The 72089-nt window shown below is 41.5% G+C and overlaps 5 protein-coding genes and 1 pseudogene across 6 annotated transcripts in view; 5 read left to right on the forward strand and 1 right to left on the reverse strand.

Moving 5' to 3' along the window:
* The window catches only part of LOC117480788, a 119215-nt pseudogene extending 107772 nt beyond the window's left edge, over positions 1–11443 (forward strand).
* Positions 11444–30229: 18786 nt separating this feature from the next.
* On the forward strand, positions 30230–31568 carry LOC117480833 (gastrula zinc finger protein xLCGF3.1-like). The gene is made up of 2 exons (XM_034128318.1): positions 30230–30466; positions 30699–31568. The coding sequence occupies exons 1-2, from the start codon at positions 30230–30232 to the stop codon at positions 31566–31568; spliced, it is 1107 nt and encodes a 368-aa protein (XP_033984209.1).
* An 8164-nt stretch (positions 31569–39732) lies between these two features.
* LOC117480834 (putative nuclease HARBI1) lies at positions 39733–40716 on the forward strand. Its single transcript, XM_034128319.1, has one exon. It carries the CDS (start codon positions 39733–39735, stop codon positions 40714–40716), a length of 984 nt encoding a protein of 327 aa, XP_033984210.1.
* Positions 40717–41921: 1205 nt separating this feature from the next.
* Positions 41922–43280, reverse strand: LOC117480817. Its single transcript, XM_034128302.1, has 2 exons — positions 42750–43280; positions 41922–42530 (listed from the first exon to the last, which is right to left on the reverse strand). The coding sequence occupies exons 1-2, from the start codon at positions 43263–43265 to the stop codon at positions 42246–42248; spliced, it is 801 nt and encodes a 266-aa protein (XP_033984193.1). The 5' UTR covers positions 43266–43280; the 3' UTR covers positions 41922–42245.
* A 975-nt stretch (positions 43281–44255) lies between these two features.
* On the forward strand, positions 44256–55302 carry LOC117480795 (zinc finger protein 436-like). The gene is made up of 7 exons (XM_034128258.1): positions 44256–44507; positions 45455–45520; positions 46984–47080; positions 47176–47282; positions 48797–49032; positions 50365–50465; positions 53939–55302. The coding sequence occupies exons 1-7, from the start codon at positions 44276–44278 to the stop codon at positions 55248–55250; spliced, it is 2151 nt and encodes a 716-aa protein (XP_033984149.1). The 5' UTR covers positions 44256–44275; the 3' UTR covers positions 55251–55302.
* A 5693-nt stretch (positions 55303–60995) lies between these two features.
* Positions 60996–72089, forward strand: part of LOC117480791 (zinc finger protein 37-like) — a 19246-nt gene continuing 8152 nt past the window's right edge. The window contains exons 1-8 of one of the 2 annotated variants that reach the window (XM_034128252.1): positions 60996–61304; positions 61909–61986; positions 63030–63138; positions 63833–63930; positions 64546–64757; positions 64946–65052; positions 67280–67413; positions 68607–68845. In XM_034128252.1, the coding sequence (XP_033984143.1) occupies positions 61025–61304; positions 61909–61986; positions 63030–63138; positions 63833–63930; positions 64546–64757; positions 64946–65052; positions 67280–67413; positions 68607–68845 (1257 nt within the window). In that variant the 5' untranslated portion in view covers positions 60996–61024. The remainder of the gene's footprint in view (positions 61305–61908; positions 61987–63029; positions 63139–63832; positions 63931–64545; positions 64758–64945; positions 65053–67279; positions 67414–68606; positions 68846–72089) is intronic. The other variant, XM_034128253.1, reaches the window with a different exon arrangement.

Below are 72089 nucleotides of genomic sequence, written 5' to 3' on the forward strand. Positions count from 1 at the left end.
TTTCCTTATAAACTAAGTAGGACGATTTAAAACTCACTTAATTGGGTTAATTTAGAAATGGCTTCAGTTTATCATCATAACAGATCAAAAAGTTCAGATTCATTTTTACAATAAATCAAGGAATGATGCACTTCTACAAACAAAAACATCATAATTAAAACATTTAAACAAACTACTAAAAGTAGATGAACTACATTATTCAACAGTTTACAGTAACTTCTGATAACACAGGGGAAATAAACGAGGCATCTCTTTTCGTCTCTCTCTCTCTCTCTCTCTCTCTCTCTCTCTCTCTCTCTCTCTCTCTCTCTCTCTCTCTCTCTCTCTCTCTCTCTCTCTCCTCTCTCTCTCTCTCTCTCTCTCTCTCTCTCTCTCTCCTGACAGCCCGTCAGTATCAGGGTTAGTCAAAATGAATCCCTTGGAGGTATAGTGTTCATTTACCGTTTTGTCTTCTCTTTGCAATGCTTAATCGATTTGAAACCAAGTCTAACGTAGCTTAAACTTAACGTTAGCTTTCTAGCTAACACAACACATTCACGCACCTTTCTCTGTGGGTTTTTTGTAGTGACGAATAAAGTTGGATGTTGTGGTGGTCGTGTCACTGATCTTTATGCTGCAGACCCTGCATACCGCTGTTCTCTTCTTATTAGCGTCATCGACAACATAATCCTTGAATCCAAACTTCACTATTTTTGGAGTAACGCTAGCCGCTGCAATGTTAACTGACACTCCTGCCGTCTAGTGGGTTGCCAGGTTTGCGCGCACGGCGCTATAATCACCCAATCACATTTTTCGAAAAACTAAACGTAATATCTCACTACAAAAACAAACGCAAATATTTAATTTTAAACAGACAAGTCCTTTCAAGTCATCCGTCTCAAGCTTAAGTCAAGTCTCAAGTCATGAATACCAAGTCAAAGTCAAGTCTTTTATCAATGTTAGTCAAGCAAGTCTCAAGTCCAAAAATATGCCACTCGAGTCTGACTCGAGTCAAGTCATGTGACTCGAGTCCCCACCTCTGGAGATTACACAGATTCGATAGGTATCTGTATCATCACTCCATGATCAGAACTCGCGATATGAGAAACAAAAACAGACATCACACCCCGTAGCCAACACGGCAATATGTCTTACCATTGTTGTTGTCTGATCAAATGTTGTCTTCAATGGCATGAAAACGATAAAACCGCTGCTGAAGGTTAATCCATAGGTTAATCCAATGTGTCTGTGTCACTTTGAAATGATTTCTGATAATCCATCAGCAATAAACCTAGTTTTCAGATTTCAGAGCGTAAGATAGGTTTCGCTTTGGGCAGACGACATGCGCGTAGCTCTCAATTATCAATGGTAACGTGTGTATGTGGAAATTCCCCTTCAATTCTATTGGCTGTAACGGTTCAAAAGAGATGTCAATCATCAAAATCGACCAATGGGTTCCAGAGAAACGGAAAATACACCCATTTCCACCCAAATGACCCCAGAGTTGTTGTTTTTTGTTGCTAAACCTCTCTAAAAAGGTAAAATGTCACTTGTTTTGCATCAATCTTGATACAGTGTACTTATTATATGTTATAGTTTGGATTCCTAAAGCTTTTAGTCTACTAACCCATCATTCAAGGGTGGTTTCACTATAAGTAAAGGTTTATTTTCGGACGGACACTATAATTTACATTTTTTACTATGTTCAATCTGAATTGATTCTGACTTTTCTCCATCCAACTAGTGTTAATTTCGTTGACTAAAACTATGATGAAATATGTTCGTCAGCGACGGGCCCGGCGCCACGAGGGGGCAAAAGGGGGCATTGCCCCCTCAGTTTTATTATTTGCCCCCTCACCTTGAGCATCATTCATCCATCAAAAAGTACAATAAATGTCACAATTATTAAATAATAACTTTAAATAATTATCTTCCCCAATACACGTTACTATGTTTAGATCAGATATGTGGGCAGGCAGTCAAGCAACGTGTAAAAAAGCCTCAACCCCAAGTGAGCTTGTAGTCTTAATTAATGTTAGCATGTGTGCTTAGCTGTAAACACAGTCGGATGGGTGAACAAAACGTCCCCGTTTTCCGGGCAAAGTCCCCGTTTCCGGTGGCCGGTACCCGGTTGAAACTCCCGAAAATGTTCCCCTTTTTTTAATGTGCGTTAAAAAACATAGAGCAAGGTGAAATAAAATGTTACATGTCAGTAAAAACAGAGAAACACTGTTGTGCCTTTTTGTAGCGTTAGCGTATTTCTTCTTCTACTACCTACTTCTTCTTCTACCTCTAATTCAATGTACCTGCCCGCGAGATATTGGACAAAAGAAACTCGGCTAGTAGTGTCAACTAAATCCATAGTATTACAACAAAAGTGCTTTAAATGAGGCAAGTTAAGAATTTATGTTCTCAATCGTCATGTGTGGGATTGAATATTAAATTAGTTTAGATGTATTGTCCCCAGGGGGAAATTCATTTTCACAGCTCTGTGAAAACAATATGAAATCAACAAAAAAAAGACGGACAACTACAGATAGCACCACACATGATGGTTACTTGTTATTATTTATGGCTGCCTGGATGGATCAGGTTGCAGTGTGAGAAAAAGTTTTTAGAGAGTACTTGTCCATGGACAAGTGAGTTTGGCAATTTACTTGTCGGAATATATTTTTCACTTGTCCAGAATGGACAAAAATTGGGGCCACTGGAATCTTCTTCTTCGCCAACGTATTTTAGTTTTCCCCACGATTTTTACGTCACCGCTAACGTAAGTGAGCGGTAAGATTTTACTGCATCACACATACCTAGGGTTGGGTATAGTTTGGATTTTAACGATTCCGGTTCTGCTTTTCGATTCCGGTTATTTTCGGTTCTCGATTCCGGTTCTTTGAGAGGGTAAAAATAAGTCCCATGACAAACTGGGAGAAAAACATATTTATGAAAACATTAAGTAAAATCTGTATTCCTATTTAGAAATCACTTCATACTGTTTAATTTCTTACGGTTATTGAATACAATTATATAAAAATAATCTCTTCATTGTTTAGTTAGTTCTATGTGGTGCAGTTTGAGAATGTACAATTGGCCCAGTCTCCTCTGATGTTACTCTGCAACCTGCCTGTGAGACAGAGTCCAACCACACATGTCCAACACATAGGCCTAATAATAATAATACATTATATTTATAGCCTATAGGCCTAGCGCTTTTCTACAACTCAAAGACGCTTGCATGCTTACACATGTCCTGCAATACACATGCTGCAGCTGCTCACTGTTTGCAAAAGTAAATAAATACTATTTTCATTTCAATAATGTATTTTCTATACCCTGCTTCATAAACAATACTGACATCCCTGTGCTCCTCCGAGTCTGGGGGTCGGGGGATGTGAGGACAGCGCGAGGACACAGACAGGGAGGCTGATTTACTTCATAAAGGAAATGGCGGTCAATATTAACAACATAGGAGCTAAAACGCTTAATAACCTTCATTACGTGTTAAAGAAAGAACATAAGAAAGTTTGACAAAGATTAGGCTGTTAAACGGGCAGCGGGTCCGCTGTGTATAGAAAGAGAGAGGGAGAGAGAGAGACGCTGAACTGCACCGTGCAGCGATCAGATGATCCGGAGCAGAGAGAGAGAGCTGTGGTCCGCGGGGCTCGGCCTCCTGTCCTCACAACTCTTATTAATCCCGGTACCGGACAATTGTTATTTGTTCCTACTCGGAACCGAGTTTTGCTTCCCAACCCTGCCACTGTGCTACACGTCCCGCACCGCCCCGCCCCCGTCTAACAGTACAGAAAGCGGCGAGATGCATTTCCTTAGGAATCGACAAGCAGAACCGAAACTAACATTTCTAAACGAACAATGGCGGACACGGACAATTTGCGAATGAGTTCTGCATTTTGTAAACTGAGTTTATCAATAATTTGTCAATAAATGAGGGCTAACAACGTCACTTGTCCGCTGGACAAGTCAATTGAAAGATCTACTTGTCCGACATTGTAAATAACACGTCCCGGGCGGTGGGACGGGTACTTTTTCGCACACTGGGTTGTTGCCAAGGCGAGCCCTTTTACTATAATAATAATAATATGTTTTGTATTATATCAACCGTATTGGTACAATGAGCGACATCTAGTGGCGGATTTTGGAACATTGATTTGATTTTTCTCATGGCAGTTAGACTCTAGAGACAAACCAGGGGACTTTATGTTTAATCTGTGTCTGTCCATGGTGTAGTATTTTATCCAATATTACATTTGGTTTATATATTAGTCACTTTCTTATGAAATTCTAGGTTTTAAGCCTTGGTTTGAACATTCAATCCTGGAAATAATTGTTCTTTAATCCTGACCTGACTAGAGTATAGTAAGTAAGTTAGTAAATCTGATAGGAAGACGAGTTAAGGGATAGAGGAGAAAAGGTTATGGTATAATTACAGAGCCTGTCAATTTATACATTGAGGAAATCAATGTTAGTCTGTTAACCAAAGTGCAGCCATCTAATAATGTTCTATCTATTATTAAAGATCAGAGGAAAGGAACAGAATGAGAGGGGTCAATCCGGAATACAAATAAATAAGCAAAGAGATTGTAGAGCAGTGGGAAGGAAAAACGCTTGGCAGTGTCAATTAATGACACATGGTCCTTAGCTAGAAAGTCTAACACTAGTGATGATTGGCTTCTTTTTCGTGTCCTCAGAAATAAATGTTCTGCCCTTATTAAAAAAGCTAAAGCTGATTACTATCGGAGCTTAACCACTGATTGTTTTAATGACCATTCTAAATTCTGGAAAACAATTAAATCACTTCAGAACAAGAAGGTTTCTAGTTTCCCACAAAAACTGAAGGTCAGTGATTCTTTTATTTCTGATTCAGATGGTATGTCTAATGCCTTTAATGCTCACTTCAAAAAGGCTGGTCACATTTTTGATGAGCAAAGTCATGACTCTCTAAATGGTCGTACTCACAGCCATTGTCAAGAGTTGAACTCTCCTGTTTTTGATTTCGCTTATTTCTCGGTCTCTGAAGTCTTACAGGGTTTGCACTCGATTGATCCTAAAAAGTCTGCCGGGCCTGACGGCCTCGACCCCGTTCTTTTTAAAAATTGCAGCTCAGATTATAGCACAACCTGTAACTGATATTTTTAATCTCTCCCTGTCCACTCACACACTGCCAGCTGTGTGGAAGCAAGCTCTGGTATCGCCCCTCTTGAAAGCTGGTGATCCCACGGAGTTGAATAACTATCGTCCTATCTCAAATCTTTCTGTGTTATCAAAGATTCTTGAGTCCCTTGTTTCTACTCAGCTAAAACTTTTTTTAAATTCACACAACATCCTTAACCTTATGCAATCTGGATTCAGATCAAAGCACAGTACTGTGACTGAAAGTCTTAGACGATATTAAGGCTGCTTTGGATAAGAAATCAGTTTGTGTTGCATTGTTTATTGACCTAGCCAAAGCATTTGACACTGTAGATCACCACATTATGTCTAATGTTATGTTGGTGTCTCGTTTCGGTCACAATGCCATTTGCTGGTTTCAGAGTTATCTAACCGACCGTACTCAATGCGTCAGGTTGGGTAGTACTGTCTCTGACCCTGTCACCTTGGAGAAGGGAGTTCCACAGGGCTCTATTTTGGGGCCCTTGCTCTTTTTATTATATGTAAACAATATTTGTAATCAGATGCAATTTTCTACCTATCATATGTATGCTGATGACACTATTGTATACTCGTGTGCTCCTTCTCTGGATATGGCCGTTTCCAATTTAAAATCAGATTGTATCACGCTGCAGCATGCACTTCTTGATTCTAAACTGCTATTGAACAGTAAGAAAACCAAAGCAATGCTTTTTGCTCCCAAGTCAGCGTCCTCCTCTTGCCTCTCCATTGACACCCTTGATGGCGTTTCTGTTGAGTTTGTTGATACCTACAAATATCTGGGCTTTTTGGTTGGACAGTAATCTGAACTTTAAACACCATATTGAAGTTTTAACAAAGAAATTGAAATTCACTCTTGGCTTCCTTTACAGACTTAAATGTTGTTTTTCAATTTCATCCCGTAAAAGGTTGGTCTCTGGCTTATTCCTGTCCCAGCTGGACTACGGTGATACCATTTATAGATTTGCCTGTCCCACTGTTTTGGCCAAACTTGACCCACTTTACCATGCTGCACTGCGTTATATATCAAATGCACCCTATAGGACTCATCATTGCACACTGTATAGCCTAACTGGTTTTTATTAATGTATAAAGCCATTTTAGGTAAGCTTCCACTGTACATATGTGTCAGATTTGCCCCAGTTTGTGACTCTTACAACCTCAGATCCAGTGCCTGGATACGGTTCCAGGTTCCTGCTGTGCGGACTGAGGCTGGAAAAAGGAGTCTTTCTTATTATGGTCCTTGGTCTTGGAATGACCTTCAATCAAGCCTCAAACTGAGGGCACTTGTCTCTTTATCATGTTTTGAATTGAAGTTGGCTGAGGTCCTCACCACCAGCTGCTCTTGTAGTAACAAGTAGTGTACTTTTCTTACTGTCCTAATGTGCACAATGTAGTGACTGCTTTTTCGTCTTTTGTTTTCTTGGTTATGTTCTCTGTATTTTATATGTTTGTGTTATGTGTTATGTGTAACGTTGCTGCCTTCTTGGCCAGGTCAGCATTGAAAATGAGATTTTGTCTCAATGTTTTTTATCTGGTTAAATAAAAAAAAATAAAAATAAACTGCCAATATCTTTCGTTGTTGTGAAAAGAAAATCGCCCCCTCGGATTTTTGAACAGCCCCCTCAGTCATTCCAGCCTAGTCAGCAACCTTTTTTTCCATGACTAAAATGAGATGATGACGAGACGGCACCGACGGCAGTAAACAATAACTAACGAAATCAACATGCAATATCCTTGACGAAAAGTGACGAGACGAAAAATAAATAAAAACTATGCCAAAATCTCTCTTTACTTTCGTTGACGAAAAATGAGGAGACCAAATATTATCAAAGATAACGTTCAGTGTTTCCCCTACCATTGTCTTGGCGTTGCGCTGCGCCCTATTTAAACGGAGCCCCGCGCCCCGCCTGAAATTCAAGGTGTTTTTTTTTTTGTTTTTTTTTATTAAAAATAATAATGTATATGTTATTTATCCAATGTAGGCTATGTGCATGTTTCAGTGTCCACTGCTTTGCGTATTCACATTCTCCCTCCGCTCTGTTTCTGAAGGGCGGGGCTCCGCTCCCCCCACACACACACACAAATGCACACACTCACAATCAGAGACAAGAGCGGAGGAAAGGAGGAGAACAACAAAGTGTAAAAAAGTCAAACAAATCTGCATTATTGCCCCGAACTCTGCTGTCTGCCCGTTTGTGTCCCCCCCCCCCCCCCCCCCCCAGTTTCAAATTTGTGTATTATGTTTTAACCTCAAGCCGTTATCGTCACGGAGGAGAAGGACACACACAGCCTGCCCAGGTGGACGCACGTGAACGCGACAACGAACGTAGCGTGCGCATTCTAAAAATAGCTCACAGAGCAGGTACCGCGGTTTTGAACTACAGTATTGAATTTGAAAGAAAACAACAATGAAACTCCAGCAGAAGAATAGTCTAATGTGTTGGGTGAAAAAAAAGACAGGAGATGCGAGTTGGTTCATTCAGTAAATTAGCTCAGGATAATTGGATGTTCTGTCTACACCTGTTGATGTGAGGCTAATGCAGGATTTGCTAGCTTGATGCTACCGGCATTTAGCGACAATGACTCAACAAATTGCCTCTTAAAATGTATCGTCAGCAATGTATGACAAGCAGACTGCTTGTTTAATGTTAGACTCACACCTAACCTAGGGGAAACACTGACGTTACATCTGTGATAGTCAGTTTTTCTCCCAGCAGTTCCACACAGGTGCTGCGGCTGGGCAGCACCTGTGTGTCTGTGCTGCGCGCGGCGGTACATTTGAATTACACCGGGCCAGCGGCACACTGTGAACTGTCAGGAAGACTCGGGTCTAACCTTATTTAACAGAAAATAAAATGGGAACAACAGGGCTTGGCAGTGGTCGCGTTAACCGAATACCGTCCCCGTCAGCGCGAATGAATTGTGTACAGATTCGACGGGTAATAATGGATTATGTCTAACGCCACCACTGCTTGGGAGAAAGAAACAATGTGATATTTGGGCCCATTTTCGCTACAATGAGGCTGAGAAAAAAAGTGAATGCATTGTTTTATCCGAAGGGAAGCAATGTGGCCATAACACAGCTGGTAAAAACACCACAAACCTGACCAGATACTCTGCAAAGCTGCATTCTTAATCGTTCAACCTGTGTTTTTCATCAAATAAGGACAAGATATAATCTTATTGTGAAATAAGTTTGACTAAAATGTCAAATTATTGGTTTTGGCTAGACTAGTTGGACTGAAATGTTCTATATAATCTGATGACTAAAAAAGACTCAACAGTTTACATTGACAAAAAGTAGACTAGACTAAAATAATTAGTTTTCTTTGACTAAAATAAGACTAAAATGCTCAGACTTTTAGTCGACTAAAACTTGACTAAATAAAAACAGGATGAAGGTGACTAAATATGACTAAAACTAAAAAGGAAATTTAACACAGGACCAAGACTCAACTAAATAAAAAAAAATAGCTGACGAAATTAACACTACATCCAACTCGCATTGCTTTGAGAAAAAAGATTATTAATTTTCCCCTTTTAGAAGGGAAGTTATTGTCATTTGTTCTGGGAATGTCATTTTCGAGCCTGAGACCTGAAAAACAGGCTCAGGGCTTAACAGGTTAACTGGTTAACCTGTTACGCACGGCCCGCCCGGTACCGGGCGGAAAAACACGTTATTTTCAGGAAACAACGTCTAAGGAATGTTAATATTTAATAAACTATGAATGTTTTATATCCATGTAACGGGAAGAAACTCAGCTAACTGATCTTTTTAATTTTTTTTCCCAAAAAAAACCCACACTTAAACTCACTCATAACTCCCTTATTACTTATCCTAGATGCAAAGCCAACCACTCATTTTTGGTGTCCTGGAGACACTGAATCTAACGGTGCCCTCCTCAACACTCAGTGATAAACATTCGCGACGCTATAAACGAAAGCGTACATCATAACATGTGGAGCTAAGTAGCTAGAAACGCTAACATGGCTTACCTTGGTCAAAACTGGTCTTCAATGGCATTCAAACGATAAAAAAACGATACTGCAGTTAATCCATAGGTTCATCCTATGTGTCTGTGTCCTCTTTGAAATGATTTCTGATAATCCATAAGCAATAAAACTGCTTTTTAATTTCCAAACTCCAGAAGGACAAAATCTGCAAAACTAATTTCATTTCTAGACGTGTAGCCCCCATCTTTTCTCTTTACAATGAGTGTGTGTGTGGGCCTCCGCTTCGATTCTATTGGCTCTAACGGTCAGAAAGGTGTGTCAACGATCCCAATCGAGCAAGGGGGGCCAGAGATAGGTCAAATCCACCCAAATGACCCCAGAAGTGGGGGTTTTTGGCTAAATCTCTCTAAAAAGGTCAAATGTCACTTGTTTTGCATCAATCTTGATACAGGGTACTTATTATATGTTGTACTTTGGATTCCTAAAGCTTTTACTCTACTAACCCATCATCCAAGGGTAGTTTTCAGTATCTGTAAAAAATAATTTTTGGACGGACACTATAATTTACAGTTTTTTTACTATGTAAAATCTGAATTTTCTTTAAAATAAAAAACATTTATATTGATTCTGACACTTCTACATCCAACTCACAGATGTAACCTTGCTTTGATAAAAGAAATTATTCATATAACCCTTTTAGAAGTTAAGTTGTAGTCATTTGTTTTGGGCATGTCATTTTCGAGCCTGAAACATGAAAAACAGGCTCGGTGCTTAACAGGTTAAGGACTTTAAACCTGTACTTTTATTTAATGAGGAAACAAGCTTGAAAATTGTGGGGTTTATTTTTACAGACTCTTATTTTTGTTTTAAGATATATCTGCACCAAGGCCTCTCACTGACTCTTTATCTGTTTGTCTTTTTTAGAAACAGAGAAGAACAAAGGAACCCAAACTTTTCAGCTGTGACCAATGTGGGAAAGATTTCACTAAATCAAGTTATCTTCAGAAGCATCAGCGCATTCATACTGGAGAGAAACCATTCTGGTGTGAGCAATGTGGGAAAACCTTTTCTCAGAAATGTGATCTTAAGATACACGAACGCATTCATACTGGAGAGAAACCATACAGCTGTACCCAGTGTGGGAACACCTTTTCTCAGAAAGGTCATCTTAAGACACACGAACGCATTCATACTGGAGAGAAACCATACAGCTGTACCCAGTGTGGGAAAACCTTTTCTCATAAAGGTCTTCTTTCATCCCACCAGCGTAGCCACACCGGAGAGAAACCACACAGCTGTGAAGAGTGTCGGAAAACTTTCACTACATCAAGTCAACTCACAGTGCATCGTCGTAGTCACACGGGAGAGAAACCATTCTGGTGTGAGCAATGTGGGAAAACCTTTTCTCATAAAGTTAGTCTTAAGATGCACGAACACATTCATACTGGAGAGAAACCATACAGCTGTACCCAGTGTGGGGACACCTTTTCTGATAAAGGTAATCTTAAAATGCACGAACGCATTCATACTGGAGAGAAACCATACAGCTGTACCCAGTGTGGGAAAACCTTTTCTCAGAAAGGTAGTCTTAAGATACACGAACGCATTCATACTGGAGAAAAACCATACAGCTGTGAAGAGTGTCGGAAAACTTTCACTACATCAAGTAAACTCACAATCCATCGTCGTAGTCACACGGGAGAGAAACCATTCTGGTGTGAGCAATGTGGGAAAACCATCACAAGATCTGATACACTAAAAGTCCATCAGCGCACTCACTCTGCCTCCATCTGATCCTTTTCTGAGTCAAGCTAGCATTCCTCCTGCTTTTCTCTAAATGGAAAGCTGACCAACAGTGACTTTACGTTCTAATAAACATGTTGTTTATGGACTACATTCAGACCTCCCAAAATCCTGCCGTCCTCACACACTTAGCTCTATATGAGAGTGCTCTGGTTAATAAAAACGTTTTTTTTATTTGGTTAAACCAGCCTTTTCACATTTTTCTGTGTGTAACGTTCATTGAATCGTTTTTTTCCCATGTTTTGGTTCAATTGAAAGGTTTGAGTTGCTTTTTGGTACTTTTTTTTTTTTATTTACTTCAAGTGATGTTCAAAACATTATGACACGTTAGTTATGAGAAGTGATAAAGTACTTTTGTGACGTTCTTGTTTTGTTTGAACAAACCATGTTCTAGTGAAAGTTTGATATAATACTTTCTCATGTTATTTGACTTCATTGTGACGGCCGATAGTTTCTGTGTTCTCAGTAAATGTGATTCTTGCTGCTGTAATAATCTGAGCTGTAAACTTAAAACTTGTTTTCTAGTTTCTCATTAAACTTGTCGACACAAAGGGACTCTTTGACTCATCATTAGAAACTGTTTAATACCTTATAATGACTTCAAATCACTTTGCATTATATTTTTAAGCTTGGTCTTGGTTTACTAGCAACAAATAATAGAACGAGAATTAAAATATATATACATATAGTATTCTGATTAGTTTGATTTATTTAGTCATTTATATTTTCGTTTATCGTTTTCCCCTTTTATTATTTTGTATAGGTATTATTATTATAGATTTGAATAATTATTGATATTTGCTTTAAGTCCAATATATTCATCAAATTATCACTTTACTTATTTATCAATGTGTGTATTTATTTATCCCTTTTTCCCATTAATGTATATATTTAATTAGATTTGCATTTAGTCTTTCTCCCTTTTTATTTCTTTTCTTTACTGTAGAAGTGTCCTTGGGTTTATGAAAGGCACTATCTACATTTCAGGTATTATTAAATCATTTAAATTGTAATAAAAGGACCAAAGAAATAAAACAATTATAAGAAAACTATTCCAACATTAAAATATAGCAGTATCTAAATTTAATATAGATATACTCAAAAATAATATTAATACGCATAGTATAATAAATGTGCAGTATTGGTATGCCGAGGAAAGCCTTGCAGATATTCAAGAAGGGAACTTTGTGTACAATGTGCAAAAAAAGTCCAAGCTAACTTAAATTAAATATAGAGAAAAATAAAAACACGTTAGTTATAGAATAAAAAGACAACAGAGTACACATCCATTATTAAAATTAGTAACAATTAGGGGCAATTTAAAAAAAGAAAATAAACATATTACAGTGTTGAGACAGTTATAAAACAAATTGTGAAATGTATAAAACAATGTTTGTTATATAAAAGTGATAACTGCAGATTTAAGAAGGGCAGGAACTGGATATGAGATGTTTAGGGAACATCTGTGGATTGTAAAGTTTGCATGTCATATACATATATTCTATATGTACTTTTAATGCCATTAATGTTTACAAATAATGGGAAAAAATGTTTTACATGTTGTAACCGAGGAATATTTTAAAGTGTTTTATCATGTAACCAGTTTATTTATTTTATTCTCCGTGTACGTAAAGAAGGCTGTGAGATTTGAAAAAACTCCAAAAAGAGAGTAAGTGAGTCTGAAGTTCAGAAATAGTTATTACAAATATATCCTCATTATATTTTCCTACTGTGTGTAATTTTCACTGAATCATCTCTATTTTACATTTATGTGTTTCCCCTTATAGAGCATATTTGCTGTACTTTGTTTTAATACCAGCTACCATGTTTAAAACACTGTCAGATCTGTGACGAGATCAAACATGAATAATAACAAGTGTAAACATTTGTGAGTCTGTATCTCATCTCAGTTCAACAACAAACTTCTAATATTTGTTATTTAATCTTCATATTCTCTGTTTTAATTTCTCTTTTCTGAATGTGTTTTTTTTATACTGTTGGGGTTTTTCATTCCTGCATGTAGCACTTAAGTGTTAAATTGAAGTACCTGCAGGATTAATCTGGGGGGGGGGGTCGACGAGAGGACATTAAAGGTGGGATAAACCATAGAGGTAGAGGAGGGGAGGAGGGGTTCACACCTCCATCCTAATGTTTCTGAAGGTTTCACGTCAAGGTTCAAGGTTCAAGGTTCAAGGTTCTTTATTGTCAATCTGACATAGCTACAGAGTAATTATGCAGTTGAAAATCTAATGTCACAGGCTTCTCCAACAATGCAACATAATAACATAACATAATAACAATAAGAGCATGAGCAATACAAAAATAATAATAGTTATAAAAATGAAATAAAGTCAAGTGTAAGAGGAGTCATTGCAGAACAATTGCTTCACATTTACATTTCTAAATGCATGCTCCATACATCTGAGACCCTCAGATCACACGTCTGTCTCTCCCAAGAGTGTTATTCCACGTTTTGGGTCAATTCAAAGGTTCGAGTTGCCTTATTGGTACTTGTTTTTGTATTTACTTCAAGTGATCTTGAAACATTAAGACACGTGAGGTATGAGAAGTGATAAAGTACATTTCACTAGCAAGAACCACGCCACAACAGTGTGATGTTTGTACGTTTATTGAAGTAACATGTGAAGGATATGAGGGGGGTGAAGAGGTGATCTGGGAGGACGAGCTATGGTCCGTGCGGTGGGAGACTCAGAGTGGGGGTTCCGTCTCCGGCATGAACTGCGTGGGCTGATTACGGTCCCCCAGACGATACCTGGAGTTTAATGTTAGTATACGCAGTATATAGATATGCACCGTTTAGATATAAATGGTGATGGGCAGAGGATGTTTATGGGTAGAAGGGTGAGGGAGGGTGGGTTGAAAGATGAGACAAGCCGTTGCCGGAAGCTTTTGCCGGATATAAATAGGGGTGGCCGTGGTTTGAGGCGGAGTTTTAGGCGTGGCCATGCTCCTGAACCTATGTTAACATTTTAACCTCATTTCACTAGCAAGAACCACGCCACAACAGTGTGATGTTTGTACGTTTATTGAAGTAACATGTGAAGGACATGAGGGGGGTGAAGAGGTGATCTGGGAGGACGAGCTATGGTCCGTGCGGTGGGAGACTCAGAGTGGGGGTTCCGTCTCCGGCATGAACTGCGTGGGCTGATTACGGTCCCCCAAAAGAGTCGGATTAAAAGCAGCTGACTTAAGCGTGTGCATGTCAGACGTCGTTTAGATTGTTGCGGATGTAAGCGTGGTACGCTTGGGATGACGAGCGGCCGAGGGCCTAGGTGGTTGGATAAGAGATGCCTGGTCTAGCTGCTGTGGACGCTGCGCCGATGCGGGAGAAATGGCTCTAATTCTGAGAGTGCCCCCCAAAATGTGCGGGATGTTCTGAAAGTGTTTCTGGACCAGAAACATGTGGCTTGAAGATAACGTGTCTGGAACGAGTGACTACATCTTCACTTCTAAATCCGGCTAAACATTACCTTTGAGGAGTTAGAATGATGCACGCGCGGTTTGCCCAGAACCGGGCCTCCGTTACGCTCTAAGGGAAGAATACGTTTATGCCATAAATGTTAGGTTGGGTCTGCTCACGGCGAGGGTCAGAGAGAGAGACCGGAGCGTCTGCTCGCTGCGAGGATCGGAGAGAGAGAGACCGGAGCGTCTGCTCGCTGCGAGGGTCAGAGAGAGAGAGACCGGAGCGTCTGCTCACTGCGAGGGTCAGAGATAGAGACCGGAGCGTCTGCTCACTGCGAGGGTCAGAGGGCTTGCTGTGCCTGTTAACTGTTCTGGACTATGAGGAGATCTCTAGTCATCCTGAGAAGTCTACTGGATTCAGGTCTGTTCTGGACTATGTGGAGATCTCTAGTCATCCTGAGGTCTACTGGATTCAGGTCTGTTCTGGACTATGTGGAGATCTCTAGTCATCCTGAGAAGTCTACTGGATTCAGGTCTGTTCTGGACTATGTGGAGATCTCTAGTCATCCTGAGAAGTCTACTGGATTCAGGTCTGTTCTGGACTATGTGGAGATCTCTAGTCATCCTGAGAAGTCTACTGGATTCAGGTCTGTTCTGGACTATGTGGAGATCTCTAGTCATCCTGAGAAGTCTACTGGATTCAGGTCTGTTCTGGACTATGTGGAGATCTCTAGTCATCCTGAGAAGTCTACTAGATTCAGGTCTGTTCTGGACTATGAGGAGATCTCTAGTCGTCCTGAGAACTCGCTGCGAGGGTCAGAGAGAGAGACCGGAGCTTCTGCTCACTGCGAGGGTCAGAGAGAGAGAGAGACCGGAGCGTCTGCTCACAGCGAGGGTCAGAGATAGAGATAGAGACTGGAGCGTCTGCTCACTGCCGCTGTTGCAGCTGTTGCTGCTGTTGCCGCTGTTGCAGCTGTTGCCGCTGTTGCCGCTGTTGCAGCTGTTGCCGCTGTTGCAGGTGTTGCAGCAAAATCAATGCAGGTGTTGCCGCTGTTGCAGCTGTGGCCGCTGTTGCGGCTGTTGCCGCTGTTGCAGCTGTTGCCGCTGTTGCAGCTGTTGCAGCTGTTGCCGCTGTTGCAGGTGTTGCAGCTGTGGCAGCAAAAATCAATGCAGGTGTTGCCGCTGTTGCGGCTGTTGCAGCTGTTGCCGCTGTTGCCGCTGTTGCAGCTGTTGCAGCAAAACACAATGCAGGTGTTGGGGAAGGGATGGGGGGAGGGGGAGGGGGAAAAGATAGACCAGTTGGAAAGGAAGGTACTGGGTAAGAGTCGGCTGATAGGTTAGCATGTGGCATGGCCCCTGCCCCTTGGTTTACTGGGTGGGACGCTGTTGCTACGGGGTTAGCTGCTAACCTTGTTTGAACCGTGACGACGCGCAGCGTCTTTCTTCCTTTCTTAACTGAGCATGCTAACGTCCGTGTACCTGGTTGCTACCAGGAGACACGTTTAACTGAACATGCTAACGTCCGTGTACCTGGTTGTTACCTGGAGACACGTTTAACTGAACATGCTAACGTCCGTGTACCTGGTTGTTACCTGGAGACACGTTTAACTGAACATGCTAACGTCCGTGTACCTGGTTGCTACCAGGAGACACGTTTAACTGAACATGCTAATGTCCGTGTACCTGGTTGTTACCTGGAGACACGTCTAACTGAACATGCTAACATCCGTGTACCTGGTTGTTACCTGGAGACACGTTTAACTGAACATGCTAACGTCCGTGTACCTGGTTGTTACCTGGAGACACGTTTAACTGAACATGCTAACGTCCGTGTACCTGGTTGTTACCTGGAGACACGTTTAACTGAACATGCTAACGTCCGTGTACCTGGTTGTTACCTGGAGACACGTTGAACTGAACATGCTAACGTCCGTGTACCTGGTTGCTACCAGGAGACACGTTTAACTGAACATGCTAATGGCCGTGTACCTGGTTGTTACCAGGAGACACGTTTAACTGAACATGCTAATGTCCGTGTACCTGGTTGTTACCTGGAGACACGTTTAACTGAACATGCTAATGTCCGTGTACCTGGTTGTTACCTGGAGACACGTTTAACTGAACATGCTAACGTCCGTGTACCTGGTTGTTACCTGGAGACACGTTTAACTGAACATGCTAACGGCCGTGTACCTGGTTGTTACCAGGAGACACGTTTAACTGAACATGCTAATGTCCGTGTACCTGGTTGTTACCTGGAGACACGTTTAACTGAACATGCTAACGTCCGTGTACCTGGTTGTTACCTGGAGACACGTTTAACTGAACATGCTAACGTCCGTGTACCTGGTTGCTACCAGGAGACACGTTTAACTGAACATGCTAACGTCCGTGTACCTGGTTGTTACCTGGAGACACGTTTAACTGAACATGCTAACGTCCGTGTACCTGGTTGCTACCTGGAGACACGTTGCTAAAGGAGGAAGGTAAGCAGAAGCTGGGTAGCTGTGGACTGCTGAAGGTAGAGAAGAAGAAGGGACGGAGGGATGTATGTGCAGGGGGATTTTTGTGAAGCCTGTGAGCAGGCACAGAGGGCAATACAACCTGGCCCCCACCAGGGGGTGCTGGTGAGTCGGGCTGTGTCCGTGGAGGAGGACGGAGGCCTGTGACGTCACGACCCGTGGTGCGCGCGCGCGGTGGTTGACTCTGGAGCGGGAAGAGCTGTGCGTGTTGTTGTTCTTGCCGTTGTGCTGCTGTAGGCTTTATAGATGTTGAACAGTCTAGCCTTGTTGTCATTTCGGTGAAAGTGGATGCCGTTTTCCTTCAGGAAACGTTGGAGTTGCATGACTGTCCACCTCCGTAGTTCGGACTCCGTCCGAGAGGCGTGTCGAGTGCGCCGCTGCGAGTGGCCGGGGGCTGCGAGTGAGGCAGGCTGCCGGTGGTGGGGAGATTGGAGCTGGCTGTACCTGTTGCGGCCCTGGCTGTTTGCCCTCGCTGGCGGAGTAGACGAAGCCTGGGACCTGTCTGGAGTTGGAGGTATCTCGTTGGGGGAGCTTGAGTGGGAGCGGTGGCGGCTGGTGTGTGGGACACTGATTGCCGAGCGCACGCGGCTCCGTTCGGATGCTTGGCTTAGATCCGTCTGCTGACCTGAGGATGGCGGGTAGCCGATGTCGAAGAGATCTTCATCTGACTCCGGCGAGTTGATCAGGATTTCGGGATCCATGGTGAGTAGCAATGTTCTTGTGGTAGCGTTTAGCTTGTATTGAACTGTGAAGACGCGCAGCGTGAATCACAATCTGCCTGTCAATCTTTGAAAGATGAGACAAGCGGTTGCCGGAAGCTTTTGCCGGATATAAATAGGGGTGGCCGTGGTTTGAGGCGGAGTTTTAGGCGTGGCCATGCTCCTGAACCTATGTTAACATTTTAACCTCATTTGTGACGTTCTTGTTTTGTTAGTGAAAGTCTGATATGATACTTTCTCATGTTCATTCTTTGACTTCATTGTGACGGCCGTTAGTTCTCTGTGTTCTCAGTAAATGTGATTCTTGCTGCTGTAATAATCTGAGCTGTAAACTTAAAACTTGTTTTCTAGTTTCTCATTAAATTTGTCGACAAAGAGAGACTCTTTGACTCATTATTAGAAACTGTTTAATGTTTTATAATAACTTACAATCACTTTTCAATAGTTATTTGGAGCAATGGTCACAAAACCACAGTTTCTTCTCGGATAAAAACATTTTACTTATTTTTAACAGATTTGCTTTTATTCTTTTTTCAGTTTGTATTTCCCCATGTGTTGCTGTAGTAATCCATGAGTGCTCACAATGCAACTCTGAGAGCCAAGCTAGCTGTTTCCTCCTCCTGATGTCCTGAGAGCTGTATTATTTAAAGTGGACCTATCATGCTATATTTGAATAATATAGTGTAGGACCATACCTATATAAGGCATATTTATACTTTTTATTTTTCAAAATACCAAACAGATCATGCATTTTAGCCATGCCTCATTTAGCTCAATTTGCACTTTTTTACAAAGCAACAGCACCATCTACTGGCCTGGCATATGTACTACAGCGTCTCCAGCGCTTTCGAACGGCAATGCCGTGGTTGTCTCCTCCTGATTGGTGGAGTTGGCCCAATAGCCGTAGCGCCACTTTCCTGACGTCAGGACAGTGTTCAAATCTGGATCAGTTTTTATCAGATCCGTTGCAGCCCCTTTTTTAGAGATTTGGGTATGGAGGAAAATAGAGAGGGTTGTGTTTTCTGACACTTGGTGAGTTCCCTGGAACACCGGGGACACATATTCATGTAGAAAAGACGTACCAAAGTGCATTTTGCATGATAGGTCCCGTTTAAGTCTTTCTAAATGGAAATATGACCAACAGTTATTCATTTTCTAACCAGCATTCACACTATGCCAACACAAGGCCACAGAGATGCTGCTTCTCCTGATTTAATTCATGTTTGTAATCCCAGGCTTTCTGATTGAATAAACACACTTTAAATCACTTTATTTGAACAGTTTGTGTTCTTTATTCATTAAAACAAGGAAATGACGTGTTTGTGATCTCCTGTAGAACATAACCAATATGCAGGAATGTGAGTCTGTTGTTAAGGCCTTCTTTCCTTAAGTACAGTCTGATAATATAAAAAAACAGAATCAAACTGAAAACATTGTAAATATTCTCTAGATGAATGTGTCATTAGTTCTTCTTTAAGACAAGAACAGACTGCTTACTGGGAACAGGAACTATCTTTAAGACCAGAACAGACTGCTAACTGGGAACAGGAACTATCATTTAGACCAGAACAGACTGCTAACTGGGAACAGGAACTATCATTTAGACCAGAACAGACTGCTTACTGGGAACAGGAACTATCAAATCAAATCAAATCAAATCAAATCAGGTTTTATTTATAAAGCACATTTAAAAGCGATTTTTGGTCGAGCCATGTACATGTAATAAAAACACATTACTACAAAACACAATAAACGACAATAAATTACAACAGATATATCTTAAAAAAACAAAATAAAAATAAAACACACGGAAAAGTCAGGAGTCGTGCTCCGCTCTAACTAGAAAGCCAGAGAGAAGAAGTGTGTTTTTAGTTTTGATTTAAAAACCCCTAGGGTCTGGGCCGACCTCACATGGAGGGGCAGAGTGTTCCAGAGCCTAGGGCCAGCTGCTGCGAAGGCTCGGTGCCCTCGGGTTTTGAGCCTGGTCTTGGGCACTACCAGCAGCAGCTGGTCAGCAGACCTTAAAGCTCTGGCTGGGGTGTAGCGCTGGAGCAGTTCAGCTATATAGGCCGGAGCCAGCCCATTTAGGACTTTAAAAACAAATAAAAGGATTTTAAAATCAATTCTGAACCGAACTGGAAGCCAGTGTAGTGAGGCCAGAATAGGGGTGATGTGGTCGCGCTTTTTGTGGCCAGTCAGCAAACGTGCAGCAGCGTTTTGGACTAGCTGTAAGCGTTTGATTGAGGCCTGGTCCATACCCACATACAGAGCGTTACAATAGTCCAGTCTTGAGGTTACAAAGGCGTTAATAACCCTTTCTAAGTCTTTAAAAGATAAATACGACCAATAGTCTTATTTTAAAAAAGCAGGATTTTACTACGGTGCTGACCTGCTTGTCGAATTTAAAAGTGCTGGTGAAGGTCACTCCAAGGTTCATGACCGAGGGGAGGATGTTTTTTTTTATAGAGCCCAGAATATCAACCGGAGAGGCTGGAGGTTGCGGTCCAAAAAAGATGACCTCGGTCTTGCTCTCGTTGAGGTTGAGGAAGTTTTTGCTCAGCCAGGATTTTATCTCTGCTAAGCAGTCCATCAGCTGCTGTAGTGAGTGTGTGACATTTGCTTTGAGAGGCAGATAGATCTGTACATCGTCGGCGTAGCAGTGGAAGGGAATGTTATGTTTTGTGAGTATTGAACCTAGGGGCAGTATGTACAGTAGAAAAAGGATGGGGCCCAGAATCGAGCCTTGGGGAACCCCACAGGTAAGAGGGGCTTTGGCTGAGGAGAAGGCACCTAGCTGTACCGAGAAGCTACGGTCTGTCAGGTAGGACCTGAACCATGCAAGGGCAGAGCCTGTGATGCCAGCGGACTGTTCAAGCCGTGACAACAGGATGCTATGGTCCACAGTGTCAAAGGCAGCTGTCAGGTCTAACAGCACCAAGACAGCTGGGCTACCTGAGTCGGCGGCTAGGAGCAGATCATTAAAAACTCTTAAAAGGGCTGTTTCAGTGCTGTGCATGGGTTTGAAGCCAGACTGGAACTTTTCATGGATTCCATGCGTGGTTAAAAAAGACTGCAGCTGGGCGTAGACTACTCGCTCCAGGGCTTTTGATAAAAAAGGTAGCTGGGAGATGGGCCTAACATTTGCGAGAATGGAAGGGTCGAGATTTTTCTTTTTAAGGAGTGGCTTAACCACGGCATGTTTGAAGGCAGCTGGGACACATCCTGAGGAAAGAGAGGTGTTTAAAAGTAATAAAATACTTGCTCCAACTGAATCAAAAACATCCCTGAGAAGGCGAGAGGGAATGCTGTCTGAGGTGCAGTTTGTCGGCCGCAGGTGCTTGACTACATCCGAGAGAGAAGAGAGGGATACAGGCTCAAAGTGGTCGAGGACAGCAGGGCACAGAAAAGGAGCAGGATCTGGGATAGCACTAGTGTGGGCTAGCCTAAGAGCAGATACCTTTTCAATAAAAAATGTAAGAAACTTATCACAGAGAGTAGTCGATGGGACAATAGAAGAAACATCACAGGGATTAATGATAGAGTTGAGGACATTAAAAAGAACCTGAGGTTTATGGCTGTTTTTGGAGATTAACAGAGAAATGTGCTCTGTTTCGGCTGCTTTGACTGCCGTCTGGTAGTCAGAAAGGCAAGCACGAAGGATTTCTAGGGAGACATGGAGTTTATCCTTTTTCCATTTTCTCTCTGCACGCCTGCAAGCGCGCCTGAGATCACGAGTACAGTCATTGAGCCACGGCTCTGAGAGAACTTTGGTGCGTCTAAGCGTAAAAGGAGCAACAGAATCCAGTATTAGGGTGCATGTCGAGTCAAACATGGAGATAAGCTCATCAGCATTAAAAGCACAGTTCACATCTAATTTACAGATCGGAGAAGCATTAAAAGCATCAGAGAACTGTGAGGCAGTCAAGGGGTTAATCGAACGCAGACGACGTGCAGGGGCACGTGATTCGACTCCTGCGGAAGGGATGGAGGTTGTAAACAGAACCGGTAAATGGTCTGAGATACGCGTTGCTGCACATATTTCATCCACAGATACAGACAGTCCAAACGATAATAATAAGTCCAAAGTGTGTCCTTTTTCGTGTGTTGGGCCAGCCACGGACTGAACGAGACCAAAGGAATCAAGGAGATTTAAAAAGTCCCTAACCAGAGGTTTGGACTCGCAACACACATGGACATTGAAGTCTCCGGAGATCAAAACACGATCATATTTCACCATGATCCCGGACAGAAAGTCAGAAAAGTCATTTATGAAATCCTTATTACACTTTGGCGTACGATACACGACTGCGCAGAGTATAGGCGAGGCCGGGTTCAGTTCAAAGAGCTGCAACTCAAAGCTGGCATAGCTAGATACAGGGTGAAGCAATCGGCATTGGAGGTTAGCTCTAAACACTGATGCTATGCCCCCACCATGGCCAGTGGCACGGGGGGAGCTGAATAATGTACAGTCAGGAGGAAGAAGTTCAGAGAACGGTGTATACTCGCCAGCGTGGGCCCAGGTCTCCGTCAGGAACATAAAATCCAGTTCACGAGAGGTGAAGAAGTCGTTTAGCAGGAACGTTTTGTTTGCTATCGACCTAGCATTTAGCAAAGCCATGCAAAGTTTTCGCTCCGGGCTTGCCGAAGGTGTAGTGCGTCTCAGCTGACGAAGATGTGCGTGTTGAACGCCGCGCGGGCCGGGAGCAGTCAGTCGGGCAGGAGGAACTGCCAGCGGGCCCCTCAGAGTCCGGAGCTCCGGAAAAACGGGGCGAATCCACCGATCCCTCACTTGGCGTGCAGCGGGAGGGCCATGACATCCGAGGCGTGGATAATTCACAGAAGAAGCCGTCAGGTATGCCTTCAGATGGACCAGTGCACCACCACGCTTTCCCCGTCGTCGAAAGCGCTTTCGGCGAGGCAGGATGCAGTGTGACCGGCGTAGGTAAGTGGGGATATCCGACAGTAGAGGGGGGGGGGGACGATTTATGGTTGCCAGATGTAGGTTTGGGCAGCAATATCAACTCCAGTGAGGGTCTGAGGTGGAGGAGAGCTTGGCGATCATAAAAGAGCAGAGCAGAGACATTCTGACAAACATAAAACAAAAACAGGACAGCTAAAGGTAGAGAGCTTAGCGAGCGGCGAGCCGACACAGGCGCCATCTTGAATCACGTCATAAGACCAGAACAGACTGCTTACTGGGAACAGGAACTATCTTTAAGACCAGAACAGACTGCTAACTGGGAACAGGAACTATAATTTAGACCAGAACAGACTGCTTACTGGGAACAGGAACTATCATTAAGACCAGAACAGACTGCTAACTGGGAACAGGAACTATCTTTAAGACCAGAACAGACTGCTTACTGGGAACAGGAACTATCATTTAGACCAGAACAGACTGCTTACTGGGAACAGGAACTATCTTTAAGACCAGAACAGACTGCTTACTGGGAACAGGAACTATCATTTAGACCAGAACAGACTGCTTACTGGGAACAGGAACTATCTTTAAGACCAGAACAGACTGCTAACTGGGAACAGGAACTATAATTTAGACCAGAACAGACTGCTTACTGGGAACAGGAACTATCATTTAGACCAGAACAGACTGCTTACTGGGAACAGGAACTATCATTTAGACCAGAACAGACTGCTTACTGGGAACAGGAACTATCATTAAGACCAGAACAGACTGCTAACTGGGAACAGGAACTATCAGTTAGACCAGAACAGACTGCTTACTGGGAACAGGAACTATCTTTAAGACCAGAACAGACTGCTAACTGGGAACAGGAACTATCATTTAGACCAGAACAGACTGCTTACTGGGAACAGGAACTATCATTAAGACCAGAACAGACTGCTAACTGGGAACAGAAACTATCTTTAAGACCAGAACCAGATAACTGGGAACAGGAACTATCTTTAAGACCAGAACAGACTGCTAACTGGGAACAGGAACTATCTTTAAGACCAGAACAGACTGCTTACTGGGAACAGGAACTATCTTTAAGACCAGAACAGACTGCTAACTGGGAACAGGAACTATCTTTAAGACCAGAACAGACTGCTTACTGGGAACAGGAACTATCTTTAAGACCAGAACAGACTGCTTACTGGGAACAGGAACTATCATTTAGACCAGAACAGACTGCTTACTGGGAACAGGAACTATCTTTAAGACCAGAACAGACTGCTAACTGGGAACAGGAACTATAATTTAGACCAGAACAGACTGCTTACTGGGAACAGGAACTATCATTTAGACCAGAACAGACTGCTTATTGGGAACAGGAACTATCATTTAGACCAGAACAGACTGCTTACTGGGAACAGGAACTATCATTAAGACCAGAACAGACTGCTAACTGGGAACAGAAACTATCTTTAAGACCAGAACCAGATAACTGGGAACAGGAACTATCTTTAAGACCAGAACAGACTGCTAACTGGGAACAGGAACTATCTTTAAGACCAGAACAGACTGCTTACTGGGAACAGGAACTATCTTTAAGACCAGAACAGACTGCTAACTGGGAACAGGAACTATCTTTAAGACCAGAACAGACTGCTAACTGGGAACAGGAACTATAATTTAGACCAGAACAGACTGCTTACTGGGAACAGGAACTATCATTTAGACCAGAACAGACTGCTTACTGGGAACAGGAACTATCATTTAGACCAGAACAGACTGCTTACTGGGAACAGGAACTATCATTAAGACCAGAACAGACTGCTAACTGGGAACAGGAACTATCAGTTAGACCAGAACAGACTGCTTACTGGGAACAGGAACTATCTTTAAGACCAGAACAGACTGCTAACTGGGAACAGGAACTATCATTTAGACCAGAACAGACTGCTTACTGGGAACAGGAACTATCATTAAGACCAGAACAGACTGCTAACTGGGAACAGAAACTATCTTTAAGACCAGAACTCACTGCTTACTGGGAACAGGAACTATCTTTAAGACCAGAACAGACTGCTTACTGGGAACAAGAACTATCTTTAAGACCAGAACAGACTGCTAACTGGGAACAGGAACTATCATTTAGACCAGAACAGACTGCTTACTGGGAACAGGAACTATCTTTAAGACCAGAACAGACTGCTAACTGGGAACAGGAACTATCTTTAAGACCAGAACAGACTGCTAACTGGGAACAGGAACTATCTTTAAGACCAGAACAGACTGCTTACTGGGAACAGGAACTATCTTTAAGACCAGAACAGACTGCTAACTGGGAACAGGAACTATCTTTAAGACCAGAACAGACTGCTTACTGGGAACAGGAACTATCTTTAAGACCAGAACAGACTGCTAACTGGGAACAGGAACTATAATTTAGACCAGAACAGACTGCTTACTGGGAACAGGAACTATCATTAAGACCAGAACAGACTGCTAACTGGGAACAGGAACTATCTTTAAGACCAGAACAGACTGCTTACTGGGAACAGGAACTATCATTTAGACCAGAACAGACTGCTTACTGGGAACAGGAACTATCTTTAAGACCAGAACAGACTGCTTACTGGGAACAGGAACTATCATTTAGACCAGAACAGACTGCTTACTGGGAACAGGAACTATCTTTAAGACCAGAACAGACTGCTAACTGGGAACAGGAACTATAATTTAGACCAGAACAGACTGCTTACTGGGAACAGGAACTATCATTTAGACCAGAACAGACTGCTTACTGGGAACAGGAACTATCATTTAGACCAGAACAGACTGCTTACTGGGAACAGGAACTATCATTAAGACCAGAACAGACTGCTAACTGGGAACAGGAACTATCAGTTAGACCAGAACAGACTGCTTACTGGGAACAGGAACTATCTTTAAGACCAGAACAGACTGCTAACTGGGAACAGGAACTATCATTTAGACCAGAACAGACTGCTTACTGGGAACAGGAACTATCATTAAGACCAGAACAGACTGCTAACTGGGAACAGAAACTATCTTTAAGACCAGAACCAGATAACTGGGAACAGGAACTATCTTTAAGACCAGAACAGACTGCTAACTGGGAACAGGAACTATCTTTAAGACCAGAACAGACTGCTTACTGGGAACAGGAACTATCTTTAAGACCAGAACAGACTGCTAACTGGGAACAGGAACTATCTTTAAGACCAGAACAGACTGCTTACTGGGAACAGGAACTATCTTTAAGACCAGAACAGACTGCTTACTGGGAACAGGAACTATCATTTAGACCAGAACAGACTGCTTACTGGGAACAGGAACTATCTTTAAGACCAGAACAGACTGCTAACTGGGAACAGGAACTATAATTTAGACCAGAACAGACTGCTTACTGGGAACAGGAACTATCATTTAGACCAGAACAGACTGCTTATTGGGAACAGGAACTATCATTTAGACCAGAACAGACTGCTTACTGGGAACAGGAACTATCATTAAGACCAGAACAGACTGCTAACTGGGAACAGAAACTATCTTTAAGACCAGAACCAGATAACTGGGAACAGGAACTATCTTTAAGACCAGAACAGACTGCTAACTGGGAACAGGAACTATCTTTAAGACCAGAACAGACTGCTTACTGGGAACAGGAACTATCTTTAAGACCAGAACAGACTGCTAACTGGGAACAGGAACTATCTTTAAGACCAGAACAGACTGCTAACTGGGAACAGGAACTATCTTTAAGACCAGAACAGACTGCTTACTGGGAACAGGAACTATCTTTAAGACCAGAACAGACTGCTAACTGGGAACAGGAACTATCTTTAAGACCAGAACAGACTGCTTACTGGGAACAGGAACTATCTTTAAGACCAGAACAGACTGCTAACTGGGAACAGGAACTATCTTTAAGACCAGAACAGACTGCTAACTGGGAACAGGAACTATAATTTAGACCAGAACAGACTGCTTACTGGGAACAGGAACTATCATTTAGACCAGAACAGACTGCTTACTGGGAACAGGAACTATCATTTAGACCAGAACAGACTGCTTACTGGGAACAGGAACTATCATTAAGACCAGAACAGACTGCTAACTGGGAACAGGAACTATCAGTTAGACCAGAACAGACTGCTTACTGGGAACAGGAACTATCTTTAAGACCAGAACAGACTGCTAACTGGGAACAGGAACTATCATTTAGACCAGAACAGACTGCTTACTGGGAACAGGAACTATCATTAAGACCAGAACAGACTGCTAACTGGGAACAGAAACTATCTTTAAGACCAGAACTCACTGCTTACTGGGAACAGGAACTATCTTTAAGACCAGAACAGACTGCTTACTGGGAACAAGAACTATCTTTAAGACCAGAACAGACTGCTAACTGGGAACAGGAACTATCATTTAGACCAGAACAGACTGCTTACTGGGAACAGGAACTATCTTTAAGACCAGAACAGACTGCTAACTGGGAACAGGAACTATCTTTAAGACCAGAACAGACTGCTAACTGGGAACAGGAACTATCTTTAAGACCAGAACAGACTGCTTACTGGGAACAGGAACTATCTTTAAGACCAGAACAGACTGCTAACTGGGAACAGGAACTATCTTAAAGACCAGAACAGACTGCTTACTGGGAACAGGAACTATCTTTAAGACCAGAACAGACTGCTTACTGGGAACAGGAACTATCTTTAAGACCAGAACAGACTGCTAACTGGGAACAGGAACTATCATTTAGACCAGAACAGACTGCTTACTGGGAACAGGAACTATCTTTAAGACCAGAACAGACTGCTAACTGGGAACAGGAACTATCTTTAAGACCAGAACAGACTGCTAACTGGGAACAGGAACTATCTTTAAGACCAGAACAGACTGCTTACTGGGAACAGGAACTATCTTTAAGACCAGAACAGACTGCTAACTGGGAACAGGAACTATCTTTAAGACCAGAACAGACTGCTTACTGGGAACAGGAACTATCTTTAAGACCAGAACAGACTGCTTACTGGGAACAGGAACTATCAAAAACACCCAGAAGAAGTTTCCATTCACACCATGTTATCAACCAAACAGATTATTAGAGAAGCTACTCTGCAGATTAATGAACAGTAAAACTAAATCCCTTCTCAGGATGGTGTTTATTAAATCAGAAAGTCTGGGAGAAAATATTCACAATGTTCTCAGTTTCATTCTCTTCCATTTTCCTTATATTAAAAATATTCAAATAAAAGCAATAAATCAGGTTTGGTGTTTATTATTATATATACTTATTATGTTTATGTAAATAGAAGCATCTTTTGATGGTCTACCTACATTTCTTAATATAGTCTTTATGTATAATACTTCCTAATCAATTACCCGTTGTGTGTAGTTGCAATTTTAGTGAGCATCGAGTTCAGAAAGGTTCTTGCTATATTTAGTTGCCCAACATTCACTGAATATTTGTATTACTCATTTATGTTGAATTGAAATGTTTGAGTTTTTGTCCTTTTTGAAGTGATCTTTAAAACACTAAGACACGTTGGGTATGAGAAGAGAGACACTAGAGATACTTGTAATGTAAGACTCAGTCGCAGTTATCCAGGTTAGAACTGAAACTCACTGAGAGTCACTATTTCTGGAGAAAGGTGTTAAATGTTTGAAATATGAAAGTCCATCATCTTCCGTTGAATTGCGGTGAAGGAGGGTCGTTAAATAAATATTTACATCTTGTGCTGCATCGCTACTTTTATTCTTGAATAATCTCCTTTCTGAATGCAGAATTGAAATGGCCCATTTGAAGCTAAAGTACTTGAAGGAGACTAGACTGGCGTCATCTTTAGAGAGGAGGGGGTATCAAGGGTGGGATTTAGGGGGAGGGATGAAGGGTAATGTGTTCACTCCTCCATCCTTTTGTTCCTGGAGGTTTCACATCAAGTCTGAGAGGAGTCGTCTCTGAGCAACTACTGCACATTTACATTTCTAAATGTCTGCTTTCTGCTTTCCTAGTACATGTTGGGTTTGAGAAGAGAGACCCTTTATTTAAACTCTGATATAATCTGATTTCTCTCATGTTCATCATTTGACTTCATTGTGACAGCCGTTTCTTTTCTGTGTTCACAGTCAATTTCTTTTGAAAAAATATATATATATTTGAGAATTCATGTTTTGTGTTAAAGTACAATATTTCTCTGGATACCTAAAGTCCCTGAAGGCAACATGACTACAGAACTATTTGTAAAGTTTGATCCGAGTATCGAAATAATCTGATTGAAGTTAGGCACAAAATGGCGTCCGTCTGTTATAAAAACGATCTCAAATTACAGCTAAATAGTGCACTAAAATACATTTCTACAAACTTTTGAGGGCAGAAATACACATAACAGTAACAGAATCTTGATTAATGTTTGATCAGTATTGCTTATTTTTACAGTTTGACATCATCCTATTCACACGGGAGAGAAACCATACTGGTGTGGGGCTTTAAGGGAACTACAAAGAGACATTTGTTTCCCACATGTTTCTCAACAGTATGGTTTAACTCCAGTGTGATTGGCTGGTGGATTTTAAGGTGACTTCCCTCCTTCTCAGACAGATCAACAGCTACAAGCCCCTCATTGGGTTTTTTTGGCAGGTTTTTCTATAAATTAAATAATTTTTGATCATAAATATCTTGGTTTCTTCTTTTCTAAGTTCACATTGTTCTGTTGTCTTACATACAACCCAATTTTAAAGTAACTCTCCCAACCAGAGTCTTGGATCAGGCTCAGTTAGCAGAGGTGTTGTGGCTGAGGAGGGGGGGGGGGGGGGGGGTCGTCTCAGGAGAAGGACAGGACATCAGAGGTCGGATTAAAGGTTGGGTTCACACCTTCCTCCTGTTGTCTGGGAAGGTTTCAAGTCAAATCCAAGAGGAGTGGTCACTGAACAATTGCTGCAAATTTAAATTTGGGGGAGGAGGGTCTGCAGGAAGTGGGGAGAGGTGTGAAAGTGGGTTATATTTAGGGTTAGTGCAAGTTAGAGTTTACTTCAGAGAAACATCCGGAGAAGAAGCATGGAGAGAAACGCAGCAGCAGGATTGTCCTCTCATGTCGGTTTGCAGCACTTTTACTCATTTAAATACATGTGTTTCATTTATATTCAATTTAATTACAGTAATACATGAAACTAGCAGACACAAAGGCTTACAGTCAACAGTTTCTTTGCCTCATCAACTTCTGCAATCATAACATGTATAACATTTTGTACATTTTTTGTTGTGATTTTTTAAGTTAAAAGTAACATTTGTGAAAAATGTATCATTTGACACTTTTCCCTACTGGTAGTTATGTGTATATTACTCTAGATGTAGTCAGAATGAAAGAAAACATTGATTACCATTGGTTGAATATTATGTGTAATGAATACAAATGGATTAGTTTGTTTGTGTATATCGACCTGAATTCCTTTGTCTTTTTCCTGTCTGGTTTCCCCGCTCGTGTCCTCTGTTCTGTTCTTGATTGTTTGTTCTTTGTCTTCGTTGTTTGTCTTTCCTTGGTCTGGTATCAGCTTTATATAACTCTCTAAAACTTGCTTTTCTGTTTCCACTTGCCTCCTCTTCATTCTGTCCTGATTCTCTCACTCTGTGACAATTATGTATTTTTTTGTTGAAAAATGCCAGACTTTTCAGAAATAACAAAGCTTACCTGTCCCTATACCTGCAGATAACTCACCTGCAGAATATGTGTGAGAGGACGTTATTCTGCCTGGTGGAAAATCTGAGGGGCAAGGAGGTGAAGACGGAGGAACAGTGGAGGGAGGAAGAGGCGAGGAATGAGGAAGAGGCGAGGAAGGAGGAAGAGGCGAGGAATGAGGAAGAGGCGAGGAGTGAGGAAGAGGCGATGAATGAGGAAGAGGCGAGGAAGGAGGATGCAAGCAACCCAAAAAAACCGGTGTCCAATCTCAAGAAGAAGCCAAGGGTAACTGCAGTTAAAGGAATTCAAACAAAAATAAAAAATGTGTGCACCACAGTAACTTGAAAAAGTACATTTTGTCCCAGAAAATAGTAAAAAAAAACTCAAAAATAAAGATTTAGTTTTCTATAATATCAAGAAAAACAGCATTAAAAAATAATGAAGCTCTTAAAATTATTCAAGGTTTTCAAGAAATGTCTTATTTTTGTCTGATCAACTTTCTGTTTGTCTTGAATAGAAACCGAGGAGAAAATGCGGACCCAAAAACCACAGCTGTCAGCACTGTGACAAATCCTTCACAACGGTTTTGTATTTAAATGTGCACCAGAGGATTCACACCGGAAAACGTCTTCACCACTGTGACCAATGCGGGGCGACTTTCCACTACCTGAATCGGCTAAAACTCCACCAACGTGTTCACACTGGAGAAAAACCCTACGGCTGTGACCAATGTGGGAAAAGGTTCTCTTATCCAGGAGCCATGGTGGTCCACAAGCGGCTTCATACAGGAGAGAAACCGCAAATCTGCGACATATGTGACAAAGCCTTCCGCACTCACAGTGAGCTTTCAAGCCATAAAGTAATTCACCAAGAAGAGAGACCGCACATCTGCAACGAGTGTGGGAAAACTTTTAAAAGTACAAATTACCTAAGAGTTCATCGGGTTATTCACACTAAAGAGAAAGTATTCTGGTGTGACCAATGTGGGAAAACTTTCAATCAGAGTTCTCAGCTCAAAATGCATCAGCGAGTTCACACTGGAGAGAAACCGTACAGCTGTGAGGAATGTGGAAGAGTCTTTGCACTGAGCTCCGGCTTGAGAAGTCACGAGAGCATTCACACTGGAAAGAAACCATACAGCTGTGACCAGTGCAGCTCCACATTTAGATCTAGGGTTGAGTTAAAAACACACCAGCGTACCCACACCGGAGAGAAACCATACAGCTGTGACCACTGTGAGAAAAAGTTTTCCCGGCAGGATCACCATGCCGTCCACCTACTGGTTCACACGGGACTGAAACCACACAGCTGTGAACATTGTGGGAAAAACTTTTCTCGGCGTAGTAATCTCAAAGTCCACCAACGCACACACGCTGCACTTCGTTAACCTTTCCTCAGAGCATAGCTTACTCTCTGATGGTGATGGAAAAATATTGATTGCTTTAATGCTTCTCAGGTATTTTTGTTTTGTGAGCATATCTGTATATATGCTACACGTTAATTCTGTGAATAATACTCACATTTGCAGAAGTGCGCACCAGAAAATGTCCAAACACGTCCTGTCGAGGTGCATTTCCTCTTGTAGTGTGATGTCTGTACTTCCCTATAATCACTGTGAGGTAGACTCAAACGTCATCGCTCACTGACTGTATTTTTTACAGAATAATCTTCATTTCCGATTGATAGAGCCTGTTTTTATTTTTATTTTACTGAATATGTTTCATCTACTGTTTTCATTCGTTCATAGTTAAAGGTGGGGTAGGTAAGTTTGAGAAACCGGCTCGAGATACACTTTTTGTTATATTCCATGGAATGCTCTAAACATCCCGATAGCAATGAATATCTGAAGTGCTTTGACAAAAAATCCATTAAAAAATATCATCTGTGGAAGCAGTAATACTGTAAAAAGCACGACCAATCATCTGAGCCGGTCCGGCTAAAATAACTGGATGGCCTACCTGCCTGTCAGCCTTCCATCGGGGCACAAACTTATCTCGTGCCCTCATTGGTCATGTGCGCGTTCGTGTGTGTTGGAGGAGGGGCTCTGTAAGGAAGTGGCAGATTTTCTCCGGTTGTGTATTTTCAAATTCTAGCGATCTCGAGCCGGTTTCTCAAACTTACTAACCCCACCTTTAAAGCACAGTGATTATAACTTGGTAATTAGGCTAAAATGTGATGCCTGTTTTTTTCTCTATTTTGTCAGTAAATCTGATCGAAAACTTGTTTTCTATTTTCTCAATAAATGTTTCGACACAAAGAGACTCTTTTACTCATCATTACAATACTGTTTGATACCTTATCATTACTTCCAATCACTTTGCATTATATTTTTAAGCTTGGCCTTGATTTACTAAGAACAAATAATAGAACGAGAATTAAAAATAAAGAGTATCATTCTGATTATTATTATTATTTATTTAATTAATTTAGTATATGTACTTTTAATGGCATTAATCTTTAAAAAACATGGGAAACATGTTTTAACCGTGAATATTTTAAAGTGTTTTATCATGTGACTAGTTTATTTATTGTATTCTCTGTGTGAGTAAAGAAGGCTGTGAGATTTGAAAAACTCCAAAAAGAGAGTAAGTGAGTCTCAAGTTCAGAAATAGTTATTACAAATATATCCGCATTATATTTTCCTACTGTGTGAACATTGTGGGGTTTATTTTACAGACTCTTATTTTTAGATATATCTGCATCACCGCCTCTCACTGACTCTTTATCTGTCTGTCTTCTTTAGAAACAGAGAAGAAGAAAGGAACCCAAACTTTTCAGCGGTGACCAATGTGGGAAAGATTTCACTAAATCAAGAAGAGTTCAGAGCCATTATCGCATTCACACGAGAGAGAAACTACACAGCTGTAAAGAGTGTGGGGAAACCTTTTCTAGTGATCTTAAAGTCCACCAGCGCACTCACTCTGCCTCCATCTGATCCTTTTCTGAGTCAAGCTAGCATTCCTCCTGCTTTTGTCCAAATCTAAAGCTGACCAACAGTGACTTTACTTCTTAACCCATTATCCGTTATGTGTGCAGTTGCAATTTTAGTGAGCATCGAGTTCAGAAAGGTTCTTGCTATGTTTAGTTGCCCAGCATTCACTGAATATTTGTATTTCACATTTATGTTCAATTGAAATGTTTGAGTTTTTGCCCTTTTTGAAGTGATCTTTAAAACACTAAGACACGTTGGGTATGAGAAGAGAGACACTAGAGATACTTGTAATGTGAGACTCAGTCGCAGTTATCCAGGTTAGAACTCAAACTCACTGAGAGTCACTATTTCTGGAGAAAGGTGTTAAATGTTTGAAATATGAAAGTCCATCATCTTCCGTTGAATTGCGGTGAAGGAGGGTCGTTAAATAAATATTTACATCTTGTGCTGCATCGCTACTTTTATTCTTGAATAATCTCCTTTCTGAATGCAGAATTGAAATGGCCCATTTGAAGCTAAAGTACTTGAAGGAGACTAGACTGGGGTCATCTTTAGAGAGGAGGGGGTATCAAGGGTGGGACTTAGGGGGAGGGATGAAGGGTAATGTGTTCACTCCTCCATCCTTTTGTTCCTGGAGGTTTCACATCAAGTCTGAGAGGAGTCGTCTCTGAGCAACTACTGCACATTTACATTTCTAAATGTTTGCTTTCTGCTTTCCTAGTACATGTTGGGTTTGAGAAGAGAGACCCTTTATTTAAACTCTGGTATAATCTGATTTCTCTCATGTTCATCATTTGACTTCATTGTGACAGCCGTTTCTTTTCTGTGTTCACAGTCAATTTCTTTTGAAAAAATAAATATATATTTGAGAATTCAAGTTTTGTGTTAAAGTACAATATTTCTCTGGATACCTAAAGTATTGAAGTATAATTGAAATGTTTGAGTTGCCTTTTTGGTACTTTTTTATTGTATTTACTTCAAGTGATATTCAAATCACTAAGACACTTTAGGTATGAAAAGTGCTAAAATACATTTGTGACGTTCATGTTTTGTTTGAACAAACATTGTTCAAGTGAAAGTCTGATATAATATTATCTCATGTTCATTATTTGACTTCATTGTGACGGCCGTTAGTTCTCTGTGTTCTCAGTAAATGTGATTCTTGCTGCTGTAATAATCTGAGCTGTAAACTTAACACTTGTTTTCTAGTTTCTCATTAAAGTTGTCGACACAAAGGGACTCTTTGACTCATCATTAGAAACTGTTTCATGTTTTAATCATAATTGTACTTTTTTTTCTGCGTTTTCAGTTTGATTCTGTTTGTTTATATTATCGGACTGTACTAAAGGAAAGAAGGCCTTAAAAACAGACTCACATTCCTGCATATTGGTTATGTTTTACAAGCAGATCACAAACATGTGATTTCCTTCTCTCTGAGTACTTATACTTATACTCAAGTACCAGATCTGAGTACTTATAATCAAGTACAAGACCTGAGTACTTAGATCTGGTACTTGAGTATAAGTATAAGTATTCCACCTAAAATGATCACAAGACATTCAGCTATTAAACTTGTATTCAGATTTCTGATATCTTTTACAGTGTGTGACTCATCACAGTTGAAGTTGTGGTACATGTTCAGGCTGTTAGATGTTATAATGGGTGTCTATGGGAGGGGCTCTTCAGAGCTAGAGTGTCATCATCACTCAGAGTGTAGAGGGTCTTTAAAATCTTCTAAAAAAACATTTTAAAACTGCTCTCAATCCCAAAATATATACTCTATTCAAATCATTTCAGAAGATTTGAGGAGCATAATTAGTCTGCTCAGAAGAGCTTTATTGAACAGCTGGTACTATGTCTGTGACCCCTCCTGTGCTTCATTGATAAGCCTTGAATTTGCACTTGTCATGGTTCAGAGGCACATATGGCAGCAGCCATCCATCATTTCAATCAGGAGAGTCTTCATTTGTTTAAAGAACATTTATTGACACATGCCATATGATAAATGTTAAGTCTTTGGCGATTAGCCCCCGATCCTGATCCCCTTTAGACCGTATATATCTAAAGGGGGAAGTTGCTCTTATTTAGTCTTTAGTTTGTTTTGTAAATTGGTGAGTGAACCCTCTTTGTTTTGAGTCTTAAAGCAATATGTTTTCATCTTGAAAATCAGTTTCTTCTTTGTTTTTTCTCCCGGTTATTTTAAATGTTACTTCCCTTTAACCCCTAGATTATTAGGGAACCTAACGGCTTAATACAAACTTTGGGACATGAAACCACAGTAATACTATTCTTCCACGTTAGCAACATGAGTTATCCTTCACCGAACGCCATGATGTTACCAGTACTTCCTCCACTACTACACCCCAAAATACCCCCACCACCTCCACCATGATGCATGAGAGGAAGCCCAGTTTCCCATTGACAGAATAATTAGATCTCATGGCTCAGATAGGTTCAAAAGAAGCTTCTGAGTCATTATTGACGTCTTCATTTGGTTTCTATTTGTTAAGAAATGTATGATTTGACACCAAGATCATTCACACAGGAAGCGAAAGAGATTTTATGGCATTGTTATTTATTTCCAAGCCAAATATTACAGTGAAATATAAAACAAATGTTATCTCATGTTCACTTTTTGACTTCATTGTGACAGCCATTTATTTTCTGTGTTCACAGTAAATTTCTTTTGAAAAAATAAAATATATTTGAAAATTCAAGTTTTGATGGGAGTTTTGTGTAAAAAAAGTACAATATTTATCTGGATACCTAAAGTCCCTGAAGGCAACATGACTACAGAAGGCCTGTCACTCATGTGAAGCCCCTCTCAGCTAAGCCCCGCCTCCCCAAGCAACTTTAGGGCCAAATGTCTGAAACCAAAGAAATAACATTATATAAAAGTTTGTTATATGAAAGTGATAACTGCAGATTTAAGAAGGGCAGGAACTGGATATGAGATGTTTAGGGAACATCTGTGGATTGTAAAGTTTGCATGTCATATAAATATATAGTATATTGTAGTGCCGAGAGATAGGAGTCGGAGGCGGTGCATCGAAGGTGCAAATGGGAACTTTAATGAGCAGCAGAAAACCACATGTTGTCGGGTCGCAGCCCAGGAAGAGAAGAGAAAGAAGCCAGGAGGGCACACAATAAATACTGTCAGCAACACATATGTCCGTGCGGAAACAATACCCCCAACCTGTAGTTCCATGCGTGAATTATGTCAATCAGTGATCACTACAATATGTACTTTTAATGCCATTAATGTTTAAAAATAATGGGAAACAAATGTTTTACATGTTTTAACCGAGGACTATTTTAAAGTAATTTATCATGTAACCAGGTTATTTATTGTATTCTCTGTGTGAGTAAAGAAGGCTGTGAGATTTGAAGAACTCCAAAAAGAGAGTAAGTGAGTCTCAAGTTCAGAAATAGTTATTACAAATATATCGTTCATTATATTTTCCTACTGTGTGTAATTGTTGTACTTTGTTTTAATAGCAGCTACCATGTTTAAAACACTGTCAGATCTGTGAAGAGATCAAACATGAATAATAAGTGTAAACATTTGTGAGTCTGTATCTCATCTCAGTTCAATAACAAACTTCTTCTAATATTTGTAAACTTAAAACTGTCGACAAAGAGAGACTGATTGATTCATTATTAGAAACTGTTTAATGTTTTATAATTACTTACAATCACTTTTCAATAGTTAATTGAATGGTCACAAAACCACAGTTTCTTCTACGATAAAAACATTTTACTTATTTTTTAATAGATTTGCTTTTTTTCAGTTTGTATTTCCCCATGTGTTGCTGTAGTAATCCATGAGTGCTCACAATGCAACTCTGAGAGCCAAGCTAGCTGTTTCCTCCTCCTGATGTCCTGATAGCTGTGTTGTTTAATCAAATCAAATCAAATCAAGGTTTATTTATAAAGCACATTTAAAAGCGATTTTTGGTCGGGCCAAAGTGCTGTACATGTAATAACTACAATCACATAAAAACACACTTCTATAAGCACAATAAAAGACAATAAATTACAACAGATATTTAAAAAGAAAACACAGGGAAAAGTCAGGAGTCGTGCTCCGCTCTAACTAGAAGGCCAGAGAGAAGAAGTGTGTCTTAAGAGTAGATTTAAAAACCCCTAGGGTCTGGGCCGACCTCACATGGAGGGGCAGAGTGTTCCAGAGCCTCGGGCCAGCTGCTGCGAAGGCTCAGTGCCCTCGGGTTTTGAGCCTGGTCTTGGGCACTATCAGCAGCAGCTGGTCAGCAGACCTTAAAGCTCTTGTTGGGGTGTAGCGCTGGAGGAGTTCAGCTATATAGGCCGGAGCCAGCCCATTTAGTGCTTTAAAAACAAATAAAAGGAGTTTAAAATCAATTCGTAACGGAATTGGAAGCCAGTGCAGTTTAAGTCTTTCTAAATGGAAATCTGACCAACAGTTATTCATTTTCTAACCAGCATTCACACTATGCCAACACGAGGCCACAGAGATGCTGCTTCTCCTGATTTAATTCATGTTTGTAATAGTTACTGATCTATAAGGAAATGTTCTACTGTGTTTCAACCATGGTTTTCTTATAGCCGTGTTATGCTTCAGTTCAAAAGTGACTGTTTTCAATTGTTTCAATGTCCCGGGTTAAACTGCTAGCCTCGTTAAGCGGCATTGAAGGGATTTAGTGTTACTGTTCATTCATCTGCTGAGTAGCTTCTCTAATAATCTGTTTGGTTAATAAAATGTTGTGACTGGAAACTTATTTTGGGATGTTTTTGATAGTTCCTGTTTCCAGTAAGCAGTCTGTTCTGGTCTTAAAGAATAATCAACCTGACGCAGCGTGAACGAGCTGGAGGGCTTTAAAGGTGGGGTAGGTAGGTTTGAGAAACCGGCTCGAAATACACTTTTTGTTATATTCCATGGAATGCTCTTAACATCCCGATAGCAATGAATATCTTAAAGGTCCCATGTCATGGCCATTTCTACTGATCATAATTCCATTGTTGAGGTCTACTAGAATAGATTTATATTGTGCAATTTTCCAAACTCACATCGGTTTCTCATACAGCATCTCTGTATAGTGTGTGTATTCACCGGTATTCACTATCTGTCCTAAACGACTTGTTCGAGCACCTGCCCCCCCTCCCTGTGAGCCCAGTGTGCTCTGATTGGTCGAGAAGCTGGCTCGCACTCACACAGACACACACACTGCTGCAGGAGCAGACAGGCTTGGCGATACAGCGAGAACAAGCGAAACTCATCCTGAGCACACACAAACACTCACAGCCGAGTAAGAAAAAGGTTTCTAACGCTGTGAGAATGGGTCTGCGGAGAGCATTTCTCCACCATCCCAACTTAGCAGCCCGAAAAACGTTTACCCATTTAAACAGTCGTGGTAGATACCTTGTTTGTTTTAAACATCATAAATACACAAACAACAATGAATACTTACAGGTTGTGTACCCGAATCTCCCGCTGGTCCAAACAAAGTAGGAACAGCATCGTTCTTCAGTGCCCTACGCTGTACATATCCGGCATGAATCCTGAAAGGTTTGGGAAGCTTTGTTTCGTGAAAGGCTGGCAGAGGGTGCGTCATAGCTCTGGGCGAGGCTACTGGGTATCCAGCCGTCACGATGCCCAGGAAGAACATGAGAAATCTCCAACGAGGTGTTTTGGAGAGGTATTTTCTGTGTTAGAGCTTTACTCGCTACAGGGTGTACTTTGAGGGTTTTTGACTCAGCAGACCGTTTATATGCATAAAAACCTTCATAACACAAGGGGACGGGTAATAACCGGAAAAGCATGACATGGGACCTTTAAGTGCTTTGACAAAAAATCCATCTGTGGAAGCCGTAGTACTGTAAAAAGCACGACCAATCATCTGAGCCGGCCCGGCTAAAATAACTGGATGGCCTACCTGCCTGTCAGCCTTCCATCTGTGCACAAACTTATCTCGTGCCCTCATTGGTCATGTCAGGGAGGGGGGGGACAACTCAGCAGCTCTGAGAGGAGCAGCACCAGGAGGCCGTGACGTGTGACTCAGCAGCTCTGAGACCCCCTTTACACGAGAACGAAACGGGTTGTATCCGCATAGTTTCTCTTAGTATAGCCCTTTCATTTACACGAGGCCGTAACAAAGCGATAGAAACGGACCCCACAAACGATAACGGGTCCCAAGGTGGATAGATTTGCAAACGAAACGCTCTGGGGGGTCAAACGGCTCCGTGTAATCGCCTCTATACGATCATTTCCGGAAAAAATAACGATAGCCCCGCCTCTCCCCACCACGCTCCCCACCTCTCCTGCTCAGCCCCGCGTCATTGCTGATGCGTTTCGCCAACAACAACAACAACAATGGCGGATCACAGGGTTGCTGCTGTGCTCCAGACGCTACTGACCATGATACAGATGTTAGTGCTACATCTACGGTGCTTCTACGAAAACCACAAGCCACAAGTGGACATGGAGAACAACATGAACTACATGTTGCTAAATCCACCGCGGAGAACAACCAGAAGGGCGACCAGGAGAACGCTTTGGGTAAGACCGGGCAGAACTAGCAGTTGGTGGGACAATTTTGTCAATGGCGTTGTCGTGGACGATGAATGGAGGGAGAACTTCCGCATGTCCAAAGCCTCTGTCGTTGCCCTGAGCGAAGAACTGCGCCCATATATCGAGAAGAAAACAACGAACATGAGGGCGCCAATTGATCCACTGAAAAGGGTGTTAGTACTTTATTACCTGAGCGATGGGGGAAGGCTACGGAAGACTGCTAACGCCTTCGGAGTTTCCCGCCCGGCTTTGTCCCTCATTATTAGGCAGACATGCAGAGCGATCACCATCCACCTGGGTCCAAAATACATCAAGCTGCCTTTTACTGAGCCTGAGACCGCGGATCTGGTTGAGGGGTTCCATCGTGCTCAGCGCATGCCACAATGTTTAGGAGCAGTGGACGGAACCCACATCGAAATCAAGCAGCCATCTACCAACCCCACTGACTACATCAACAGGAAAGGCAGACATTCCCTTAATGTACAGGCTGTCTGTGATTACAAGTACCGATTCATGGATGTCGTGGTAAAGTGGCCTGGGAGTGTGCATGATGCACGGGTCTTTGCTAACTCAAAGCTAAACATGTACTTGAAAACTGGAAAGATCCCTGCTCTGAAAAAACAGATTGTGGACGAAGAGGAGGCCATACCAATTTATCTTCTTGGTGATCCTGCCTACCCGCTGCTGCCGTACCTGATGAAGGAATATGCATCCGGTGGCTCCACAGCCCAGGAACAGTACTTTGGGCTAACTTTGTGTAGTGCACGTAAGGTCATTGAGTGTGCTTTTGGTCGCCTCAAGGCCAGATTTGCTGCACTTAGAAGGCCTATGGACATAAACATGGTTGACCTGCCCCATGTCATTTACTCCTGCTTTGTCCTCCACAATGTTTGTGAGGCCAGTAAGGAGGCTGTGGATGATCAGTCTGTGTTGGGAACAATTCAAGCTGAAAAGGATTTACAGCCTCCCACACAGAGCAATGGATATCTCACTGACTGTGATGAGGGGGAGGGAAAGAGAGTGAGGAGAGTGCTTACGGCGTGCATTGACCCTTAGGACTACATGAAAGACAGACTGTTATTTTTTTAAAGGTGTTTATTAAGATCTGATAAACATTCTTTGTTACATTCCCTGTCCTCACTGTGCAGCTCCTTCAGCGACAGGCTGCTGCAGCCCTGCTGTACAATATACATATACCTGGCTAGTTATATGTATATGTACCTGGCTGCTAAATCTAAGGACTGTTACAGGATACTTTGTATTATATCATAACTTTTTTTAGTACTATTTAATGCATGTAACATATGTAAAACTAAGCAAATAAATATGTGATTCTCCAATGTTCACAGTGTGAAATTAAAAATAAAATTGGCTGCAACCACTTCCAGACTTTCTTTGAACATAAAGTGCAACAAATGTCATCATCCTCGTGAATTAAGTTAATCATTCTACTTCTATTGGACCAAAGTCAGGTTGGAAATGTTTTTGAAATTGTGTGTTTTTTCCCCAAAACTTTGTCCATATATATTTTGTACCATATCTAAATGACACATATCTAGTAAAAGGACCGTACATTTTGATATCGTATTTTCAGACTGTATTGGCACGTTCTTTCTCTCCCAAAAATGGTCACTAGCGAAACATAGTACATACACTGTAGTAAAAAAGTATTATATTAACCCGTTAAGATTGTTTTACCTTCCCTTCTCTAAATAGTATTTTAACAAATATTTGAGGGTTTTCACAATTAAAATATAAGTGAATGTTTAATCAAAGTTCAATTTATACAATTCATAAAAATCATAATGCAAACTTTCTTTGTAAAATGCATAATACTGATCATATTGATGATTGTTGAAATTGAACATACATTAAACCAATCAGTATCAGCACTTTAGTAACAGGCTGAAATAGAGGGGCATGAGGCTGGAATGGCTGATCTGTTTGGTATTTTGAGCAAAACACTTCATAGACATGTTTTTTATATATCTGAGACCTATAATATATGCCTAACAATAGTTTGGGCTTTACCATTAAAGCCCAATGTGACATATATATCACAGTTCAGATATGTGACACTAGGGGGGGTTACTTGTCAGACATGTGGTCTATTTAGTCTAAATGATGTTTACAAGGTGAAAAGGACTTCCAGCCTCCCACACAGGGCAATAGATATCTCACTGACTGTGATGAGGGAGAAGGAAAGAGAGTGCTTACAGAGTGCATTGACCCTTACATGAAAGACAAGACTGTTCTTTTTTTGCAAGGTTTTTATTAAGAACATTATTTGTTGTAAGAGCTACAAGGTGTACACAGTAAAAGAAAAGAAAAAAACACCTTTGCTAGCTACAAAAAAAAAATGTGATTCTCCAATCAATGTGCAAAGTTAAAAATACAAATGTTTCCAGACTTCCTTTGAACAAAAAGTGCGGGAAAAAAAAACCTGAAGCTCACTGCTTTATAAGTCCTCCTGAAACAGTGACTGCCTGAATGAAAACGAAGGAGCTTGTGGGGTGTCAGGGGTCATCGTCTGCATGTGAGGGGTTTGCTCTTGGTGTGTAGTCCAGCGTAGCCGGGTGTGGCCTTTAAGGAATGAATGGAGATGAGGGCTCCTGGAAGTGTCCATATCCACCGTTGCTACTGTGGGGGGGTGCATGCATTAATTCCCTGATCAGGGAAAGGCCACCCTGAATGGTGCTGTTAATGTTGTCCATGGTGGTATTCATCCGATCCATGCTGGCTGCGCTGCGGCTGGAGGTTAGCTCCATTAGGGCCAACATCCTCTTTTTTATTTGGAGGTCTTCCAGCACTGCGTGTTCAGCTGGAAGCTTTCTCTTCAGGCGGTCACTTCTGTGGCCGTTCAGCGGTGCCTATAATAAACCAGAGAATGTTTGTATTATTACACAATAGGACCATAGCCACCAGATAACATAAGACCAAAGGCATGTTGTGAAACAGCTCTCAATACATTTTACAAATACAACAGCTCTCAATACTTTCTAATTTTACAAAACAGGTTCAGTGTTTCTGTGGAAGGTACTGCATCGTAGTATATAGCAAGTCCGTTAAGCTTGAAATCATGAACATACCTGGAGCAGATCCCTGCGATGCCTTACAACCGCAGCAGTTGGCAGACTTCCGTTGGATTCACTCGACTCTGGCGAATCGTTGGGACGCTCCAAACTCGGGGATGAACTTGGTCCGGGCGAGGACGCTTCCAAGTCGAGCCAGTCCCCCGTCTCGACGCCGGAGCCACCCCAGATCTGTTCACACAGCCCGAAGAACATGTACACAACACGTCCTTGGCCACTCCGACGCCCAAGGTCCACCGCCTGCCTGTACTTAATGCGAACTTGCTTGAGCTTCGCTGTAAGCTGGCCCTGTGTAATGGAGATCTTGTCGTGAGGGAAATCTTTCTCTGTCCGGGTCCTCGGATATTGCGCCTGAAATAAGTCCCCTATCCCGCTATATTTTAGCTTGCAGGACTCCCAGTCAACATTCTCCAGTATTTTGGTAGTTTTGTAGTCTAGTGTGACATGTAGCAGAAGTTCTACCTCATCGTCAGTCCACGAAAACAGCTCCTTTCTAGCGCGAATATCAGCCATCTTCTACCTTGTTTGTTTTTGTGTGTGCCTCACACATCCGGGGGGATCTTAAACTCGCTGCTTTTGGTGTATTTTGTGGCGGAAGTTACAGCGCCACTTACAGGCCCGGCATATGCACTACAGCGTGTCAGCCTGTTTATTTAATTTAGTTGAATTTTAAATCGTGATTTTTTAAAATGTTTACTTTGAATTGAATTCACAATGACAGCCCTTTTACTCATTTATTAGGAAGTCCTCAGATAGATAATAATAATAACATGATTTTACATTTTTATTTCTTTTTCTGTTTGAATGAATAACCTTTATTTAGGTTTCATTTTGTTTAAGTTTAATTCGTTGTAATTTAAATTAAACAAATATGAAGTATTTTTTTAATCCGGAAATAAAAAAATCGGGAAAATCATCAGATTAATAAAAACTTTAATCGCTTTGGATATATGTATCATTATTGTTTGTTAAAATAAGAAATACATATTGTCAAATTTCGGCTTTTTATTTATATTTTGCCTTTTTTTGTTTCGAATTCTGACTTTTCTTCAAATTTTTGATTTTTTTCTCAGTACATTTTTTTTTTTTTACAGAAAAAATATATATATTGTTTCATCATTTTTATTGTTTATCTTTATTTGTATTTTATTAAAACATTTGATTAATTTTGTAATTCTCGTCAAATGCTGCCGTGACTAAATAATTTCCCAATTTAGGATCAATAAAGTATCTCTGTCTATTTGTTTATCTTATTTATCCTATTTTATGTTTTCTTTTTTTAATCATGTATCTATTTATTAGGAAATCCTCACATCAACAGACATTTTAAACCGAACTCCCCATTTATCTATTTAAATACAAATAACAAACTTTAAATGAATTAAAAGTATTACATGTTCCTTTGTTTATAAATACTTTTCTATGACAACTCACCACAAGATGGCAGTAGATCACCAGCAGAAGCGGAACCTTTGTTTTCCTTGCTTTCCACTCGGACCACATTAGAGGTGAGACTCGGTAAAATGGCGGTGAACATTATGGTGGTTCCTTCGGTGGATTATAATCTGTCTAAATCTGAGATGCTGAGGGCGGTGGTCGCGGATAAACTGACCTCCGCGTCGCAGGAGATCTTAGCGGTGGTGCAGCGGACTGTGGCCGGGTTTGAGGACGAGATTTCGGCCTTGAGGAGCGAGATCACCCGGCAGAGGCACCAGCTGGAGCTCCTGCAGCCGAGAATCACTCTCTGCAGGCCGGGTAAAGTGCACCAAAGTCCCGCTAACATCTGATGATTTAACACCAAGGGTTTCTGCTTCTTCTCTCATTGTTTGTTATCTTGTTATGTTATGGATTCATAGGCTTTATGTTCACATGCAATCTGTTATTGTTATTGTTTACTTGGTTCCAATGTTTCAAGTTTCAAGTCTCTCTCATCATGTGCTCAGCAGCTGTAGTGTAGAGATGGAGATGACAACCTGAAGTCCTCCTCCAACAGAGCGACATGAATATATATAGGACATAGAACAGATACAACAGATGTTTTGAGATGAGCAAGTTAGTGCAAATAAAATAGAAATAGTGCCAGAAGAGTCTATACACGTAAATGGATTGATTGATTAGATAAATGATCGATGCAACCCGATGAATGCTCTGGATGTTCTTCACAGAGTTCAGGAGTTTAACAGTCTCATGGCCTGTGGGATAAAAATGAATTATATTAAAACAAGTCCACTATAATTGCTTTATATTTCTCATTTTCTTTACATTTATATTAATTATTTGCATGTAATTTCTTTATGTTATAAAAACATATATTACATTATTATTATTTTCCAAAGTCAAGAAGTGATTATGTCAAATAATCCTTTTCTTTTTACATTTCAATTATTTTAATGTGCAGCAGAGTCCCGCTAACATCTGATGGTTTAACTTCTTCTTCTCTCGCATGCTATCTGTTATTATTATTGTGTACATGGTTTATTTGAACTTTATTAAAACAGGTGCCCTATAACATAACTTTAATGTTTAAAATTGTTTTTATTATATTTAGATATTATTTTCTTTGTATTTATATTAATTATTTACACGCGATTTCTTTATGTGATTAAAAAACAACTATTATCATTTATTTATTTTAATGATGTTTTCCAAAGAGGTGATCAACACATGTTATTTAAACATATATATGAATAGTATTGTCTTAGTTTCAGAGGAGGCGCTTCGTGTGGAGGCCGGAGGAGGCGAAGCCCCCAAGGAAGAGGAGCAGACCGGTACTTTATATATACATATATTTTTAAAACATTATTATTCAATGGTTTTTAACCCATGAATGTAATTTAATTTAGTTTATATATATATATATATATATATATATATATATATATATATATATATATATAAATCCTCGTATGTATTTATTTATTCTTAATATAACATCACATTTTAATGATTCAACTTTAAATATTGATATTTTGGAAAATGTTTCCTAAAGAATAATTAATTAATTGTCATAATTAAAATAAATAAATAATCATATCACATTTCTGTTTATCATACAAAATCTACTAATATGCATATATACATTGATCAAGTCATTTCAATTAGCCCCCACTTAGACCCCCCCAGGGTTCATGCATCAGTGTCTCTCGTGGTCTCACCACTCACTGTCCCTGAGGCAGGAGACGGTGGTCAGAAGAGTGTCAGTGTAGTTTGAAATAGAGAGGTTTGTGTATGGAAAGATGTGGGAAAGATAGTATGTGTGTGAGCAGGGGATAAGGGGTAGGGCATTGGCTCTTTGAGCTCAGTTGGCTTCCAGGAGTAGACGGAGCTTGGGCCTCTGCAGGATGTTAGTCTTACGCAGCGTCCACACGGCGGCGTGCGTTGAAGCTTGCCGGCTGGGCGTGTCTGAAACTCGACCAACAACCAATCACATTTCAAAGTCAAAAGTCAAAGTCAGCTTTATTGTCAATAATTCTACATGTTGTACATCCAGAAATATCGTTTCCCGTAGTCCTACAGTGTGACATATATACATCAAACAAAAAACAAAAAGGGCCTATATAAACATGGTATACAGTTTAAAATGTTAATAATATAATTTAAGTGTTCACATGAATCTCCCGCCCCGGACACACAAGCACGGGGTTTGATTGGCTAGAGCTTGTACTGGCATATGATTTGATTGGCTGACGCTTCCGCCGAAGCTTCAAAAGTTGAACATTGCTCATCTTTTGAAGCGAGCAAAGCGAAGCGACGCTCCCACAATGCAGTTCGGCAAAGCATGACGTCGCCCCATTCAAAGTGAATGGGCAGAAGCGTTGAAGCTCCAACGCACGCCGCCGTGTGGACGGGCCGTTAGTCTGAACTAACACTCTTCTGACCAGACCTTTGGGTCCAGGCGGGGTCTTAACCACACGGCCGAGGGGCCATGAGTTCCTTGGTGCTGTTTCATCGACGATGACCACAATATCGTTGGGTTGAAGATTCCTTCTAGTGTCGACCCACTTTTGCCTTTGCTGCACGAGTGGCAGATATCACCATGTAGAGGTCATCTACGCTTTAGTTTTGTACTTGAATGTGAATAACTCAATTATATTAATTTATAATATATACAAAAACAATAAATCACATTTTAATTAAAAAGTGTTCAGGTAGAAAATGTATTGGAGATTATTCTTATTATTTATTTTTTTATTTGCATGTAAAATAATGTTGAACTTTCTTTTGTCTTTAGACGTGGAGGACTCGGATCCCTTTGAGGAAGACGAGGATAAACAAGATGAAGAGGAGGCAGTCCTGCATCAGGGTGATCCTCAGACACCAGAACACAGGTTAACATATGATTTAATTTATTAATATAACACTTTAAAAGTCTTGAAAGGGAAAAACTTGCATCTGAAGGATTCTTAATTTTACATTTTTACAGCGACTCAGTGAGGAAGAGGAGGAAGGCGGGGAGGAAGAGGAGTGATTTTGTGAAGCTGCGAGTGTGTTTCCTGCACGACGCCGACACCGACACGCTCAGGAAAGGCTGTGAGTCACTCCTTAAATATGCAAAATAAAGCATTTTCTAAAAAAAAACTCCATTACTTTGATCTTAAAGGTCCCATGTCATGGCCATTTCCACTGATCATAATTCCATTGTTGAGGTCTACTAGAATAGATTTATATTGTTCAATGTTCCAAACTCACATTGGTTTCTCATACAGCATCTCTGTATAGTATGTGTATTCACTCTCTGTCCTAAACAGCTTGTTGGAGCTCGCCCCCCCTCCCTGTGAGCCCAGTGTGCTCTGATTGGTCAAGCGACGTGCAGCTGCTCGTGAGGAGCAGACAGGTTTCCGTGTTGGCGATAGAGATACAGCGAGAACAAGCGAAACTCATCCTGAGCACACACAAACACTCACAGCCGAAGTAAAACCAATAAGTGTGGCTTGATATTGAGTAAGAGGTTTATAACGCTGTGAGCAAGGGTCTGCGGAGAGCATTTCTCCACCATCCCAATTTAGTAGTCCGAAAAACGTTTACCCATTTAAACAGTCGTGGTAGATACCTTGTTTGTTTTAAACATCATAAATACACAAACAACAATGAATACTTACAGGTTGTGTACCCGAACTCCCGCTGGTCCAAACAAAGTAGGAACAGCATCGTTCTTCAGTGCCCTACGCTGTACATATCCGGCATGAATCCTGAAAGGTTTGGGAAGCTTTGTTTCGTGAAAGGCTGGCAGAGGGTGCGTCATAGCTCTGGGCGCGGCTACTGGGTATCCAGACGTCACGATGCCCAGGAAGAACATGAGAAATGTCCAACGAGGCGTTCTGGGGCAGCATAGACAGGTATTTTCTGTGTTAGAGTTTTACTCCCTACAGGGTGTACTTTGAGGGTTTATGACTCTGCAGACCGTTCACATGCAGAAGCTTCATAACACAAGGGGACGGGTAATAACCGGAAAAGCATGACATGGGACCTTTAATAATTCAAATCCATTTAACTTTAAATTAATGTTAATTGCATGCATTTTTTACATATAACTCCATTTAATGTCCTGATGAATTCAGTGTTTGAAAAATCAACTATCTTTTGCCAAAAACCTCCATAGGTTTTAAAACGAATCCATTCTAAAAATTTTAATTAATTAATTAAAGTTATTACATTTTTTGTGTTATTTAATTAATTTAAAAGTAATTAAAGACAAAATAAATCTAAACAATAGAAATGTTAAAAAAACGTTATATACATATTACATTCTAGAAAATTTAAATTTCGTGAAAAAAAGTCAAAATGTCAACATTTTCAGAAAAAAAACTGAATTCAGAAACAAAATAAAATTCTGAGAAAAAAGGAAAGAAATCTGATAAATAAATTCTGTGAAAAGGTACTTTTTGATTAAAAACAAAAATCATAATTCTGACAAACAATTACATTCTGAAAAAAGTCAAAATTCTAAGAAGAAAATCAGAATTCAGAAAAATGATTAAATAATAAATTTCAGTGTGAATCTAAATTCATGGATTTTATTTGTTTTTATTTTCCCGCCGCCTCAGTGTTGAAGTCGGGGGTGCGGGAGTTGCGTTGCCCCCCCGGTCTGTCGGAGGACGACTTCCTGCTTCTTCTCCGTTCCTCGTTTCCACGGTTACGCCTCCCGGTGGACGCCATGACGGCTGACCCGTCTCGACGTCTGCAGACACTGGAGCTGAAGAGTCTGACGCCCGAAGAAATCCAGAGGAGCGTCGGGGCGGTGGGGAGGGGGAGGTCAGCGCTCTACCTGAGAGAGAGGAGGGTAACAATATTTATTTTTTATGTTTTATTTTTTATTATGTTTTTTATTTATATAATTAAGCAATAGCTCACGACAGGCCGTGGTATATGGTCATTATATCACAGCTAAGCCGCGTGGTTCAACCCCCTGAGCTGTGATATACTGAGCATATATCACGGCCTGAAGTGAGCTATTGCTTTTATAAAACGGTTACCAAGTGTGGCAATATGAAAGAAAAATACACACTCTAATTTAAATAGTTTTTATTATTAAATAATGATGTTCAAAATAAAATAGTCCCTCCGTTGCCTTCTGCAGGAAACATAGTGCGAGGTGGTTGCTATGCAACAACACTAACAACAGCTAGCGAACATATTAGACAGAGAGCGTTGATCCATTATTTGGCTATTTATTTACATTAATGTGTATGTTGTTGTTTATTGTGCAGCCACTGAAAACCTGTCCAGCATCAGTAGCATGGCTTACGTGGTTACTCGTATAGGTTGAGGTTGTTCTAGGCTGTTGTTTGGCGTGGCGAGAATATTGCTCCACTTTCTCCGTTGGTCTACCTGCTCTTCACGTAGCTCTGCATGTCGTCGTTTAGGTGTTTTCTGGTAAGGCCACCCCGGAGGTCGAAGTTAACCTTAAATGTTTCCATCTTGAGCTTTGTTAGTTAGTTTCGTAACGGACGTAATGTAACTGCTGTAACGGTTGTAGCTTTTCTCAGACGCGGAGGGATACTGACTTGTGAAAAGTAACTACAATTCTACCCGTGATATACGCTCATTATATCACGGCTAAGAACCAATCAGATTGCTTGATTTGACTTTTATAAATATATATATTTTTTATATATAAACTGTATTTATTTTAATTTTATTTCAGATTTTACTTTTGTATTTAATTTTCATTGTTTTTATGAATTAGATTTTTATATTTAATAAAAATAATGCATTTTATTTATAGAGCGCTTTTCTTGAAATTCAAAGACACTTTTATATTTATTTTGTATTTACTTTATTTCTTTGATTTGATTATATATATTATTTTGACACACTGCATTTATTTTCATTTTTAGATATATTTTTTTTGTCTTAATTTACTCTTATTTTATTGTTTTTATTTAAATGTCTTCCTTATTTTAGTCTGAGGATATTCTCCATGTTTTAATTTCATTTTATGAGCAGCTTTGTCTCTTATAATTAAACATTAACAATAAACAATTCTCATATTAAAGAAACTGCCAAATTCTGCAAATACATTTTTGTATTAATTGCTTCTCCACTTGCAAAATGCATATATCAGGTATTCAAGCACAAATCATGATTTAAAAGTGATTGTTTTTGTTTCCAGTCTGCAGATAACTCTCAGGACTCGGAGCAACTTCCTGTTCCGGGGAGGAAAGACGACGTAACACATGAAACAGGAAGTGATGAAAACAGGCCGAATACAAGGTAATTATTTAATTCAACCTTCTGTTGTATCTTCTAATCGTTAATATCATATATCATTTAAACATGGGTGTAAATTCAACTTTGCATTTTAGTATAAGACTACTTAACCTGTTAAGCCCAGCTTTTATTCGACGAAACTGTGTCTCAGGGCTCCTTAACATTTAACTAACTATGATTGTGTCATACCCACTTAACGGGAAGAAACTCAGCTAACTGACGAACAATTTTTACCGAAACAAAACACAAGTCTAACGCCGACACTCTGAATTAGCACTAAGCGAAAAAATGCTAACTTACTTAGCACAGAACTCACGTTAGCGATCTTTTATACTTCATCGGATCTGCACGAACAATATATCAGATTTAAGCTGAGATTCCACAGATTCTAGAGGTATAAGTATCATCACTGTGCGATCAAAACTCGCGGCAGCTCAGGCAAACCCAGACACACAGCGTAGCTTTACGGAGCCAAAACGGCAAATACGTCGTACCTTTGCTGTTTTTCTGATCAAAAGTTGTGTTTAATGGCATTAAAAAGATAAAACCGCTGCTGAAGGTTAATCCAATGTCTCTGTGTCACTTTGAAATGATTACTGATAATCCATCATCATATTTAGGTCAATAAGCCTAGTTTTCAGTTTTCAGAGCGTAACATAGCTTTCGGTTTTGGGCAAGCTGCATGTGCATCACTCTCACTTCTCAATGGTAACGTGTAGGTGGATTTAGGAACTTCCCCTCGATTCTATTGGCTCTAACGGTTAAAAAGAGGTGTCAACCATCAAAATTGAGCAAGGGGGGCCAGAGATAGGTCAAATCCACCCAAATGACCCCAGAAGTGGTTTCTTTTTGCTAAATCTCTCTAAAAAGGTCAAATGTCACTTGTTTTGCATCAATCTTGATACAGGGTACTTATTATATGTTGTAGTTTGGATTCCTAAAGCTTTTATTCTACGATCCCATCATTCAAGGGTAGTTTTCACTATCTGTAAGACGGAAACTATAATTTACATTTATTTACTATGTTCAATCTGAATTTACTTTAAAATAAAAACATCTATATTGATTCTGACTTTTCTACATCCAACTCACAGGTTTATCATTGCTTTGAGAAAAAAGATTATTAATTTACCCCTTTTAGAAGTGAAGATATAGTCATTTGTTCTGGGAATGTCTTTTTCGAGCCCGAGACCTGAAAAACAGGCTCCGGGCTTAACAGGTTAATAAGTCATTTAAGATTTAGTTAACCATAAACTTAGCCACTTACAGTGCATCCGGAAAGTATTCATACCCCTTCACTTTTTTCACATTTTGTTATGTTACAGCCTTATTTAAAAATGGATTACATTAATTGTGTTTCTCAATATTCCACACATAATACCCCATAATGAAAAAGTGAAAACGTTTTAAAAAAATGTTTGCAAACATGTTAAAAATTATTAAATGAAATATCACATGTACATAAGTATTCACACCCTTTGCTATGACACTGCAAATTGAGCTCAAGTGCATCCCGTTTCCACTGATCATCCTTGAAATGTTTCTATAACTTGACTGGAGTCCACCTGTGGTAAATTAAATAGATTGGACATGACTTGGAAAGGAACACACCTGTCTATATGAGGTCCCACAGTTGACAGTGCACATTAGAGCACAAACCAAGTCATGAGGTCCAAGGAATTGTCTGTAGACCTCAGAGACAGGATTGTATCAAGGCACAGATCTGGGGAAGGGTACAGAGACATGAATGCCAAGCATCATGTCTGGAGGAAACCAGGCACCGCTCATCACCTAGTCAACACCATCCCTACAGTGAAGCATGGTGGGGAGGTTTTTCAGCGGCAGGAACTGGGAGACTAGTCAGGATCAAGGGAAAGATGAATGCAGTAATGTACAGAGAGATCCTTGATGCTCCAGAGCGCTCTGGACCTCAGACTGGGGAGAAGGTTCACCTTTGAACAGGACAACGACCCGAAGCACACAGCCAAGATAACAAAGGAGTGGCTTCGGGACAAGTCTGTGAATGTCCTTGAGTGGCTCAGCCAGAGTGCAGACTTTACCCTGATTGAACATCGGTAGAGCGATAGAATTACTAACAAAGAATTGCTAACAAAGCACTTATATACTAATAAAGGACTGGCTTATCTAAAGCCAGTTGAGTAGCACTTGAAATGTGTTGGCTCTATGAAACCTGATGTACTTATATGATTCTGTTTTCTTCAAGTTTGTATCTTGTTGGAATGCACTTATTGTAAGTCGCTTTGGATAAAAGCGTCAGCTAAATGCAATGTAATGTAATGTAATGTAATGTAATGTAATGCAATGTAACATCTCTGGAGAGATCTGAAAATGGCTGTGCACCGACGCTCCCCATCCAAGCTGATGGAGCTTGAGACGATCTGCAAAGAAGAATGAGAGAAACTGCCCAAATCAAATCAAATCATATCAAGTTTTATTTATAAAGCACATTTATAAGCGATTTTTGGTCGAGCCAAAGTGCTGTACATGTAATAACTACAATCACATAAAAACACATTACTACAATCACAATAAAAGACAATAAATTACAACAGATATATATAAAAAAATTAATTAAAAAAAAAACACAAGGAAAAGTCAGGAGTCGTGCTCCGCTCTAACTAGAAGGCCAGAGAGAAGAAGTGTGTTTTTAGTGTAGATTTAAAAAACCCTAGGGTCTGGGCCGACCTCACATGGAGGGGCAGAGTGTTCCAGAGCCTAGGGCCAGATAGGTGTACCAAGCTTGTAGCATCATACTCAAGAAGACTTGAGGCTGTATTAGCTGCCAAAGGTGCTTCAACAACGTATTGAGTAAAGGGTGTGAATACTTATGTTTATGTGATATTTTAGTTGTTTTTTTTAATTCATTTGCAAAAAGTGTTTAAAAACTTTTTTCACTTTGTCATGATGGGGTAATGTGTCTAGAATGTTGAGAAAATAAATACATTTAATCCGTTTTGAAATATGGCTGTAACATAACAAAATGTGGAAAAAGTGAAGGGGTATGAAGACTTTCCGGATGCACTGTAATTTAACAAAGATCGTTGATATTTAATTATTTTATGGTTCTTTAATTCAATGGATGTTATCGCAACCAATATTTCTGGGACAAGGGTGGAAGGGAAATGGTAAAACTATATTTTAATTGTACTTTTTACCTGTGAAATAAATAGTTACGTTAAAAAAATAATGATCAGTTTTGGACAACTTTAGAATCAGATTATAAAATGTATTCCGACAGGTCAACTTCAGTTTCAACAGCTTTGTCAAAATTATAAACGTGTGTAGTTTTGCCTCTTGAAAAAGAAAAACTGAAACGTTAAGCCCATTTTTATCTACAAGATAGATGTGGCCATATGTTCTCATATTTAAAGTATCCTTAGTAATAAGCACGCTGTGTAACAACCAAAGATAAAGCAGCATTTCAATATTAAAACTCTTTTCTTCGGCCGTTTTAGTTCCCACTACAGTCCTGCTGAAAACATGCAGAGCGACGAAGCTGACAATCCGACACAGCAACAAGAAACCGATGAAGACGGAGAAAAACCTGGAAGATCAGAAGCAGAAGAAGGTGGCGATGGAGAAGATGATGATGATGAGGGGGAGGAAGATGATGGAGATGATGTTGGAGATAAGGAGTGGAAACCAGTCGAGGAACCAGAGGAGAGTGACGATGGAGAGAAGGAGTTACGAGGGGAATCTTCGGGAGTGAAAACAAAAAGGAGAAAGGAAACCGTCGGCGCTCCTTTAGCTTGTAAAGTTTGCGGAGCTCTTCGAGGATCCCCGAACATGCTGATCAAACACTCCTGGGGTCACGTGCACGAACAGGAAAGTGTGTGTGGAGTGTGTGGAGAAAACGTCGAGGATCTGAGACACCATCTGCAAACTCACCAGAAAACTTTAGAGAGTTGCGACATCTGCGAAAAGTCCTTCCTCACCGCCAGGAGTCGAGATAAACACGCCGTGTTGCACACGGGAGAGAAACCGTACGAGTGCGACGTCTGCCACAAAGCGTACCTGTTGAAATCCAGTTTGATCTGGCATCGGAGGGAACACGTGCAGGAGAAACCACACAAGTGTCAAGTCTGCGATCGGTCTTTCTCTTCTAGTCGCCAGCTGAGGGTTCACAGCAGCAGTCACACAGGGGAGAAACCGTACAGTTGCGACGTTTGCGGGAAATCCCTTTGCGACCTGAGATCTTTGTCGCGACACAAGCTGACTCACAGCGGGGAGAAACGCCACGTCTGTCAGGTGTGCGGTAAGCGTTTTTTACTTCCCGAGAGGCTTAAAGTGCACGAGAAAATCCACGCGGCTCGAGACAAAACGCACCTCTGCGACGTTTGCTGCAAGACTTTCCACAGTTTACCTCAGCTGAAGGGTCACCTGAATACACACAGCGTGGATAAGTTCGTTTGTCAGGAATGTGGAAAAGGGTTGTCGTCTCAAGGCGCTTTGATTCGACACATGGTGATTCACACAGGGGAGAAACCGCACAAATGCTCCGAGTGCGGGCGCACCTTTAATGCGTTGAGTATCCTCAGAGGACACATGAAAACACATTCGGGCGTCAAACCGTTTGTGTGCAATATCTGCGGGAAAGCGTGCGCTCGTAAGGAACATCTGACCGTTCACATGAGGTCGCACAACGGGGAGAAACCGTACAAATGCATCGTTTGCGAGAAAGCCTTTACGCAGAGTCACTGTCTGAAAACTCACATGAAGGAACACCGACGGGAAGAAGAGACGGTGGCGGACGGAATAACATCCTGAAAAACTGTAATAATAATTTTTCCAAAATGTTGACAAATAAACATTTAAAAAAAGCTTGTTGACATTTTTGTGAGTTGTATTTATCAGGTAAGTTCACTTTAAACGTAGAATTTCATTAATCTAATAATGCTACATTGTAGTAAGCTAACATAGCTAACAGTTACCTGAGGTTTCGTTGACTTACAATACGATGCGTTCAAGCTCTCTTCAGTGAAAATGTCTTATGTTTTATCTTGTAAAATTACGTTTCTGGCAAGAAATGTATAATAATGTAAACACAGCGATATAAATAATATAATATACAATATGAATTTGCAAGAAATGGGAATACTCAAGTACAGTGGAAGTATTTAAAAAACTAAAATTAGATTCCAACATTGATCATATTGTATAATAAAAACCTTAATTACCTTTTATTATATATTATATATATTTTATGTTATTTTCATTTAATATAATATTAAATATAATAAATAATACATGAATATGTTTTTTAAATAATAATAATCACGTGACATGTTGAATCATTGATATTTATGTAAAGCCAAAAACTTTAAAATCCAAATGATAAATAACCCTAAAAATAATGTCAATATTATTAGTATTTTTTTATACAATAGGGCGTCTAAGAACATACCGGGGGGTTACGTATTGTAACCCTAGTTATATAAGGACAGGCGGAGCCCTCTCCTGGACTCTAGGGGTACTACTCTCTATCAAGCTATGCGTGCATTCACCTACTGAGTTGCATAAACGTAGCCGGCCAATCGGGGCGAGCCTACCTGAATGCGCAGGCCCACAGTATATAAGGCGGCTACGCCTCCCGACCGTCATCCTACACCCTCTTCAGCGAGCGGCATAGGAAAGACAGGGCCCCCAGGTAGAGGGCTCCGCCTGTGTTTATATAACTAGGGTTACAATACGTAACCCCCCGTTATATATCACACAGCCCCGATGTATAAACGCCCTGTCGTCCAACAACATCGACCCATCACACTGCCCCTGACCGGCTTTTGGCTAACATCCACCGCACCCCCACTTCCTCCCAACCGGTTGTAACCATGGAGAAGTCGGGGCCGCAGCTTGGATAAGGCACACTCACACACGCTTACCTCGCGTAGAGTGTGTATGGAAAAAAATAGTGGGGAAGGCTCTCCAGAGAGTCCTCCAGCCCTGTATGGGGCTCACTGCGCACCATGTTTCCCAGGTCCCCAAGGAGCATGGGAAAAACATAAGTGCATTATGTCCAGGGGGGGTCAGATACCTACTGACCCACAGCCCCCCCCCCCCCCCTCTCACCAGTCATGTGTTGCCCCGGCAAGCACAGACGACGAGAAGGAGCCAGACATGTCCAAGAGGTAAAACTTTATGAAGGGGCCTGGCGTAGACCAAGACGCCGCCGTGCATATATCTTCTACACGCCGCTGAATAAGGCTGTTGACACAGCCACAGCCCGTGTAGAGTGTGCACGGACCCCAGTGGGGAGGGCTCTCCCCGCCCGTCCATAGGCATGTGTAATGCACTCGCAGATCCATCCTGTCAGGCGCTTCTTGGAGAGGGCTTTTCCAGCCACACCATCCCCAAAGCACACAAACAGCTGTTCAGTGTGCCTAATGGCAGCCGTGCGCTCTACATAGCATGCTAGTGCACGCACTGGGCAGAGGAGGTGCAATTTAGCCTCCCTGGCCCCAATATGGGGTGGAAGATTAAAGCCACCTAACTGAATAGCCCTCGACCTGAACGAACTCCTTAGGCTCTTGGGAGCAAAGGAGGGGTTCGGTCTGAGTGTCGCCCCGCTACGGTCACCCCGGATCAAAAGACAACTTGGGTGCACCGACAGAGAGGTCAGCTCGGACACTCTTTTGGCTGAAGTCAAGGCAAGTAGCAACGCTGTCTTCCATGACAGTGCTACTAGGGAGGAGAGCTCCAGAGGCTCGAGCACCAGGGGCAGGTCCCACTGCGGGGCGGAGGCGTGCACTACCGGGCGCTGCCTCCTGACCCCCTGCAAAAAAACGCGCCATAAGCGGCTGACTGAAGGCTGACCTGCCTCCAAATCCCTCATGGCAGGACGAAATGGCTGCTGCATACACCTTAACTGTGGAATGAGCCAGCCCCCTGTCCACCAGTATCTGTAAGTAGCATAGAATAGAGCCCAACGTACATGATAGAGGCTCTAGACTCCTTCCTTCACACCATCGCTGGAATCCCGCCCACTTTGGCCTGTAACAAGCTGTGGTGGATTCTGCTCTTGCTGCTTGGATAGTCTGAATAACTGTCAGACAGCCCCACCTGTCTTAGCCTGTCCCTCTCAGGAGCCAAGCCTGGAGAGGTTGGCCCAGAGTGGGTAACGCCCTTATTGCACCTGCTTCCTGAGACAGCGCCCCCCCCCAGACCTGAGGAATCGCCCAGGGCTGGCCCACCATCATCTGTGTTACCCCCGCATACCACGGCGCCAAGCGGAGACCTGGGGCCAGTAGGATGACTGACAGCTGTTCCCGCCTCACCCTCTCCAGGAGGGGGGGGATAAGGTGCAGCGGTGGAAAGGCGTAAAGCAGCTTTCTTGGCCATGGCTCGTGTGCAAATGCGTCCACCCCCAAGGGCGGGTTGTCCCACCGGGCCAGGGAGAACCACAGAGCACAGTGGCTGTTGCGCCGGTTGGTGAACAGGTCCACCTCTGCTCTCCCGAACTGAGTCCAGACCTGCTTCACCACCTCCGGGTGAAGCCTCCACTCGTCTGGCGTTTTTTCTTCTTATATATTTTACTTTTTAGACTCAAAGGGCATTTCAAACTGTCTCTTGTGAGTCACACCATATCTTATAATCTCTATGTATCATTAAGTGTTGTTGGTTCTCAAGGCTGCGCTCAAATTGTCAGTTTCTCTCAGGAACCTTCCTAACGGAGTGAAATGACCCGGAAGTTCCTCAGTGGCAGCCATGATGAGAGCTGATTCTCTAGAGCAGGGGTGTCAAACTCAAATTCATCACGGGCCACATTAGCATTATGGTTGCACTCAAAGGGCCGGTTGTAACTATATAAATATATAATATATATATAAAATAATGTATTATATTACATTATTGCCTCTGAATTGGATTATTATCAGATAGGATAATAACTTAGTAACTATCTACGTTTGAAAGCAGAAGTCCAGGGCAAGTAATTGCAAGTCTCTTCAGTGCGCATGTCACAAAACGAGATGCATTGTGGGACATGTAGTTTATGGGCAACCTGCTTCTGTAAAGCGGCATGTAACCGTATAATAAACGTATTATATTCTTTGCAAGCTCTTGCGGGGCCACAGAAAATGAAGTCGCGGGCCGGAGACCCCTGCTCTAGATGATAGGAAAAGAGCTTTGAAACTTCGGCTGCAGTCGAATAGTCCAAAAATCAGCTCCTAACGTCTAACCCTTGACCTCTGAGTGAAACGTCATGGGGTTAAGGGATAGTGGATAGGAGAATTCAAAAGGACTTAGGAGAAGAGACTGCGGTGCTTTAGAGAATCGACTGCACTTCCACTATCCGACGTGTTTATGATGCGCCAGCGGAGGTCATAAATGTGCGCCTGCTGCTGTGGGGAAACTATGGAAACTACAGTTTTCTATACAGCGGACTACAACATGGATGTTTAATAAGAACGAGGGACTACTGTAAACTCATCTAGAGACTCTGCACCGTGCTCTGATGCTGTTGGACACACAGATAAACCCCCCCCCCTCTCCACCTGGCATCAAGCTGGACCCCTTTGAAGCTGTGGTGGAGAGGAGGACACTGAACAGGTAACCCCCCCTCTCCACCTGCAGCTGGCAGACAGATAACCCCCCTCTCCACCTGCAGCTGGACAGACAGATAACCCCCCCCCCCTCTCCACCTGCAGCTGGACAGACAGATAACGGACAGATCTTCCCCGATGTAATTCAATGAGAATTTGCTTCAGCGCCTGCGAACTAAGTGGCTTGCTCTAAACGCAGATCATTCAAAGAAGAAGTGTCAGCTAATGATTTTGCTAACAAGAAGACCCGTCAAATGTACTGGGGAATGAACTCCAATATCATCAGTTCCATACGACACATAAGAGTTTGAAGTTAGACATTCTTCATATGTGTTCAATAACTGCAAGATCAATCATATTATCCAAAGCATCAGATGTTTTGTGTGTTATGCAAATAATCATGACTTGTGAAGTCTTGTTCAGCTGTCTGTTGATATGCAGTATAGCAAGCACTCTCAATGTAGTGGTTAGAAAACTAAGATGGTGTTTTGTTTTGTCTTATACCGTGGGAATGATAAATATTTAAATAAACATGAAGAATGTTCTCTTGAGCATGATAAGCAAACCTCATTTATCCATAGTCAAGTCATTGTAAACTACAGTATGTTGAGGAAAGAGGGTTGACATGTGCACAGAGTATTATTACTTCTATTATTATTATTCATATTTTAGTTCTACTTTAGTTCATTAGTGACTTCCCTAATAACCGCTAGATTCATGTGTACAGTGGTTGACTCAGTCATTTGTAAATACATTTTAAAAGGTGCATTAGAGACATGGATCTAGAGAGGAAGGGGCCCACAGAGACAGCTAGGGCCCGGAGTTTTGTGCTACGCCCCTGCAGCTCAGTAAAGACTGTGAAATGTTGACTTTATTTGATCATTTCAGTAAAAACTAACGTTCATATTTCTCTTTTTGATTATAATACTGATGAACGTTCAAAACAAAGCACTTTGGCAACTTACCACATACGTTTTAAAATGCTTAATAAGCACCGTAACGTTCATGATATAATTCCTCGGTCATAATCGGTTGTCATGCCAAAGTGCTTTGTTTTGAACGTTCATCAGTATTATAATCAAAAAGAGAAATATGAACGTTAGTTTTTACTGAAATGATCAAATAAAGTCAACATTTCACAGTCTTTACTGAGCTGTGTGGGGTTTGTTCAACTTTTAAAAGATGTTTGAATGGTGATACACACAGTGATAGATGTTAAGGACTAACGTTTATAATAAATACATTTGTATTGATTTGAAGATCTTTTCATACAATCATACGTATTGGGATCATTTGTATTAATGTGGACCGGAGGGAGAGGGTGACGAGCATAAGTTTCACTTTCCTTTTTTATTTCAATTCCAACTTTGGTCATGAAGAATATGTTTCTCTGTTGTCCCCGTTCATAAAGCATAAAACAACAGCATCAGAGCACGGTGCAGAGTCTCTAGATGAGTTTACAGTAGTCCCTCGTTCTTATTAAACATCCATGTTGTAGTCCGCTGTATAGAAAACTGTAGTTTCCATAGTTTCCCCACAGCAGCAGGCGCACATTTATGACCTCTGCTGGCGCATCATAAACACGTCGGATAGTGAAAGTGCAGTCTCTTCTCCTAAGTCCTTTTGAATTCTCCTATCCACTATTCCTTAACCCTGAGACGTTTCACACAGAGGAGAGGAATAGACGATAGGAGAAGATTTGTGGACAATTCGACTGCAGCCGAGGGCTTTTATTTTGAAATGACTTCCGGGAACTCCGCCGTTTTTAAGGTAAAAAACTCAAAGTAAATAAACATTGCAGCCTCTTTTCCGTTTACTGGTTTAAGAAAGAAAGATAATTGAAACTAATGCACACAAACTAAAAAGGCAATCAAAACTAATTGTGTATTAACGACAACAAAAATAAAAAAACTTCTACAGGGAATGTGTCTGTGTTTTGTTTCTCATCGGACCCATTATGCAGCCACACCGCTCCTCCACCTGGAAGCACACCACCACGTCTTGATGCGCGAAGTTTTCCTACGTAAAATCGCCCCTTTGGAGACAAATGAAAGCATGTTTTACTGGAAGGACAGCTCCGAGAGTGTGGAGGAAATGTCTAAATGCGACATCCTGAGAGGCATCGTGACGGAGAAGCTGAGCACCGCGCTGCAGGAGATCCTGGCGGTGTTACAGAGAACTGTGTCCGGGTACGAGGAGGAGGCCTCGGGCCTGAGGAGGGAGATCGGCCAGCAGAACATCCAGCTGGAGCTCCTGAAGCCCCGGATCAATCTGCAGAGGAGAGGTGGAGCATGGAGGAACTTATACATGAAATACAACCTTTGCATGTCGTAACAAAGCTCCTTTCATTACAGGAAGTCCATTTAAAACGTGATCACTTTGGGGGAATTATATATGAAATACAAGATACGAGTGAAAGTACAGATTCACACAAGATGAATACAGTTACAGATACAATAACAATGATATACCTGCAGAGGAGAGGTCCACACACACACACACACACAGTGCTATAACACCCCTTGTTGTGAAATACAATATATGCCGTTAATAACTGTGCATGTATACCTGGCTGCTAAATCTTCAGAACTCTTACAGGATGTGTATTTTGTAAATCGTGTATTTATTTGTATTAGTTAACATTAAGCTGTCTTTGGCTCTGATGTAACATGTAAATGTCCCCTCTTTGGGACCAATAAAGGTATTCTGATTCAAAAATCACGATACCGACTTCAGAGAGAATTAAATAAACACTAACACACCTTTTTTATTCTAGTATTGACAATTCGGCATCAAAAAGTGACACTAAATGTACCTGCTATACCGTATGTACTGCTATACCAGCTAAAGGGGATTAACTGAGTCATATGATTGTTTTCGTATTAAAGCTCTGGTTCCAGATGCTGAAGACCATGTGGTGGTTTCCAGTGAAGAAGAAGAGGAGCAGCAGCCAGGTGAATCTAAGAGTGTGTTAAAACAGTTCTGCTCTTAAAATGCATATTACAGGTGTGTCACGTATATTCAGAAGCAGAGTTGGGTGTAACGCGTTACTGTAATAATATTACTTTTGTTGGTAACGGAGTAGTGTAACGCGTTACTTTTATAATTCAGTAATCACACTACAGTTACTAACATTGCCCCGACACGCGTTACTTCGTTACTTTTATAAAATCAGTCATAATCACACTGACAGACAAGAGGGGTTTCCGCCGCAGGTTTATATGTACGTAATCTGCGCAACTTGTGCGTCCACATCTCCACGTGCAGTGCTGCATAAACATGGCTGAGTCAGCGATAACTTCCGAGGGGTGGAGGTATGCCCATTATTTTGAGTTCGTCCGAAGAATAGACAGGAATGTGACGGTGAGGTGCAAACTGTGTCCAGGCCAGAAGCTGTTATCCACTGCTGCAAACACCACGTCAAACCTCAACAAACACCTGCAAAGAACACATGCTAAGGTGAAGCTAATAGCTAAGGACCGGACCCCCGAACCCAGAGTGAGGATGTTGTGAGTGCGCCGCCGCCGACTCCGAAGCGGCACAAATTAGAATTTGGAGGACCGGTAACCAAAGCAGAGATGGACAGGCTTGTAGCATCCTTCATAGTAGAGGAAATGTTGCCCATTTGCACAGTGGAATCACCATCGCATCGTTCAGAGATATACTGCGCAAAATACAGATAGCAGGAGACAGAGGACAGCCATAGTCAGAGCTATCTGGATCAGTCTTATGCGACAATGGAAACTGAACTAAAGAGAACATTTGAAACTTTAGCAGTCTGCGTGATCTGCCTGTAGGGAGGGGCGGGCCGGCCCTGCGAGTAAAGTAACGAGTAAAGTAACGAGTTACTTTATGTAGAGAGTAACGAAGTAGTGTAATATATTACTTTTTTTTAAAGTAATATGTAATATATTACTTTTTTTTAGTAACGACCCCATCTCTGTTCAGAAGTATGTATTCAAAGTTTAATCTGCCTAGTAACTAGTTAGTGAAATGAATCTGTTTGCAGCCGAGCAGGACACGGGGAGCCTCGGGATGCTGTGGTACGACGATGATGATGAAGAGGAAGAGCAGCCGAAGCCAGATCCCAAAGACCCCGATTTTCAAATAACACCGAGGTAAAAGAAAGACGGTACTTGTGGGTTAACCGTCGCCACTTGTTTTGTGTTATTCAGACTCTCCAAATAACCCTTACGGCCCGTCCACACAGCAGCGTTAAAAAATCTTGAAACGCTTCACCCCATTCACTTTGAATGGGGTGAAGTCACTTTGCCTCACTTTTCGCCGAACTGCATTGTGGGAAGCAGAGCGGAGATTTTCAGGATTTTCAGGATTCAAAGTTGAGCAATGTTCAACTTTTGAAGCTGAGGTGGAAGCGTCAGCCAATCAAATCCTGTGTATGCAAATCTGACAGTTCAAGTGCTAGCCAATCAAACCGTGTGTATGCTGGGAGAGAAATACCGCAGGTCATTTCCTCATATTCCAAAACATGGAGGAGAAATTAGCGGTAGGGAATCACCCGGTGCTTTATGACCAGTCCCTATTTACCTACCGGGATACAAACCGGAGGAGCCAGGCATGGAGGGAGGTGGCAGAGACAGTGGTAGGTTTTCGCCTGTTTGGGGAGTTTATATCCAGTTTACTTCGGGCTTTTTTGATTTGTATGTCGGGGGCGGGAGATTCATGTGATTGGTTGTTGGTGCCTTGCTCGCAAAAAATCCCCAAGCTTCAGATACGCCCACCTCCAAGATTTTTTTAACGCTGCTGTGTGGACGGGCCGTAACCCCTAGGATCAATGTCTGTGTCCTGCAGGCCGATTCCCCCCCGAGCGTCTGACAGGCCTCAGAGAGAAGTCCTCATCAGGGTCTGCATCCTGGAGGACGCCCGCACCCTCGCTCTCTCCAACACCGGTGACACACACACACACACACACACACACACACACACACACACACACACACACACACACACACACACACACACACACACACACACACACACCCTATAACTGTGTTCCCCTCTCAGTGTTTGACACACACACACACACACACACACACACACACACACACACACACGCACACACACACACTATAACTGTTCCCCTCTCAGTGTTTGACACACACACACACGCACACACACACACACACACACACACCCTATAACTGTGTTCCCCTCTCAGTGTTTGACACACACACACACACACACACACACACACTATAACTGTGTTCCCCTCTCAGTGTTTGACACATACACACACACACACGCACACACACACACTATAACTGTTCCCCTCTCAGTGTTTGACACACACACACACACACACACTATAACTGTGTTCTCCTCTCAGTGTTTGACACACACACACACGCACACACACACACACACTATAACTGTTCCCCTCTCAGTGTTTGACACACACACGCGCACACACACACACACACACACACACACACACTATAACTGTGTTCCCCTCTCAGTGTTTGACACACACACACACACACACTATAACTGTGTTCCCCTCTCAGTGGGCCCGGTGCAGGAGGTGTGTTTCCCCCGCGGTCTCTCGGAGGAACAGTTCCTGCTTCTTCTTCGCTCCACGTTTCCTCGGCTGACGGACGACTTCGAGTTCTTCACCTCCGACCGCACGAAGACGCTGAAGCCGCTGCAGGTGGACTCTCTGACGCCGGAGAAGATCAGCAGCAGAATCCGATCCTCCAACCTCTACATCCGCCTCAAGGTACAAATATACACATGAACACATCTGTAATATCAGGCTGTTCTTCTCCACGTGCGATGAAGGGTCTTTCCCCTTCTGTCTGAACCAAATGGATGCGGAGCAACCTCAATGTTTGCAGGATGTGTTCCACAAAAGAATATGCTAAAACTACGAGTTTACTAAATCATGTTTTCACTATAAAATCACAGAACAGAGAGGATTCTGGGAGCCTTGAATCTGTCGGTCCTCGTCAGAAAGGAGCGTCTCCGTCGGGCTCCGTCACCTCATCAGCTGACGAGACAGAAGCGTACAGCAGGTAAACAACAAAACACATCGCTCTGATGTCACTTCAGAATAAACCCTCTGTGTGACTCCTGAGACTAACCAGCGAATAATAATGACATGGTGAGGAAACCTCTCCGTTATACTGACATGAAGGTTCATGGAATAAGACGGTGAGTTTATTCTTATAGAGGGTAAATGGTCACAGAGTCAAGCAGTCTGCATCAGGGGGTCTGCAGAGGGTCTGCAGGGGGTCTGCATCAGGGGGTCTGCAGAGGGTCTGCAGAGGGTCTGCAGAGGGGGGTCTGCAGAGGGGGGTCTGCAGAGGGTCTGATGTTCACACCAAGAACAGAAGAGGAGGGGCTGAGACACACAGAACAGATAAACAAACTATATATAGGATTAAAACACACCTGCTAGCAAATGGAGAAACATCATGTCTCCACTCCACAAAAGAGAAGACCACTAACCTCACAACAACAAACAGCTCTAACATTATGTACGACTCATTTGGGTTATTGCTGCTACCTGTTGGTAGAAGTAGAAGAAGAAGAGCAGATGGTGAACTTTAAATGCTCCTTCAGTATGATAATTATAATAATAATAATACATTGGATTTGTATAGCGCTTTTCCTCGTGCTCAAAGACGCTTTACATCAAATCAGAAACAGTAGTCCTAATCCAATTGTGAGTAAAGTGGTTGATCAGAGTTTGAAAGCTATTTATATTTTATTTTATTAGTCAATTTATTATTTATTGAACATGTTAGAAAAAAAACCCAATAATTATAACAAAGAGAAGCAAAAATAAAAACAACGCTTAAAGGGGACCTATCATGCAAAATGCACTTGTGTACGTCTTTTCTACATGAATATGTGTCCCCGGTGTTCCAGGGAACTCACCAAGTGTCAGAAAACACAACCCTCTCTATTTTCCTCCATACCCAAATCTCTAAAAAAGGGGCTGCAACGGATCTGATAAAAACTGATCCAGATTTGATCACTGTCCTGATGTCAGGACGGTGGCGCTACGGCTATTGGGCCAACTCCACCAATCAGGAGGAGACAGCCACGGCCATTGCCGTTCGAAAGCGCTGGAGACGCTGTAGTACATATGCCAGGCCAGTAGGTGGTGCTGTTCTCACTGAATCTGCCCAGAGCTAAAACAGAGCTAAACAATGTCAAATTGAGCGAAATGAGGCATGGCTAAAATGCATGATCTGTTTGGTATTTAAAAAAAAAAAAAAAGTATAAATATGCCTTATATAGGTATGGGCCTACACTATATTATTCAAATATAGCATGATAGGTCCACTTTAAGGTATACACAATAAACTAGGGCTGTGCAATTAATCGTATTTTAATCGCAATCACGATTTTGGCCTGCCACAATTACGAAAACAACATAATCGAAAAAAACAATTATTTTGCTTTGCTAGGTTGTGACCGTGCAACATATTTGATCTCATTCATTTTTATTTATCATATTTATATATGTTTAGTAGCTTGTTGAAGTGCGCTCCAAAATATTTGTTGACCTTGTTTATTGGTATTTATTATTTTGATATTATTTATTTATCATTTATTTTATTTATTTGTGTATTGGTTTTTCAGTTGAATTATACGTTCAGGGAAATCAACAGTTAAAAAGATACTGTTCAAATTATTATTTGTATTTTAAAGTTCAATAAATTGATGTTTTCAAAGTCAATGAATAATCGTATTTAATAATCGTGATATCAATTATTGACCAAAATAATCGTGATTATGATTTTTGCCATAATCGCACAGCCCTAAAATAAACCCCCCCCCCCCCCTCTCCCCCCCCCCCCCTCTCCACCTGCAGCTGGACAGACAGCAGAATACATTCTCTTAAAAACGTTTCTGCCCCCCCCCCCCCCCCAGCGTACATTGTTCATGAAAATACAAGTTCAGGTCATCGTCATCAGCATCCGTCATATTGGATTCATTTTTTACACAAATCATTTCTTTGTACAAAACAACCAAAAACAAATAACTTTTACAACGACAAGAGATATCAAGCATCTCTTCACCGGTCCTGCTCTGAACCATTCAGATCTGGTTTCTAAATAAGAGTTCTAGTTGAGATAACGTTGCACAGTATTTCATCATGACAGTTCTTCACAGATGAACACCTTTTAGTTAGAGAGAGAATACGTGAGCTTTGAGATCTGTTTTGATTCAAGAGTGTTGGCCTTTCGGATGTGAGAGTATGATGTAATGTACACTCTCCTCCTGCAGGTTGTCGCCGCCCAGAGTTCAGACTGCCAGGCGCAGGAGAGGCAGACCCCCCCTGGAGAAGAAGCAAACCGACAACCTCCTCCTGAGAGTCTGCATGCTGGGAACCTGCCGCTCAGACGTGCTGTCAAACAAAGGTAAACAGGAAGTGACATCATCACATTCAAAACTTATTGAGAGGCCCAATTCCAAACCACACCCGACACACTCTCCCTCAGCGGTGGAGCGACTCGCAGCTAAACGAGGCTCAACCCGTCAGGTGGAGGGTGAAACCTCTTTGTGTTTTAAACCTGGTGTTTATAAGCTTCTTAGTTTGTGTACCTGTTCCTGTAAATATACACTACTTTATAATGAAATGCACACATTTACCTTTTTCTAGACTAAACTAGTATTTTCAGATTCTAGCACACTCGAGCTGCTTTCTCAAACTTACCTACCCCACCTTTAATATCCTCATACAGATTTGAACAACTTCATGGTTACCTCGTATTTCTTTTAAACTTCAGATCATTTACTCACGTCTCGTCTAGAAACCGGTAAAAGTTGTGTATATTTACACGGACTTTTGAAAAAACTAAGCCGCTTATAAACATCACATTTTAAAACTAAAACATGTTTACAAGAAATATATGCCATTAAAGATTTTTAGAGTTTTATTTTTGTTCTTTTTAATCCAAGAAACTAGGGCTGCTCGATTATGGCAAAAATCATAATCACGATTATTTTGGTCAATAATTGATATCACGATTATTAAATACGATTATTCATTGACTTTGAAAACATCCATTTATTGAACTTTAAAATACAAATAATAATTTGAACAGTATCTTTTTAACTGTTGATTTCCCTGAACGTATAATTCAACTGAAAAACCAATACAAAAATAAATGAAATAAATGATACATTTAAATAAATAATATCAAAATAATAAATACCAATAAACAAGATCAACAAATATTTTGGAGCGCACTTCCCCAAGCTACTAAACATATATAAATATGATAAATACAAATAAATGAGACCAAAATTAATTAGATCAAATATGTTGCACGGTAACAACCAAGCAAAGCTAAATAATCGTTTTTTTCGATTATGTTGTTTTCGTAATTGTGGCAGGCCAAAATCGTAATTGCGATTAAAATACGATTAATTGCACAGCCCTAGAAGAAACCGTCGTTACGAAAAGTAGAAAGAATCAGTCGTTAGCACTGAAGTTTAAAATGTAAATGTAGTTTTTTCGTGTGTGACGTTTGTGTGGATGTGTTTGATTTCCTTGCACACTTGTGTATAGTTTAAAAACAGTCAGTGAAGTTGCTCCTCCTCCTCTCAGTGTTTCAGAAGCACCCGGTGAAGGAGCTGTGTTTCCCCCGCGGTCTCTCAGAGGAAGACTTCCTGCTTCTCCTCCGCTCCTCTTTCCCTCGCCTGACGGACAGCAGCCGACTCGAGTTCCTCCAGACGGACCGGAGCCGCCGGCTGCAGAGGATCCGCCTGGAGAGACTGACTCCAGAGGAGGTCCTGAGGACCAGGAGCAGCGGGGGGGAGAAGACCCTCCTCTACCTCCGTCTCAAGGTACTACTCACCTATTCTGCAAAACCCTCTTCCTCATGTCTCTTCTTCATCATCATGTGTCCCCTCTTCTTCATGTCTCTTCTTCATCAACATGTGTCCCCTCTTCCTCATGTCTCTTCTTCATCAACATGTGTCCCCTCTTCTTCATGTCTCTTCATCAACATGTGTCCCCTCTTCTTCATGTCTCTTCTTCATCAACATGTGTCCCCTCTTCTTCATGTCTCTTCTACATCAACATGTGTCCCCTCTTCTTCATGTCTCTTCTACATCAACATGTGTCCCCTCTTCTTCATGTCTCTTCTTCATCAACATGTGTCCCCTCTTCTTCATGTCTCTTCTACATCAACACGTGTCCCCTCTTCTTCATGTCTCTTCTACATCAACATGTCCCCTCTTCTTCATGTCTCTTCTACATCAACATGTGTCCCCTCTTCTTCATGTCTCTTCTACATCAACATGTGTCCCCTCTTCTTCATGTCTCTTCTACATCAACATGTGTCCCCTCTTCTTCATGTCTCTTCTACATCAACATGTGTCCCCTCTTCTTCATGTCTCTTCTACATCAACATGTGTCCCCTCTTCTTCATGTCTCTTCTTCATCAACATGTGTCCCCTCTTCTTCATGTCTCTTCTACATCAACACGTGTCCCCTCTTCTTCATGTCTCTTCTACATCAACATGTGTCCCCTCTTCTTCATGTCTCTTCTACATCAACATGTGTCCCCTCTTCTTCATGTCTCTTCTACATCAACATGTCCCCTCTTCTTCATGTCTCTTCTACATCAACATGTGTCCCCTCTTCTTCATGTCTCTTCTACATCAACATGTGTCCCCTCTTCTTCATGTCTCTTCTTCATCAACATGTGTCCCCTCTTCTTCATGTCTCTTCTTCATCAACATGTGTCCCCTCTTCTTCATGTCTCTTCTACATCAACACAAGTCCCCTCTTCTTCATGTCTCTTCTACATCAACATGTGTCCCCTCTTCTTCATGTCTCTTCTACATCAACACAAGTCCCCTCTTCTTCATGTCTCTTCTACATCAACATGTGTCCCCTCTTCTTCATGTCTCTTCTACATCAACATGTCCCCTCTTCTTCATGTCTCTTCTACATCAACATGTGTCCCCTCTTCTTCATGTCTCTTCTACATCAACATGTGTCCCCTCTTCTTCATGTCTCTTCTACATCAACATGTGTCCCCTCTTCTTCATGTCTCTTCTACATCAACATGTCCCCTCTTCTTCATGTCTCTTCTACATCAACATGTGTCCCCTCTTCTTCATGTCTCTTCTACATCAACATGTGTCCCCTCTTCTTCATGTCTCTTCTACATCAACATGTCCCCTCTTCTTCATGTCTCTTCTACATCAACATGTGTCCCCTCTTCTTCATGTCTCTTCTACATCAACATGTGTCCCCTCTTCTTCATGTCTCTTCTACATCAACATGTGTCCCCTCTTCTTCATGTCTCTTCTACATCAACATGTCCCCCTCTTCTTCATGTCTCTTCTACATCAACATGTGTCCCCTCTTCTTCATGTCTCTTCTACATCAACATGTGTCGTCTCTTCTTCATGTCTCTTCTACATCAACATGTCCCCTCTTCTTCATGTCTCTTCTACATCAACATGTGTCCCCTCTTCTTCATGTCTCTTCTACATCAACATGTGTCCCCTCTTCTTCATGTCTCTTCTACATCAACATGTGTCCCCTCTTCTTCATGTCTCTTCTACATCAACATGTCCCCTCTTCTTCACGTCTCTTCTACATCAACATGTGTCCCCTCTTCTTCACGTCTCTTCTACATCAACATGTCCCCTCTTCTTCATGTCTCTTCTACATCAACATGTCCCCTCTTCTTCATGTCTCTTCTACATCAACATGTGTCCCCTCTTCTTCATGTCTCTTCTACATCAACATGTGTCCCCTCTTCTTCATGTCTCTTCTACATCAACATGTCCCCTCTTCTTCATGTCTCTTCTACATCAACATGTGTCCCCTCTTCTTCATGTCTCTTCTACATCAACATGTGTCCCCTCTTCTTCATGTCTCTTCTACATCAACATGTCCCCTCTTCTTCATGTCTCTTCTACATCAACATGTGTCCCCTCTTCTTCATGTCTCTTCTACATCAACATGTGTCGTCTCTTCTTCATCTCTCTTCTACATCAACATGTCCCCTCTTCTTCATGTCTCTTCTACATCAACATGTCCCCTCTTCTTCATGTCTCTTCTTCATCAACATGTGTCCCCTCTTCTTCATGTCTCTTCATCATCACCATGTGTCCCCTCTTCTTCATGTCTCTTCTACATCAACATGTGTCCCCTCTTCTTCATCATCACCATGTGTCCCCTCTTCTTCATGTCTCTTCTACATCAACATGTGTCCCCTCTTCTTCATGTCTCTTCTTCATCAACATGTGTCCCCTCTTCTTCATGTCTCTTCTACATCAACATGTGTCCCCTCTTCTTCATGTCTCTTCTTCATCAACATGTGTCCCCTCTTCTTCATGTCTCTTCTACATCAACACGTGTCCCCTCTTCTTCATGTCTCTTCTACATCAACATGTGTCGTCTCTTCTTCATGTCTCTTCTACATCAACATGTGTCCCCTCTTCTTCATGTCTCTTCTTCATCAACATGTGTCCCCTCTTCTTCATGTCTCTTCTACATCAACACGTGTCCCCTCTTCTTCATGTCTCTTCTACATCAACATGTGTCGTCTCTTCTTCATGTCTCTTCTACATCAACACGTGTCCCCTCTTCTTCATGTCTCTTCTACATCAACATGTCCCCTCTTCTTCATGTCTCTTCTACATCAACATGTGTCTCCTCTTCTTCATGTCTCTTCTTCATCAACATGTGTCCCCTCTTCTTCATGTCTCTTCTTCATCAACATGTGTCCCCTCTTCTTCATGTCTCTTCTACATCAACATGTCCCCTCTTCTTCATGTCTCTTCTACATCAACATGTGTCCCCTCTTCTTCATGTCTCTTCTACATCAACATGTGTCCCCTCTGCTTCATGTCTCTTCTACATCACCATGTGTCCCCTCTTCTTCATGTCTCTTCATCATCACCATGTGTCCCCTCTTCTTCATGTCTCTTCTACATCAGCATGTGTCCCCTCTTCTTCATGTCTCTTCTACATCAACATGTGTCCCCTCTTCTTCATGTCTCTTCTACATCAACATGTGTCCCCTCTTCTTCATGTCTCTTCTTCATCAACATGTGTCGTCTCTTC

This window comes from Trematomus bernacchii, unplaced genomic scaffold (assembly GCF_902827165.1).
Source record: "Trematomus bernacchii unplaced genomic scaffold, fTreBer1.1, whole genome shotgun sequence".
Classification (NCBI taxonomy): Eukaryota; Metazoa; Chordata; class Actinopteri; order Perciformes; family Nototheniidae; genus Trematomus; species Trematomus bernacchii.

Coding starts and splice junctions, on each gene's coding strand:
- LOC117480834 (XM_034128319.1), top strand. CDS start 39,733: ATGTCCAAAGCCTCTGTCGTTGCCCTGAGCGAAGAACTGCGCCCATAT.
- LOC117480833 (XM_034128318.1), top strand. CDS start 30,230: ATGTGTGAGAGGACGTTATTCTGCCTGGTGGAAAATCTGAGGGGCAAG. Junction 30,467..30,698: donor ATCTCAAGAAGAAGCCAAGG/GTAACTGCAGTT, acceptor TGTCTTGAATAG/AAACCGAGGAGAAAATGCGG.
- LOC117480817 (XM_034128302.1), bottom strand. CDS start 43,265: ATGGCTGATATTCGCGCTAGAAAGGAGCTGTTTTCGTGGACTGACGAT. Junction 42,531..42,749: donor ATCGCAGGGATCTGCTCCAG/GTATGTTCATGA, acceptor GGTTTATTATAG/GCACCGCTGAACGGCCACAG.
- LOC117480795 (XM_034128258.1), top strand. CDS start 44,276: ATGGCGGTGAACATTATGGTGGTTCCTTCGGTGGATTATAATCTGTCT. Junction 45,521..46,983: donor CAAGGAAGAGGAGCAGACCG/GTACTTTATATA, acceptor TTTTGTCTTTAG/ACGTGGAGGACTCGGATCCC. Junction 49,033..50,364: donor TCTACCTGAGAGAGAGGAGG/GTAACAATATTT, acceptor TTTTGTTTCCAG/TCTGCAGATAACTCTCAGGA.